The 63,177-nt window shown below is 45.9% G+C and overlaps 1 protein-coding gene across 1 annotated transcript; it reads left to right on the top strand.

Moving 5' to 3' along the window:
• The first annotated feature begins 8,693 nt into the window (after window positions 1-8,693).
• Window positions 8,694-38,251, top strand: BATF3 (basic leucine zipper ATF-like transcription factor 3). Its single transcript, XM_077763103.1, has 3 exons — window positions 8,694-8,791; window positions 29,019-29,123; window positions 37,759-38,251. The coding sequence occupies exons 1-3, from the start codon at window positions 8,738-8,740 to the stop codon at window positions 37,942-37,944; spliced, it is 345 nt and encodes a 114-aa protein (XP_077619229.1). The 5' UTR covers window positions 8,694-8,737; the 3' UTR covers window positions 37,945-38,251.
• Window positions 38,252-63,177: the final 24,926 nt, after the last annotated feature.

Here is a 63,177-nt window from a genome sequence, read left to right as displayed (position 1 = left end):
AGAGGGTTGGGGTTTTTTTTTTTTTTGACCTATTGTTTTGCAAATAGATTCTGTTATCAAGCTTCTACATACTAAAATGATGAAAGAGTATCTTTCAAGAGAACTACTGAAGAAGTTGGTGTGATTTTATGTAAGGATTTGGGGAAGCTAATGTAGAGCTCAAGAGTCCTCCCATAATTCATCGCTTGTACCCTGTGGGCTTTTCACTAATATTAGTTGAATGAATGAATGATTGCATATTGCAAACTTTTGACTTGTCAGTTCTCCCTAGATCACAATCTCAGATGTTAATGACTAGCCATTCACGTTCATATTATTAATTGAGGTTAGAAAATGGGCTAACTACCACAAGAAGTGGGGGGTGGATACATGGGAGGGGGTGGGATCTGAGGGACCAGGGCGAATCACCGGGAAACTTGCTTGACGGAGGGCTCAAGAGGCCCCTGGATACTGACACTGAAGTCAAATCCCCATATCCCTGAGGATATCAGAGCAGAAGACGGCATTCACACCCCTCAGGTGGACTCCATGGTGCCAGTGGATATATTTTCCCTCCAGCCCTCCTTTCCTTTGGTTGTATTCCTCTGGCTTCTGTATGGCCTGGTGTAGCCAGATAAGAAAACCTGACCCCTCAGAGTCCCCTGCTCTGGCTGAACCCCACGCCTTTGGGTTCCTACCCAGTCACAGATTTTAAGGCCTCCCTTGCCGCCCATGTATGTGACTCTGGTGGGCCACTTCTGCCATGATGGCCCTGGGGCTCTCTATCCATTTCTGTTGCTGGCATTGCCTTGATGGGAATCCTCCTCTCCATGCCCCTCCTCACCAGTCGGTAAGTATACAAAACTTGAGCATGTCACTTTTTTTGTTCCCTCAAACTCTTCTGAGGGAAAAAAAATGGTGGACAAAAGGTTAGTTTCCCCATGGAGCAACAGTGGTCACCCTCCCTCTCAGGGCCCTTGCTGCCTGCACCACCCCAACTGCCTCTTTGTCCTCCCTGCCCTTGGCTGCGCTATTGGTTTGGTGACTTTTTCCTGGGTCAGAGCTTGCCTGCCCCTTTGTTCCCGCATTTCAACCTCCTTTTCTTTGAGTCATTTTACAGCTAAGCATCTCCTAGAATAGTAGGTAGAAAAAGGAGAAGGATGGGGCCTAGGTGGCTCAGTTGGTTAAGCATCCGACTTCGGCTCAGGTCATGATCTCACGGTTCGTGGGTTCGAGCCCCGCATCGGGCTCTGTGCTGACAGCTCAGAGCCTGGAGCCTGCTTCAGATTCTGTGTCTCCCTCTCTCTCTGACCCTCCCCTGCTCACACCGTCTCTCTCTCTCTCAGAAATAAACATTAAAATAATAATAATAATAATAAAGGAGAAAGATGCATTGATCTGTGTATTTTGCTTCATTTCCCTCCTCGACTAAAAAGAAAAAAAAAATCATGGGCAAAAGGTTAAAATAAATGTGGTTATGAACTTTCACTGACATCTGCCCACCTCTGATCCTGTGTGGGCATAGAAATTAGGGGATGACAGTGGCAGAGTAATAACATTTGGACAACGTATAGGACACTCTGCTCCAGGTCCCGAAAACTCCACCTCAGAGCCATGTGGTCTTTCCCACTTACGTGCCAAACAATATTTTAAAATCATTTTTCATACATGCCTTCTTTTATTCCATAAATACTCAGTGAATCCAAATAGCATGCTAAGGTGTGTATGGATATGCACGCGGAAGCCAAGGCATAGAGCCTGCCCACAAGTCTGCCGCTGGTCATGAGAGAATCCAATAAGGTGGTACAGAGCGAGTGAAGGAAAGACCCAGAAGCAGCAGGGAGGCACGGGGGGGAGACACACCTTACTGTTTGCTGGGGTTCCAGGTTCCCAAAAGGAAAATGAGAGTGAAACCCATAGGTTTCTGAGACTTCTGAGGAATTAGTTGCTTGCAAGAAATTGTCTGGTTTCAGAAGCTATGATGAGTAGTAAGGAATTCCTGTACTTCACTGGCAAATTTTGATACTGCAATTTCTGTTACAAGCCTAACCCAAGAGCTTTTCTTTCAAAGGAAATCATCAGATTTGGCAAATGATTGCTTCTCTAGAAATACTTCTTACTAAAAGGAATCCTCATTTCTTTTGTCCTCTGAACTCAAAGGGAAGAAAAGTTCAAGAACATAAATAAACGTTTCATTCTTTCTGCCTGCGTGAGGGACTCTGTGACCCCTATCTCCCGACCCTAGCACCCTGAGGCTGCCCTCCCTGAAACACTGGAANAGAAGAGGGATAAGCTGAGATGTGGCAACAAAGGGACCATTATCAGATTTCCCCTATATTGTCTATGAAGTATTACACTCTCTGGGGATCTCATCAAGCGGTATATATAATATGCAGAGAACCCTGTGGCTCCCTTCACTGTTTAATACATCAGATCAGTGTCTTCGAATTCTCAGAAGCCATTTTTTTCTTCCTCTAACAAACTCCTTTTCTCTTTCATATCTCCCTATAAATCTGATTTGAAAAAAAATTTGTTTAAACAAACCCATGGTGTCAGATTTGTTCTAGCAACGTGAGGCCACAATATATTCTACTCTTGGTAGTTCAAGATAAAGCTTCCCCGAAGAAAAGGAAGAGATTAAGTGAAGCCACAACTGTAACAGTGCAGCACAACTGGGTGAAAGGCTATTAATAAATGGTGTGAATTGTAGAACTGTTGAACGGAACATACTTTTTAAACAAGCATATGAAGAGGACACTCTGTGTCCAGAATTGTACAAAAATGCTTTCCTATAAATATTTAAATGTAATCTTATCAACTTATTTGCTGAAGGTAATAGTAATAAAATACTACTAGTTACCATGTGTTGAGTGCTTCCCAAGTGTCAGGAACATGGTAAGAGGCCCACATGCATCATCTCATTAAATCTCAAACAATCCATGAGATAGAGGTGGTCGTTTCCATTCTCATGACCCAAAGATAGAGGTGAGAGAGAGTGCACACCCGGCCACTTTCCCAAGGGTCTGCTGACTGTCAAAGAGGGGCGAGGCTGTAGGACTCCAAACCCTGCCTGTGTCTCTCCCCATGGTCCACAGCAAAGGCCCCTCACCCTGGGTCTCCGTCATCCTTGCCATTACGGCACAGCTACCTTGCTGGCTCTTCTTCCTCTCCTCACAACAAATATTTCTTGACTTTCCAGGAGTTAATGAATAGCTAATATTTCCAGATAATAGCAGCATCTAAGAAATTGCCCAAAGTGCTTTAAAGCAGTGGGTTATCTTAAGGAGATCCAGTACAGTAGTCTCCCCGCTGCCCCCTTATCTGTGGTTTTCCTTTCTTCCATTTCAGTTACCAGTCAGCTGTGTTCTGGAAGCCGATGATCCTTCTCTGACCTCTTGTCAGAAGGTCAATAGTTGCCTAACCTTACATCGCAATGCCTGCGTTATTCACCTCACTTCATGTCATGACATGGGTATTTTATCATTCTGCATCATCACAAGAAGGTGAGTATAGTGCAGTAAGATATTTAGAGAGAAAGACCACATTTGCATAACTTTTATAACAGTATATTGTTATAATGTTTCTATTTTATTATTACTTATTTATTATTACTACTTATAATATTACTGCAGCTAATTTTTAAGTTAAACTTTATCACAGGCATGTCTATATAGAAAAAACACATAGGGTGTATGGGATTTGGTACTCGCCATGGTTTCAGGCATCCACTGGGCGCCTTGGAACATATCCCCTGAGGGTAAGGGGGAACCTCTCTATGTCCTCTTGGCTGTCAGTTGCTTGGGAAATAGAAATCATTACGGCCAACCATCCCTCCATTGTAGGAAGTTAACCATCGTGGCTGTTTAGAATTACAGTTATAAGAAATTCTGAACCGGCAAACTGTGACTTAATAAGGTTTTAAAGCAACTTTTAGACAGCTGGGTTATCGAGTGCTTTTGGAAAATTCTGCGCCACACATTTAATTCGTTGCCCTGTCTCTGCAGTGACATATTTGTAATATTCATTTGAATTCTAAAAGAAATAATTTTAGTTGAGAGCTGCTTGAAATTGTCTTCCAAATTTCTATACTGTCTGTGACAAGGAGATTTTGGAAACACTGACCTGGCTTATTTTTGTTTCCCCAGTTTCCTGTTCTTTCCTCCTGTCCTTCCACGTGTAAGGCAGAGCCCTGAGGCTCACTGCCCCTCAGTAATGAGGTGGGAGACATGGGCCCTGCTTGGAAGAAAGGGCTGTGGCACAACTGGACATCAAGGCAAGTCCTGAAAGTCCGATTCTCTTTATATATAGACAGAAGGATTTTCTAAATTCCATTACCTGTCATGTAACACATTAAGAGCCAGGGCTCGTAGACTAGCTCTACGCACAGTCTGGGAGAGGAAGGAGACCTTTCCCCTCTGGCCCCAATGGACTGTAAGAAGATGAAAAGGATGAAGCTGGTCGGCTCAGAGCCCCACCTCCCAACTCTGGGGCGTGGTCTCAGACTCCGCCTTGAAGCACATTGTCCCTGTGCCCCTCACCTAACCACAGTCAGACAGAAGGGTAAAATCAATGCCTTGCGGTGTTCCGCAACTCAGCCCCTGACCCTGCCCTAGCTCTGTTGTTTCACAGAAGGCATTTGAAGATCCCCATATGCTGGGTGGAGGGTTGTGGGAGCAGCCAGTGGAGGTGGCTGGCACCCTATGAGAGGGACACTGGGGAGAGTAACTGAATCATCCTACATTGGTCTGGACACTAAAGGGGAGTCACAGCCATCCTTGCGGGTAACACAGTGCCACTGGGGGCTGAGGTGAGCCATGTCCGGGAGGGCCAGAGCCTGGACCAGATCCCCTAAATCACAATGTCAGATGCTCCCAGATACAGGTGCGCGGGAGCATCGCCATGGAACCTGGAGGGACCAAAGAAGGTACAAGGGCCTGCACAGATGGCCCTAGAAACTCTTCTCCCCTCTACGCCCCACAAGCGGTCTTCGCGACAAACAAGGAAATCTAAGATACTAAGTCATCCAAAAGAGCCAGAGTTACCACTTTAAAAGTGTCTAAATGATAGGATTGAGTTGGATTTTCTAAGCTGGACTAATGCTAGTGTTTGTTTATTTTTTTCTCCTATCATCCGACAGAGTAGGAGTTTACAGGGAAGATCTGATCTCCTCAGGTGGCTAACCACCTACCCTGACACCATTTATTTAAGAGTACCTCTTTCTAATAGTGCCTACTGATTTCAGATGCCACATTTGACATTTGATAAAATCTAATATATATTTGGAGTCTATTTGTATTCTGTTCTATTCATATGCCCATACCAAACTGCTTTATTTTTATAGTTTTAAGTCTCTTAAGGCTATTCCTTTTCTGCTTGTTATCATTCTTTTTTTCAGAAAGTTCCTGGCTACTTTTGCTTATCCCCACAGAAACTTNAAAAAAAAAAAAAAAAAAAAAAAAATCCTGTCAGTAAGTTTTGGGATTGCACTAATTTTATAGGGTATTTTTGTTTGTTTATAATTTATTTATTTTTTATTTAAATCCTAGTTAACATATAGTGTAATGATTTCAGGAATAGAACTTACTGATTCATCACTTCCATGTAACACCCAGTGCTCATCCCAACAAATATTCTCCTTAATGCCCCTCTCCCCTTTTAGCCCATCCCTCCATCCAACACCCCTCCAGCAACCCTCAATTTATTCTTTGTATTTAAGAGTCTCTTATGGTTTGTCTACCTCTCTGTTTTTATCTTATTTTTGCTTCCCTTCCCCTGTGTTTGCCTGTTTTGTTTTAAATTCCACATATGAGTGAAATCATCTGATACTTGTCTTGCTCTGACTGACTTATTTTGCGTAGCATAATACACTCTAGTTTCATCCAAGTTGTTGAAAATGGCAAGATTTCATTCTTTTTGATTGCCAAGTAATATTCCAGTGTGTGTGTGTGTGTGTGTGTGTGTGTGTGTGTACCACATCTTCTTTATCTATTCACCCATCAATGGACATTTGGGCTTTTTCCATACTTTGGCTATTGTCAATAATGCTGTATAGCTTATTTTTTTAAGGACAATGGATATGTCAACTCTTATCCAAGAATTTGGTATAAGCTACTTTTGGGGTTTTTTTTTTAAGGCCTATTGCTACCATAATTCTACTTGATTATTAAATCAAGTAAGCATTTGTAAGCATTTGATCTATCAACAAACATATCTTGAGGCCACTTTGGAACATCATATATTCCCCTCCTATTTTTAGGAAAGATAGGTGTTCTTGGTTTTTGTTTTTTGTTTTGTTTGGGTTATCCATTGCTGTATAACAGATCATCCCCAAAAAGTGCTTAAACCAATAACTAAATGGTTAATTGCTCATAGTTCTGCAATCTGAGCTGGGCTCACCTGAGCGGTTCTTCTGCTCACAGTCGCTCATGAGGCTGCATCCAGCTGGCAGATTGGCTGAAGGCTGAGTTCAGCAGGGACTCAGGATGGCTGAGACTCTCTCTCTTTCCTTGTATTCTCAGGGCCTCTTCCCTGCCAAGTGGCCTGTCCCCATGATTTCTCCAGCAGAGAAGCTGGACTTCTTACATGGTAGCTCAGGGCTCCCCCAATTCACAAAAACAGAAATTGGCAGGTCTTCTTGGGCTTAAGCCTGGACCTGGCACATTACTTCTACACTCAATTTAGAACGATTCATAGATACACTCAGATTCAAGAAGAGGTGGGCGTGGGCACTACGTAAAGGCCTGGAAACTGAGAGGCATGGTTCAGTATGGGCCACCACAATAGTCTTAAATTTTTCCAGTATGCACTACTACATCTTCAGTAGCTAACACAATGCTAGGCTCACAGTAGATTCTCAGCAAACACCTGTTGAATGGCTATTACTGAAGCATCTGGCTAATAACGTTGCATATGTAAGCAGCACCACTGGAAATGTAGAAGTTCAGTTTCTGAAGACAAGGTCTGAGAAACTATCTGCAAAGTCACACCTCTAGCAGTGCTTGCCTGCCGCTCTTACATGTTGAGGTCATTTATATTTTCAGTTAGACACCATTCTACTTCTTGGAAGGCATCCTACTTCTTGGAAGGCATCCTACTTCTTGGAAGTCATCACCTATGATTATGCCTCAGGAAGGCATCTTTCCTGAGAATCTATTCAAAATACACATTAAACTAATAAATAAGTTGCAGCATTTGTGTTCTGTGGAAACAAAGGGGAAGTTCTTTGAGGAGAGTGGTTAATGTGGAGGGAGGCCAGGAGGTTTCATTGTTCTAATGAGTCAGGGAAGACTTCCTGGAAGAGGTGGTTTCAGAAACCCTTTGAAATGATGGGAGAAGATAGAGGTTGATTGGGGATATTCTGGGCAAGTGTTGTGACCTAAAAAGGAATACCCAAGACACAAGAGTTATATAATATATTGCTTGGCAATCTGTATTACTCTTGTGTTGGTGAAGAGCTGCAAAGAATGGGGAGGCCATTTGGGGAAGGTGTTTGACAAGATTGTCCAGGCACTTTCTGCAAAAGCTTTCCAGTGCTTGGAATGCTTTTGCAAAGGCGAACATTTATTGAGTCTTAGAATCCAGAAGGAGATAACTTTGGCGTTATCACTTCACTGCTCGGGCTCCTATTCACTTCTGGAAGGGTTCATATCGAGGCACAGGATGAGCATGACTGTATCTCAGGTTCACAGGTGCCAGAGTGCAGCAATGCACAGCCTCAACAGCACCAGTTTTAAAAGCGGCTTCCCTGCGGTGCCTGGGTGGCTCAGTCATTTGAGTGTCCAACTCTTGATTTTTGGCTCAGGTCGTGATCCCAGGATCGTGGGAATCAAGCCCTGCATTGGGCTGCATGTCTAGAGTGGACCCTGCTTGGGATGCTTTCTCTCTCTCTGACCCTCCCCTGCTCACTCACTCACTCATGTGTGTGTGTGTGTGTGTGTGTGTGTGTGTGTGTGTGCTCGCACATGCCCTTTCAAATAAGGGAAATAAAAATAAAAATGGATTCCTTGAAAAGAAATACTGATACTAGAAGGAGGCATCCTGGGTGAGCTCCAGCTACCTAGAGCTCTATTCCATATTGAGTAAAGCTGCCCGTAAGAAGCCTGAGCTCCCTGAAGAACATAATACACAGGGCATGTCCCCTGCCAGGGAGCACCCTGCAAGGGTGACCTCTGCCCATTCTTTGTGACCACCTATTTCACAGTGAGTGTGGGGAGAAGTGGCTGGGAAATGGGCAGGAAAGGCACTGTTTTTCCTGCTTGATCCAACACTGCTGAGTAACCAGCGAATTCCTGGAACTGCCTTTACCATCTGTGGCTCTTATTCGGAACCATACTCTTGAGTCAGACAGCCAGGAAGGTTACTAAATATTTGCCACATGTAGAATCCTCAGCCAATCTCCATAAAGATGCATGAGGTCACAAGTGAAAGTAAGTCCCAAAAGTCATCTATCTAGTTCCCCTGTTATCGGGAAAAGAGAACGCCAGATAACCAAGATAATTAGCTTTTAGGAAAAATAAGCTTTGGTCTCAGCCCTTATAAGGTTCTGGGAATACATTAATGTGATAAAATAATTGGAAAATGAGACTCAAACACCATGGAGAAAGAGGATTGATTCACCCTGGGGAAAAGCAGGTTGAAGGGACAGTGCTTTAGTTCTATGGAAGATTCTGAGGCGGAAGAGAGAGGTCAACACTTCTCTTCCTCTGCAGGGGAGAGAGCAAGAGGAAATGGGTCTAAAGAACAGCATGTGGAACTGAAAATGAACACGAAGCACTGCCAAACATCAGCATTATTACATCCTATGACACCAAGGGTAGGTATAGACTCTTCATTAAAAAAAAAAAAATCTGTCAGTTATAGTCTTGTCTAAACACAGACCAAAACTGATCTAGAACAACCTCTACAAAGTCATTCTATGTTATGGTTGGTAAAAACAATTATTTATTAATTAAATACCTAATAGTTTATTAATTATCCATAGTAATTATCATTATTCTTTCTAATTCTCCATAATAAATGGGTTTCATTTTTATGGTAAGATAACAATTTAAACATTTTTTTTCTTCTAATCTTCTAGGACTTAAAAAATTATAGTTAGATTTTTAATAAAGACTGGAAATGCCTGGTATATGAAAATATGAGACATAAAATTTCACTACTTTTATGTAGATAAGTTGTATGAACCTTTCCTGGAATTTCTTACTTTAAAAATAACATAGGATATTCTCTAAACTTACTTCTTTTAAGTCCTGTTATATTACACAGTCTACTGAAACTATCACCTGGCTTAAAGAAACAAAAGTCCAAAACTCAGTGGGGTGTTGCACACTTCCATAAAACAAATCAGATTTTTAAAAATACATTTTTCAGTTCTTTTGCTAGTTCACATCCCACATTCAACTGACATGTATTTGGAAATCATAGCATGAGTTTATCAGTATTCTAAATTATTTATTCTTTTAATCTGTTCTCAACAAATTGGGGTTTGCCTAACATACTATTTTTGGTGAGTTTGGTCATTTGAGATAGAATTTTAATAATGTTCACCATGTGAGCTAGAATATCAATAAAAGAGAGGCACTTTACCTGCAAGCCAAGAAATAGATGTAAAATAACAACAACAACCCAGTCCTGGTCTGAATCATAGCCATGAAGCCACGCAATAGCTTACCAGACATGTGCATTATGATACCAAGCTACACACCAAAATAGGGTAGATGTTATTGAACACTGGAAAAGGGCAATCACTTCTAGCTCGAATGATCAAGATAGTCTCCATAGTGGGAGCATTTGAGCCACATTTAGAGCATAAGTAGGATTTTGATTGACCAGAAAAGGCATTCTAGGCAGAGGGAATGACAAGGGCAGAAGTGTGGAGGCAGGGGCCAACTTATTAGGGAACAGAGGCATTGACATAGCTGGATTAGTTAAATCAGAAGTACTTCACATGGGCTTTAAATGCTATTCTAAGGTTTAGGACTGCATTTTTCAAAAAATGGGGGGTCATTGGAGGTTTTAGGCCCAAGTGTGTGTCTCATTGCTTGTGGCACTATGCCAGATGGAGATACACAAGAATTACCCAAAGACATATTCCTGACTTTTCTATTCAAATGCATCACCAGGGTTACTACATATGTAAGAACGAAAACAAGAAACATAAAAACAAAAACAAACAAAAATACAGAAATAGGAGGGGAAAAAAACTAGTTTGAAAGTTGGTAAAGAAAGTCTCAACTACATGTTTTAAAAAGTACAATTAGGGAGGAAGGAAAATATTTAATTTGACCCTCAATTTTAATAGAACTCAGGGAAATGCAAATCAAGACCACAAACTAACATTTTCCACCTATCAGACAGACAAAAATTAAGATATCTGACAATGACTGGTAGAATAATTAGACAAAAATCAACACGGATATAGAAGAACTCAACAACGCCATCAGCCAACACAATCAAATAGACATTTGTGGAACACCACCCAACAACAGCAGAATACACATTTATTTCAAGTGTTCATGAAACATATAGCAAGATGGACTACATCCTGGACCATGAAACCAGACTCAATAAATTAAAAAGAATTGCAATCATACAGAATGTATTTTCTGACTGCATGGAATCAACTAGAAATCAATAACAGAAAGATAACAAGAAATCTTCAAATACTTGGACTAAACACTCTTCTAAACAACCTGTTTAGGAACCCTGTTTAGGAAACAGGAAATTTCAAGGGAAATTTTAAAAATACCTGAACTGAATGAAAATGAAAATAGAACGTATCAGAATTTTCATGACACAGCTAAAGCAGCACTAAGAGAGAAATTCATAGCTTAAATGTATCTAGCTTTCACCTTAAGAACCTAGAAAAAGAAAAGGCCAAAAGCAAGCAGAAAGGACATAATAAAAATCAATGAAATTAAAAACCGAAAACAACAAAGTAAATCATTGAAACAAAGAGATGATTCATTGAAAAGATAAACAAAATTGACAAACCTCTAGCAAGACTGACAAAGAAAAGAGAGAAGACACAGATGACCAATATCAGGAATGAAACAGAATATACAAGAGAATCTCCAGGTATCAAGAGAATAATAAAGGAATGCCATGAGCAATTATACACACATAGACGTGGCAACTGAGATGAAATGGACCAATTTCTAGAAAAATATGACCTACAGCAACAACTCACTCAATATGAAACAGACAATTTTAATGGCCTTATAAGGCTATTTACTAAAGGAATTGACTAAAGTCCCCCACTCCCCTAATCTCCAGTTCCCAATGGTCTCACTGGAGAATTCTAAACTTTTAAAGCAGAATTAACACCAATTTTATACAATCTCTCCCAGAAAATTGAAGAGGGAGCATTTACTATTTCATTTTGTGAAACTGGTATTATCCCGATACCAAAACTAGACAAGGTCAGTACTTCATGAATATAGAAAAAAGAACTTAACAAAATATTAGCAAACTGAATTTAGCAATACATCCAAAGAATTATACATCATGACCAAATGGTGCTCATTCCAGAGATACAAGTCAGTTTCAGTATTTGAAAATCAATCAATATAATCCACAGACTAAAAATGAAAAATCACACTTATCAATTGATGAGGAAAAACTATTTGAAAAAATTCAACAATGATTCATGATAGAAACTCCCAGAAAAACAGGAATAAAGGGGAACTTTATTTCCTTCGGTCTGATAAAGAGCATCTACAAAAACACTACAGCTAACATTATACTTAATAGTGAAAATCTGAATGCTTTTGCCTCTAAGATCTGGAACAAGGCTAGAGAGTTTGCTCATATTCAACATAGTGCTGAATATTCTAGTCAGTGCAGTGGGCAAGAAAATAAAGTAAAAAGTATCCTTTTTGATACAGATCAAAAAGGAAGAAATGAAACTGTCTATATTGGCAGATGACATGGTTGTTTACCTAGAAAATCCCAAGGAGTCTACAAAAAATTCCTAAAACTAATAGGTGAGTTCAGTGAGTTCACAAGACACAAGATAAACCTACAAAAATAAAATCAACACACGGACGGGGCGCCTGGGTGGCTTAGTCAGTTAAGCGTCCGACTTTCGCTTAGGTCATGATCTCACGGATCGTGGGTTCGAGCCCCGCGTCGGGCTCTGTGCTGACTGCCAGCTCAGAGCCTGGAGCCTGTTTCAGAGTCTGTCACTCCCTCTCTCTCTGACCCTCCCCTGCTCCCGCTGTCTCTCTCTGTTTCCTAGAAATAAATAAAATTAAAAAAAAAAAATCAACACATGGACACTAAAATTTAAAATCTTAAAAGAATAACTCAAGAAAGAACTATTTAGGTGTTAATCTAACAAAACACACATAAGATTTATTTGCTAAAAGCTACAAAATGTTGATGAGAGAAATAAAAAAGTAAATAAGTGGAGAGGCGTGGATTGGAAGACTCAACCTAACAAAGATGCCTATTTTCCCCAAATTTATGTATAGGCTAAATGCAATTCCTATGAAAATCCCAGAAAGGGTTTTTTTTTTTGTAGACACACACAAGATTATTCTAAAATTTATATGGAAAGACAAAGAAACTAGAATAGCTGAAACAATCTTGAAAAAGAGGAAGAAACTTGCAGGAATCAGTCTATCAAATTTCAAGACATTATATAGCTGTGGTAATCAAGACTATCTGGTACAGGCAGAGACACAGACACATATATAAATAAAACAGAATAAAAAACCGAGAAATAGACCCACACAAACATGCTCAGTTTATTTTTGACAGTGATGCCAAAGTAATTCAATGAAGAAAAGATGGACTTTTGGAGAAATGATGCTGGAGAAATTGGATATCCAGGGACCAGGAAAAAAAAATGACCCTAATTAAAACTCACATCTTATGGAAAAATTAAGTGCAGGGACACTTAAATATAAAATTCAGGGACATCAGGATGGCTCAGTCAGTTGAGCTCAGGGCATGATCTCATGTTCTGGAGTTCCAGCTCCACATGAGGCTCCAGCTGACAGTGAACAGCCTGCTTGAGAGTCTCCCTCTCTGCCCCTCCCCCACTCACATGCACACGCACTCTTTCTCTCTCAAAATAAATAAATACACTTAAAAAATTTAAAATATGTAAAACGCAATGCAAAAACTATGAAAGATTTAGGAAAAAAGTGAGAGACAATCTTTAGGCTCTAGGGCAAGTCAAAGAGTTCTTAGACTGTATCAAAAGCATGATCAGTAAAAAGAAAGCTTGGTAAATGGGACTTCATCAAAATTGAAAATTGTACTCTCCAAAAGGCCTTGTTGTTAAAAGGATGAAAAGACAAATTACAGAGTGGAGAAAATATTTGCAAGCCATACATCCAAATAGAGACTCGTATCTAGAATATATCAAGAGCTCTCACAACTTAATAGCAAAACAACAACCCAGTTATAAATAGATAACTAGAGACATATATATAAAATAGACACAAAGAGACATATTACTGAAGAGCACACACAGATGGCAAACACATGAAAAAATATTCAGCATCCTTAGCTGTTAGGGAAATGCATATTTAAGCCACAATGAGATATACTACTCACCTATCAGAAGGGCTAAAATAAAATAGTGACAAAACAAAATGCTGGAGAGCATGCTGAGAAACAGTATCATTCATACATTGCTGATGGGAATTTCAAATGGTTCAGTCACTCTGGAAAGCACTTTGACAGTTCTTGAAAAACTAAATACCCAACTACTCTAAGACCTTGCAATTGTACACCGGGGCATTTCCCCAGAAAAACGATAACTTATGTTCACACACAATCCTGAACACAAATGTTTATAGCAGCTTTATTCATAATAGCTAAGAACTGGCGCCTCTCAATGGGTGAATGATTAAATGAACTGTGGTATATCCATACCATAGGATACTACTCACCAATAACAACAAAAATGAACTGTTGATAAAGGCAACGACCTGGATGAACTCCAGAGAACTATCTGAACGAGGAAAAGTCAATCTCAAAAGATCATATATTGTATGACTACATTTATACAACGTTTTTGAAATGACAAAATTATAGAAATACAGCACAGATTAGTGGCTGCCAGGGATTAACCATGGGGTGGACCAAGTATGAGACAGCGGTGGTGGTAACTACAGATAGTATTGCCAACACTCATGATCTTTGTGGTGAGGGGAACGTTCTATATCTTGACTGCATCAATGTTAGTATCTGCTGCAAAACTGTACCAAATCTTAAAAGATTTTACCACTGGAGGAGACTGGGCACACAGGATCTCACTATGAGTGAATCTCAAACATCTCCAAATAAAAAATTTAATTGAAAAAGCCAAAAATGACAAACACAAAATTTAGGATAGTGAAAGGGGAAGGAGATAGAATAGGGAGGAGCATAAAAGTTAATGAAAGATATTGGCAGTGTACTGGTTCTTGGATTTGATCGTGGATTTAGAGATGCTTGTTATATTATTAATGAGTAAAAAAGTGATAAATAATTAAAAGAACCAATGATGACAGAGTAGAAGGAATCAAGAATAAAGATTAATTCAATTTTGCGTACCTGAGCTATGGGAGGTAAATGACAAACTAGCCCAGCTCCTTTTGAGAGGCAGACTTTGGGCTGCTTTTTTTTTTTTTTTAATGATTTGCCTTTTATTTATTTATTTTTTTAATATTTTATTTATTTCTGAGAGAGAGAGACAGACACAGCGTGAGCAGGGGAGGGTCAGAGAGAGAGGGAGGCACAGAATCTGAAACAGGCTTCAGGGTCTGAGCTGGCTGTCAGCACAGAGCCCGATGTGGGGCTCGAACCCACGAACTGTGAGATCATGACCTGAGCTGAAGTCGGACGCTTAACTGACTGAGCCACCCAGGCGCCCCTGGGCTGCTTTTTCACACAAACCTAAGGCTCTTTTAGCCCTAAAGATGCCAAGAGCATGGACGATTGTTAAGAGAGAAGAGAGATTTCTTGAAACAACCCCAGTCACCCATATTGAGTGTCTGAGGGAATATGAAAGCTATTGCTCTCTTTCTAATGAAATCTATGGCACTATCAGTGGACATCACTCACAGTTTATTCAGGTAGCAGATGTGTGACCAGTGCTCTGAGCCCAGCTCTGTGCTAGACACAACAAGCAGTTGGAGCTGTCCCCAGGGAAATTACAAATTAGTTGTAGATAGTAGTAAGTTGTATGGGAAATGAATGAAATTATTTTAAAAAGTGAGTCACAAATGTCTCATTCATTGTTTTAAAGAGAATAATAAGTAATCTCTTCAAATACTAGGTTATTATAATTCTGATGGTATGCTATAACTTAGGGCTGCATTCGATACTAGCATTGCATAACTAGTGAAAACACTTTTACTAGATGTCGTTCTGTAGGAAACAGACTTCGAGGGGGACAAAAGAAAAAGCAATCAAGTATTGTGTAACGTAGGTTACCATGGCACTTTTGTAAGTCATTAATGTGCTTTGGTGCTAGGTGCTGGACCTTCTCTGGGGGCCGCACTTCTCATCCAAAGGCTACTTGCCCCAATGTGGGTATTTATTATTTATTAATTATACATTGATCATGAATATTAATCAAGTTAGTGAGTACATGTTCTACTTGAGTTTGAATGCCAACCCTGACACTTATTTGGGTAACCCGGGCAAATTCCTTAAGCTCTCCTTGCTTGGATGATTTCATTTCTAGTGCTAGTTATCCCTACATCCAGGCACTGGGCTGGGTAGTGGGGCTAGAGTGATGAATAAGACATTGCCTTTGTCTTTGTAGGTTTTCTAATCTAGTAGGGAAATAAAGAAGTGTAAATAAGGAATGAGGCGTTAATATATATAAGAACTGGAAAGATACACACCCAACTAACAGCTAGAATTGTGGATGGTGATCACTCTTAATTTATCCTTAATGGTTGAGTCTCCCTTTTTTTAAAAAAATCTTTTTAATGTTTATTTTTGAGAGAGAGAGAGTGAGTAGGGGAGGGACCAAGACAGAGAGGGAGACACAGAATCTGAAGCAGGCTCCAGGCTCTGACCTGATGCAGGGCTTGAACCCAAGAACTATGGGATCATGACCTGAGCAGAAGTTGAACGCTCAACCAATCAACCTCCCCTTTTATAATGGGAGTGTATTCATACATTTGTTATGCAAATGAAAAAATTTTAACTTCATAAAGAAGTAAAAAGATATGTAGTTAATTCTGATTGTCAAGGAAAGTCTTTGTGGAGGGAGAGATGCTTAAGCTATTTTGTGAAAGAGCAGCTGTTCATCAAGTCAACTGAGCGAGGTGTAGGAAGGGTATATATGTGGAAAAAAGATGAAAGCAGAAAGACAAAAGCCACATGGTCTGGAGGATCGCAAGCAGTCATCCTACATGAGCATAAGGGGTGGTGTGGCTCTTGAAGCAAGAGAAGGTCAGAGAGATGGAGGGAGCCATGGATGCCAAGAAGAGTAGTGCTTCATCTGGTGACAAAGGACATCTTGGTGACAAGGAAAGGTCTTAAATACAAGAGTCATGTGGTAAACTTGCACTTCTAGATGGTCTGGAGACAGAAGAGGGAAGGTCTATTATAGGGCTGTTCCATGGTCCAGGTGAAAGAGGATGTGGGGGAGGGGAAAATGAAAGGAGGGAGGAATTCCAGAGAAGGTTGGAAATCGGAGCAGAGATGGGGGCACCTGGGTGGTTCAGTTGGTTAAGCGTCCAACTCTATATTTTGGCTCAGGTCATGACCTCATGCTTCATGAGTTTGAGCCTGAATTGGCTGCTGGTGTGCTGACAGTGTGAAACCTGCTTGGGATTCTCTCTCTCTGTCTCTCTCTGCCCCTCCCCTGCTCACATGACAGCACACTCTCTCTCTTTCTCTCCCTCTCTCTCTCTCAAAGTAAATAAATAAACACTTAGAAGAAAAAAAAAGAAGCAGGGATGGATTTACTCTGAAGCCATTGAAGTGTGAGCCCATCACACTTCCAAGGACTGGGAAGGGGTCATAGCACTATGTTCACTTGGTTATATGTTTTTATAAAATTAGCAAAAGAAAGATATTTTAACTGCAATGAATTAAGGCGTTGGTTTCTTTCCACTCTGGCTTTCTCTCTCACATATTTCCCCTCCTGTCAGGTGGCACTGAGATGATGGTGTGCATTTTTTGAGAGACAGCAAAGGGGAGTTGGGTTGGTATACATTTAGTTTGGAAGTAGAGTTGTTACTGATAGGAGACTGGTATAGGAATGGTTTCCAGGATACTCTCAACACCCATTGTGCCCACTCACGTGATGTGGCCATGTGAAAGTGCAGGGCAGAGGCGATTCTGGTATGAATGTATCCTACGCACTTGGCACCAGAAGTAAGCAGGTAGTAGAGGTTTGACATACACTCAGCCAAAGCTAGTTGGTGGCTGGGTCTTCCAGTTATTAGCTATGTAATAGTGGAAGATTCGGTTCTCATGGATGCCGAGTCAAAGAGGAAGTCCTCACTGTCCTGGGTTTTGCCTGATGATGCAGCTGACACAATTATATATACACAAACTTTTTGATGAGGATCATAGGAAATAGAATTGACCAGCGCTCCTGTATTTTGAGGATGTGAGCAGCAAGTATACCACACTATAGAATCACATGATTTGTGTATCTCAGCTATCAATAACATAGTGCCCATCAAAGAAAAGATTGAATGATCTTTCTAGTCTCTTCTATAAAAGTAACTTCCAAAAGCATTGTTATGTAGTGTTATAAGAAGAGGTGGTCAAAGAGTACATGGCCAAAAAATATATGTAGTAAAAGCATTAGGAGTGTGTTCACTATAAATGAGAGAGACTCAGAATGAGAGAAGTAGGGCCAAGGATGGAGGATAGAGCTCAGGGCAGCACTGGCTAGGAGGCAGGCAGAGCCGCAGAGACGAGGGAGAGACAGAGGGACAGAACATGGATGATGAACCAGTCATTTAAATTTCCCAGCCTCTTTTCCAGAATCTTCTAGGGTCACTCACTATCATCCCACATAAGTACCTCCTTCTTTTCCTATCTCCCTTTTCCTCCTTTTTCCCTTTTGGCCTTTTTCTTTTTCCCTCTCTCCTTTCTCAGGGCCAATTCTACACATAGGCGTAAGAGGCTAATAACCTAACACCATGTGATTAAATCACCCTCTCCAAATCTCTTCCCGCTCCTAAAGCCAGGGAGCCTAAAATTCCACTATTTGAGGCCTGTCCTTTGTGTGAATGCATTATCAACACTTCTTCCTTTTAAAATGTAAACATCTTCAGTAACATTGAACTTCATAACATGTTCGGTAACATGAACACCCAGGTTTGACTGGCTCTCTTCGTCTTTTTCCTCTCTGAGAGCTGTGGGGGAGAAAAGCCTGCAAGGGGCAGGGGGTGGGGTGGAGTTTGGCTGGAGGAAATGTCGGGAAATGTCGTGGCATGTTTTGGACTCTACTGAGTCCAGAACTTTGCCTTGGGTTGCATGCCTCTTGGGCAGTCCCAGGCACCTGGGAGACCGCGGAGTGGATGTTTCTAGAAGGGGCTATGGAAGGAAAGTTGCTAAATATAACCCTTGAGCTGTTGTTTTGGGCATGTCTTCATCTTATATATATATCAGTTCCTGTTTTTCTTTTTCTTCTTTACCAAAAGTCCAACAAGTTCAACTGTAGTCCACCTAAAAGAGTTCCCTAATTAGCTAGTAGGATTTTCATACATAGCTGGCAGTACTATTGACTATAAGGCCATTTTGCAATACCTGTCAAATACCTTGAAAATAGATATATTCCTTTTAATTAGCAATCCTATTCCTACAAATTAAACCTAAGGCCATAATCAGTGAGGTCCAAGAATATGTGAGTACAAGGATTGATATGGACTGTATTGTGTCCCTCTCTAAATTCATAGGTCTAAGTCCTAGCCCCAAATGTGACTGTAGCTGGAGATTGGGTCTTTAAGAGGGAGTTAAGGTTAAATGAAGTCATAGTGGTGGGGCCCTCATCTAATAAGCCCATGGCCTTATAAGAAGACGAAGAAAGAGGGGCGGCCTGGGTGGCTCACTGAGTTAAGCGTCAGACTTCAGCTCAGGTCATGATCTCATGGTGGGTTCAAGCCCCACATCGGGCTTTGCACTGACAACTCAGAGACTGGAGGCTGCTTCAGATTCTGTGTCTCCCTCTCTCTCTGACCCTCCCCTGCTCACGCTGCCTCTCTTTCTCTCTCTCAAATAAACATTAAAAAAATTCAAAAATAAATAAGTTTTGAAAAAGATTAGAAAAGTAAAAAAAGAAGAGGAAGAGAGAGACATTTCTCTTTTCTCTCCCTGCCATGGGAGGACACAGTGAGAAAGCAGCCGTCTACAAGCCAGGAAGAGGGCCTTCACCAGAAACCCAACTGACCAGCACCTGTTCTTGGATTTTCTAGGCTCTAGAACTGTGGAGAAATACATTTCTGTTGTTTAAATCACCCAGTCTGTGGTATTTTGTTATGGCAGCCCAGGCTGACTAAGCAATGATTTTTATAATACTGTTGTTTGCACAAACAAAAAATTGAAGACAACAGGGACGCCTGGGTGGCTCAATCAGTTAAGTGTCTGACTTCAGCTCAGGTCATGATCTCACAGTTCATGGGTTCAGAGCCGTGTCGGGCTCTGTGCTGACAGCTAGCTCAGAGCCTTGAGCCTGCTTCACATTCTGTGTCTCCCTCTCTCTCTGACACTCCCCTGCTTCGCCTCTCTCTCTCTCTCTCAGAATCTCTCAGAAATTAAAAAAAAAAACATAGAACATTAAAAAAAAAAGAAAAATTGAAGACAACAGAGTAATAGATATCTAGAGCAGCTATGCTATATCTCTACAAAGGAGTTTTATGCATGTTTAAAATGATATTAGATGCATATTTATTGTCACAGGAGGAGGTATAATAAGATAGGATTTATTATAAGGATTGGCTCAGATTTTTATAGAGGCTGAGAAGTCCAATAATCTGTTATCTTCAAGCTGGCAGAACCAGGAAAGCTGGTGGTATAAGGCCTGAGAACCGGGGTTGAGGGGTGGTGTGGGAAGTTGCTAGTGTAAGTGGTCCCAGAGTCAGAAGGACCAAAACCACAGAGCTCAGGAGCTCTGATGTCCCATGGCAGGAGAAGGTGGATGGACATCCCAGCTCAAGGAGAGGAGGGGAATTCACCTTTCTGTTCCATTTGGGCCCTCAGTGGTTTGGACAAACCCCATATTGTTGAAGGAGGATCTTCTTTTCTCAGTCCACTGACTCAAATGCCAAACTCTTCCAGAAACACCCAGAAATAATGTTTTACCAGCTATCTGGGTATACTTTTGCCCAGTAAAGTTGACACATAAAATTAACCATCATACTATGCCAAAATACTAACGAAGTCACCTCTGTATGGGTGCTTGGATCACGGGAAGCGTGTTTCTTCTGTATGGTTTTCAATCAATTCTAGATGTTACTATCATGTATGGCCTAGAATCATAAAAATATCAAAGGTTATAAAGTCAGCTAGCTGCCTCTTGGCCAGCTGCATTACTGGGCTTTGCACAGTAATTGGCTGGCATTAGGAAATAATTTTCTCATCCTAAAAAAATGTACAACAAATTACAAACTAAAAAAAAAATCTGACAAATACCAAAAGCAGTGGGAAAATACTATCTTTTTATTAAGTACCTCCCTGACATACCTCCCTAATGCTTTTTTCTTACAATTTTAAGCTGTATAATCTTTTTTCTCCTCTTCATGAAACAATGATTCTGTAATGTCATTTTTCTATAACTAGAATAGAAACATAATCCAGAGTTTCCGGGGGGGGGGGCGATGAAAATTTGACTTAAAAAACATTCAGATCACTTCTTTCACAACACATTATTACTAATGTCGTTTTGTAAAAAATTTTTCATATTTGGAAAAACCTCTACAGTTTTTAATGTGTGAGTTGTAATATTTCAGGGCAGTTCCTTTTCTCTTCTACTGATTCATCCTAAATATTCTTGGAACTGATGACACTTGTTAACCAATCATCACCCCTGAAGTGGCACCGTATCCTCATCAATGCCAGTATTTCAGATGAGAACAGCAACAATTGTAAACGTTTTTCCATTGTGTGTTTGGTCCACTCTACTCCATTATTGCATAATCAGACCATGCAAGAGTCTGTTTATTACTTCCATCTGCTACTGTTCTTCTGATGTCTTCGCTTCTAGTATAATCTGAAATTTGTTTTTACAGTTTGCTTTTTTGATGTCAGAACGTTTTCTATTGATCTTAACTGCTTACCTTTTCCCCTTTATCTTACATTTCATTAATTTTATATATTCTTTCTCTCAGTTCTTTAATACGTAAATAAATTTAGAAATGATAAAGGATGGTGCCTTTCATATATGAACAAATTAGGAGTCTGGACTTTCTAACTTTTATTGAAAATATTCCGGAACATATTTCCAAACAGCAATTAAACTTATAATCAAGCTTTATCAAATACACTACCTAGCAAAGAAACAAAACCTATTTTTAATCATACAGGCTATATTGTTGGTTTCATTCCTAACAGGAAAGGATGCTGTTTTGACTAGACATACAAGAATTCAGTCCCCTGCTTACAATTTTGCATGTGTGATGAGCTGAAGAATTTTCCTAGATTCGCTTCTGAGGCCATACGTTTCAAATATTTCTCCACTGTCCACATTGGTTTGGTGCTGGGCAGTGCGAAAATGTTCATTTCTCGGTACAAAGAAACTTCTCAGGTGAGTTAGCATGCTAGGCAGTAGGGACACTCCTGGAAGCTATCCAGCTAGCAATAGTGTGACTCTACACAGAAATGACTGCGGGCCACATACATATATCTCAATATAGAATTACAGCTCTGGTGAACCTTTCTAGGCGAAGTCCCCCAGATGCCCACAGCTAGTTCAGCATCACCAGACACAAAGGGAGTGAAGGGAAGTTGGAGTGAAAAGAGACAGTGGTCTTAACCACTTGTAGTTAAAATATCTCACTTTTGCAAATTTTATTGCAGCCTATTACCATATGAACACATTTCTAGGGCCCCTTCTGGGTCTGGAAAGAGGCCTGTCCAAATGAGGAACCTTAGAGCCTGCGCACATTGACTTCCTGGCAAATGTGCCTTGGCCTCCATTGCTCTCACCATCTTCCGAGCCCTCATCCCTTCTCTCCTGGATTATTACCATCACCTCCTGTTTCTTCCCTACCCCTTTTGGACTATTCTTTTTTTTTTTTAAATTTTTTTTTTTTAATGTTTTATTTGTCTCCAGGAGAGAGAGACAGCGTGAGCAGGGGAGGGTCAGAGAGAGAGGGAGCCACAGACTGAAACAGGCTCCAGGCTCTGAGCTGGCAGTCAGCACAGAGCCCGACGCAGGGCTCGAACCCACGAACCGCGAGACCATGACCTAAGCTAAAGTCGGACGCTTAACCAACTAAGCCACCCAGGCGCCCCTGGACTATTCTTAAGCCATGCTCAAGGAGAGCCTTAAGTCAGATAATATCACACCTCTGTTAATAGTCCAATGTTTTCTTATCTCACGTCAAGTAAAAGCCAACAGTGCAGAGAGCCCTGCAACAGCAGGCCCTTTGTCTTTCTGACCTCCCCTCCTGGTAAGACAGTCCTTCCCACTGCACTCCAGCTTCCTACAGTTTCTGGAATGGCCAGGCATGCTCCCAAGGGGCTCTTGCATTTGCTGTTCATGCAGCCAGAACCATCCCACCCGCATATTCACATGGCCCCCTCTCTCACCTCCTTCAGGAAAACCTTGCTTGGCCTTTCTTCACAACTCTCTACTTCTCATCCCTCCCTTATATGTCTCTGTAGGACATACCACACTTGGTTTATTGTTTGTCTCCCGCCTCTAGAACGTGAGCTCCCTGAGTTTGCCTTGTCCACTGCCATATCCCAGTGCCTGGAACACAGCCTGGCACAATGACTGATTTCTGGTAAACACAGGGGGCTCTGCCTTAAACTTTCCTTTCTCTAGCCCCACCGGAAGCCCACAGGACCACCTTCTGAGAAAGAGCAGGGAAAACACAGTAACTGGAAAGCCAGTTTCCCTAAAAGAGAAGAACCGAGATGAAGCAGCGACAGGGTTTTCTAGCATTCGAGCAACTTGTTTCTGTAAAGAACTGTCATCCTGTGAAGTGAATCACCAGAGGATTTGATCAGTGAGCTATAAATCTCCTGCACCTCGTCCCTCTGTCCCTAAAGATGTAATCCAGGGTCGTTATGGTAGTAACAGGAGAATGCGAAACCATATCATCGCTTTTCCCAGTTCAAAGGAAAAACTACAAGGGAAAAGGAAAGGCAGAAGAAGAAAAGGAGACACTTGAAATGTCTATTCTTGTTTACCTTTCCTTCATGTTCCTTGTTCTTTCTCCTGCCCTCGAATAAAATGAACCAGAAAATAGGCTGTTACTAGAGCATCCCATTTAGCCAAAGAGGTGTTGGCATTCTGATGTGACCAATGAGCTTAGTGCCAGTAGTTAGTGCTTTAAATATAAAATATTTTAAGATGTTAACATAATAAAATGTTCTCCAAAAAATTAAATAAAGGAAAAAGAAAAGGAAAAGTACTTATAATCCCACCACCACAGCAGAAAAGTTAGCAGTTTGGTATATCATCCTCCAATTGTTTTCTCATAGGTATACGCTTTGTCATTGTGGTATAAAAACCCACAGAATGAAATTTACCATCTGAACCATTTTTAAGTGTACAGCTGTATACTCACATTCTTATATAATGATATACTTGCACTTTTTGTAATCTTTTTTTCTTACTTTACCTTATATCCAATAAATCTTCCACGTGGCAAATTTGTCCTCATGCTTGTAATTTTAAAGATGCACACTGTTCTGTCCCAAGATTAAAACATCTTTTAGTCAGCCATTCTCCAATAACTGGACATTTATGTTGCTTACAATTGTTTGCTTTAAAAACATTACGAGCTTTCAGGAAACCTTTCATTCTCTAAGGAAAATGAAGTCACAGGTGATTATTGTTGCAAAGTTTCTTTAAAAACGACAATAAATCTGTTTTGCCAATGAAATATGAGGGCACCAATTTCAGCACACTCTCACCAATATTTGATACTTTTCATTTTGCTAACTTAATATTCTAAAATGTTTCTTTTTCTAATATATATGTTTTCCTATATCTGTTTTCCTTTAGTATTTCCTCTTTTTGGAAATGCCAGTTCATGCCTCTTGTGTAGTTCGGTTTTGAGAGGCTGTCTCAGTATTTTTCTTATTCCTTTTCGAGGGTTGTGTATACAGTAGAGATTTTAACCCTTTATCATAACTATAGTGAATATTTTCCCCTCTACTGTAATTTCTGGTCATGCTCTCATCTACAGCAATTTAGCATTCTTGTATAATTCAGATCTTTCCAGTGTGATTTCTCCTGTCACATAGTGTCTTAGAAATTCTCTCCATGTCGTCTAATCCCAGGGCTTTAATAAAGAATTTAGTTCTGTCAAACTGATCTGTTCCTCAAATGCTCACTGATTAACCGAGACCCCTCCTCTAACTGTAGTTGAGTAAGGTCGGCTAGTAGGCCTATGCCTATATGGAAAGTTCTCTTGTGCTGGGACCCGGATCCAGGCTGCTTGCGGAGCGAGGTGGAGGGCACAACTGTAGCGCACTTACGCTGTGGTGTGGCTCCGCGGTAACAGAAAAGTGGCAATACCCAGAACGAAAGATGGGACTGCACCTAAATGTCCGCCGTGCTTTCGCCTTACCCTTTCCCTTCCTAAACAACACTGGGGACTGAAAGCACTTCTGAAAATTAACGATCACATGGCCGGTAGGTTTTCCTATCTTGTTAGAGTCCTTATGCTTCCAGGAATGAGGGCTCTCAGTCGACCTGTGCAATGAATTTCCTGCGCCTTTGTTGTGCGGAGCGCTGTCCTGGGTACATTGTGTGTATCCGTGTCGTTTGCAAAAGTAATAGCTCCGGGGCAACTATGAGTTACGTAGCACGGTGGAAACGATTAAACGGGAGATGAGAAGATAAATCTAGGCGGACAACCGAATGTGGAGACGGCTCCGTTGTCCAGCCTTGACGGTGATATTAGGGATATGGCACAGTCCCATTGCGCCCACCCTCCCTCCCCGCTGCCTTGCCCCTCAGCCCTGTGTTCAGCTGGTCGAAGCCCCTGATCCCACAGGCAAGATCGTCCACTTATATTCCCGCCCCCAGCCAGGCAGTCAGGTTCACTCAAGGTGCTTCTCAATGCTGTTGCCAGGGTCTTAAATCCTGGCGGAGAGCCACGTGCGCCGGACTGAGAGTCAGAGGTGCCCGTCCCCCATCCCTGCTGCCGCCTGCTGAAGACAGGCGACCGCAGTGGGAAGGCACGTCTGACCTCTTGGTCCTGGTTCCCACCCGCCCACCTAGGTTCGCAATTATCTTTCTTTCTCAGTGCAGACCACAAACCCGAAACCGCTTGTGTGTGTGTGTGTGTGTGTGTGTGTGTGTGTGTTTTCCTTGCTGGGACCAAGTACAACACTACTTCCCTGGCAGGCAGGTGGAGGGGAACGCGCCACACCTCCACCCTGTTCCCAGTTTGGCATTAATCCACGCATCTTAACTTGTAGGCAGAGCATCTGCTACTTTACTCTTGAAAAACAAAGCATCTGAGGTTCAGATCCCTGAACCTGCCAATAGCGAGGTCCACCGCGTCAGATTCGCTCTCGGGACAGCCTCCTCCTCCTCCCCACCCCCACGCCGAGGGAATTCACCCTCGGGGCCGCCCGGCCTCGCTTACTCTCCCACAGCCCGGCGGCGCGGCTGAAAAGGGGAGCAAATGCCCCCGCAGACAGGCCTTGGGGTGCGCCGGGACCCGGCAAAGCCGGCTGTCCCTCCCCTAGGCTGCGCCTCGCAGGCGGGTGAGCCGCGGGTCGAGGAAGGAGTGAGAGTGGCGCCCGGGTGACCCGTCGCCGCGAAGAAAGTCCCGGGAGACCGTGACTCCTGCGCGACGGGGAGGCGGGGCCGGTGCCCAGGAAGGTGCCGAGATGGGACCGGGAAATAACCCCGCGCAAAGCCACCCACTTGTGTTGCTCAGCCTGAGGTCCCCGGGAGCGGCCGGAGGACCCCAGAGGCTGCGCTGCGTCTCCCTGAGCCCTGGCCGCCGCAGCGTCGCCCCCCGCGGGTGGGCTTCGCGTTCCCTCCCGGGTTTCCAAGCCACCACGTGACTTCCACGAAGCGCCGGGGCCCAGCGGAAAGCCGCCGCCGCAGGGGTGGGATTTGGGGGTGGGTCCAGGGCCCCCGGCGTGCGCCTCTGTCTGGCGGTCCCCAGCTCACGCACAGTGCCCGCCGCGTCCGGAATGGTGACCCGTCTCCTGTGCCCCGGGAAGCGGAGAGACCGGAGGGTGCAGACGCCCGGCTGGGCCAGGCACGGTCCACACTTCCCCGCACGTGGGATCCGCGCTGTCCCGGTGTCGCCATCCTTGCGCTGGCGGCCGCTGCCACCCCACCGCCGGCGCGCGTGGCCCTTCCCGGGCGCCAGGGTGCGCAGAGGGGAAATTCGGCCCGAAGGGGCGGCTCGTGTCCAGGCACTCCCAACATCTACGGCCGAATGGGGAACTCGAGACCCTTCCGCCTGAGGGTGCGGGGTGGGGTCCCGCCGTGGGCGGACTCCAGCCCCCGTGCTGGTGGAATCCCCTCGGCCCCCATCCAGCCCTCTGCTCTGTCCTCGGCCACATTTACAACTTTGTGCTCAGGAAACTGAGATAAAGTTGCCCGCGGGATTGGCCATCAGAGAACTTCTCCCTCAGCTGCTTTGGACGGAGTCGTCATTGTTATGCTCCCCTTCCCAATTCGATGCCTGGTGCTTAGTGTCATCAGGTGACGCTGAAGAGTCACACATTTCTGAGTTTGGACCTCCGTTTTACCACACACAGGCTGAATAGCTTTGGGCATTTTGCTTAACATCTTCGAGCCTCAGTTTCCCCACCTGTAAAATGAATATAATAATAACCTCTCGTGATTTTTATGAGGACTAATTAGGATATGGTTAATAATTTATGACTGTCTCAACACTTTGTTCCCCTCTTTCTGTTTTGATTAAATGTTACTGCTGAGTTGTCAGGTGTGACCTGATGGGTAGGTTTAGAGTGTCTGCTCCCAGAGGGCAGGACGCAGGCTGCTTACTTGTGCCCTGTGACTTTTTGATTGCGGACAACAAGGCATGATTTGGTGACAAGCACTATGGGAGATTCAAAAAATAGCAGCGACCCCTACAGAGGTTACTGCGGGCATACCATGTGCTGGGAGCTTTAGGATAAAAATCTCATTTTGTGGTATGCTCGTCGCAGGCATTAGGCTGTTAGAGTGGGTGCTGCAGGATTACCCATCAGTTGTTCAGGGCATGTATCTCTAGTGCCCAAGACAGTGCCTGGCACATGGCAGATACTCATTTAATACTTATTGAAAGGATGAATGACTCACACTTACAATAAATGAGAAAATTAAACATTCAGAGAATGTAAGCCATTTCCCCCAGGCTATACTGACAGCAAGAGACAAAACGAGGAGCCCTGTATTTCTCAAGCTAAAGGTCTGCCCTGTTCACCACATTTTGCCCATGTGGTGTTCTGGTTATGTTTACCAAGACTGCTTTTCCTCTAAAAAGCTATGTTTTGACACCTTGTGCCTGTTCCCTTAAGCACTATCTCCAGACCATGTCCATTTGTTTTATTATTTATGTATGTTATTTATTTGTCTCCTTCTGTAGACTTAGATTCTTCCAAACACTGCAAATTCTTTACCCACTGGAACGTGGGGGAAAAGATATGTCTCTCATACTTGGAATACAACACCAGATAAAATGATAACTGCAGTTACCCATGACTTTATATTATCAATATTTGCTTTCTGTTAATAATTGAGTACCTTTCCTAGGTTTGTATCCTACTAACCTCTTAGCTTTTAAACTGTTTAAACTGTACCCTACCCCCTCGGTACCTTTTCACAGGGTTCTGGAAGGCAAATACCCTCTACTTCTCCATGTTTTTTCTATAACCGAGATGTTTTTACCTTGGTAGGTGCATTTTTTTTAGCCTGCCTGTTTCAGGATAACTCTTTTTTTAATTTTTTTTAAATGTTTTTATTTATTTGTGTGTGAAAGAGAGAGAATACAGAGTGAGCAGGGGAGGGTCAGAGAGAGAGGGAGACACAGAATCCGAAGCAGGCTCCAGGCTCTGAGCTGGCTGTCAGCACAGAGCCTGATGCGGGGCTCGAACCCACAAATGGTGAGATCATGACTTGAGCCGAAGTCGGACGCCCAAGCAACTGAGCCACCCAGGCACCCCTGTTTCAGGATAAGTCTTGAAGAATTTGACTAGGTTTGGTTAAATCTCATACAGAGCTACGAGCTCTCCAGACACATCATCAGTTTGCTTTCTGATTCACTCTGACCCGTGAAACAAAATGCCCCTCAAGCATTGTTCGTCTGTGGCATTTAAGATCATTTGGTGTGTAAAGTAGTTACAAGTGGTTGCAAGTAGTTACAAGTGTGATATGATTTCCACGCAGCATCAAAAGTACCTGCTTGTGCGTGGTGGTGTCAGACCTGACACATGGCAAGTTCCAGATAGCAGATGCCTTCTGCCTTTCCCATTCTCAGATGGACGACGTTGACACCACACCTCTCCCAGGCACACACCCTGTGGGGTAGAGGTTTATGAACGTTGGTTTGGAGTCCAACAGACCTGAGTTCCACTTCCCACTTAACCCACTTACTAGCTGTTATACCTGGAGCAAGTTCCTTAACCTCTCTGAGTTTCTTATTCCTCATCTGTTAAATGACAGTCACACCACACATTTGTCAGGGTAGTCATGGGGATGGGCAGCGGAGCTCAGCCACGGGACACGGTGGGCGCTCCTGAGTCTGGGGCGCCTGCTGTCCCCTTCCCCCCCTGCCTCCCCTTGAGCAGCCGGTCCTCTGCTGTGACTGCAGATAAAACGGTGAAGCTCCAGGAGCCATGCCGAGAAAAGAGGCAAGGCAGAGGAGGGTGAGGCAAGGAGCCTGGACAGCACACCTGACCAGACGTTTCCCCCCCAGAGCCCGGAGGACGATGACCGGAAGGTCCGAAGGAGAGAAAAAAACCGAGTTGCTGCTCAGAGAAGTCGGAAGAAGCAGACCCAGAAGGCTGACAAACTCCACGAGGTGAGCCTGTGGTTGGGGGAGAGCCACACATTAAGGCCACGGAGAGGAGCCCCCTTCTGCCCTTGCACTGTGGTGGTGGCCCCAAGGTCATTTCCTGGTGATCACCAATTTGGCCACACACGTCTAATGTCACTGTGTCCTTCAGCCCAGTGTTCTGATTCTTCACTCGCTGACATCTTTCTTTCTCCCTCGTCCACTGGTTGTTCCTCACTCTTGATTTCTTTGATTATAAATCAAAACAAAATAAAACAAAGCTTCCTCCTGATCCCAATTTCTTTTCAAACTACCACCCCACTTATTTTCTTTCCTTCCTCACTTCCCTGCTCCTTAAAGAGAGACCTGCTATCTCCATGTCTTGAGTTGCATTTATTCTCCAGTCCCCCGTGATGCTGTTTCTGCTGCACCCGCCGTACCCAAGGTGTATGTGCACATGCACACACACACACACACACACACACACACACACACACACACACCCTTCCTACAGAAGCTGCTCCCACTGAGGCCACTAGTGCCCTGGCACCACCTGATCTAGAGGCCTCTTTCTAGTCTCATCAACCATGACCTTGCTGGAACATTTGACAGCATTGACTGAGTCCTATTTTTAAATAGATTTTTAAATGTTTATTTTTGAGAGAGAGAGAGAATGCATGCATGCAGGAATGGGGGAGGGGCAGACAGAGAGGGAGACACAGAATCCAAAGCCTGCTGCCAGGCTTCGAGCTGACAGCAGAGAGCCCAATGCGGGGCTTGAACTCATGAACTGTGAGATCATGACCTGAGCCGAAGTCGGACATTTAACCAACTAAGCCACCCCGGTGCCTCAACCCTTTCCTCCCTGAGACCTTCTCTCAAGGTCTTTAGCTTCTAAAAGACCACATTTCCCACTTGACCCTCTTAACCGCCTTTTCAGTTTCTTTGCTACCTTTTCTCCCTCTGTTTTCTTAACTGTTGGTGTAGACGGAGCTTTCACACTCTTCCCTTTCTCCTTCCCATCCTGGAAGATTTGATCCCTTAATCTGTTCTCTCAGCGTCAGTTGCCCACGTTGATTATTCCAGGCAAGACCTCAGTCCCGGGCCCTTGACCCCATATCTCAAATGTCTGCTTAGATGTCTCCCAATGGGTCTGCTGCAGGCTGCGTGGATGCGACGTGGCTGTGACAGGGTGTGTTTACCCTGAGACTCTCTCCTTGCAGTCTTCAAGTTGCAGTTAACAGAACTAACCACCTTTCTCATCACCCACGTCAGGACGCTGGGGCTTATCCTAAACTCTTCCATTGCCCTCCACCCTCCATCCCACATAACCTCACAGCTGGGGCTAGGGACTGCCCCATATCAGGAACTGACCTCGAAGGCATCCGAGGTCCTGTGCAAAGAATTGGTGACAGTTCTGAACTCTCGTCTCTACACAGAGTTGGTGTGAATAATTGAAGATTTCAGTTTAGCGTTTCCCGGCCTGCTCTCTTGTCACAGCTCGTCTCCACAAGGCGAGTCTGGGGGTACTAACAGCATAGCCAACCGAGGCGAGATGAGGGGGGCAGCAGCAATCTCTGAAAACCCTTTCACAGTGAACTGAGAACAGATTGAGGATGCACATACTCCAGGGAGAGGTGACTTACTGGTATAAACTCACAGTGGGCATAAATGATGCATGGGAGACTCCTGGGAGCAGGAAGGCTGGGTCCTAAAAAGAGGGTCTTCAGATGAGGGTCAGGGAAGGTCCTTCCCAGCCTGTATTCGTCCTGGAACTTTTGCACAGAACAGCTAGAATGTCCTCTGACTGCTTTCCTCCTTCCCCTTTGCTGCCGAGCCAGTCTTGGGTCTAGCGTCAGGTTACCAGGTAACCCCAGAGGGCACTTCCGGCTCAGTTAGTGCATGGCCCTGTGTTCAGACCCCATGTGCCAGCCAAACAGTCTGGGCTCTTCTCCTCAATAAGCTTCTTGTCCAAGCCAGGTGCGGTCACTTAAGAAAACACTAGGGGACACTCCATTGTAAGTCCCAAGTGACTATGTGTGTGGTGGTGACTGAGTGACTTGGACAGGAGCTTCCCCAAATATTTGTGAAGTACTACTGTGACCGAGGCCTTGCTGTTAGGTCACAAAGCAAGGAGGGCAATCTCATTCCTGTTTTGGGAAGCGTAGTTTTCAGGGAAAATAGTTTCCTGTGGCCTCTGTAACAAATTATGAGAAGTTTGGTGGTCTTAGCACAACACAGATTTATCATCTTACAATTTTGGAGGTCAGGTGTCTGGAATGGGTCACACGGAATGAAAATCTAGATGTCAAGAGGTGCTGCATTCCTTCCACAGCCTCCAGAGGAGAATCCATTTCCTTGCCTTGCTGGCTTCTAGAGGCTTTTGTGTTCCCTGGCTTGTGGTCCCCTTCCATCTTCAAAGCCAGCACTGGCTAGTTAAGCTTTTTTCGTGGTGTATTACTCTGACACTGTTTCCATTGTCACATCTCCTCTGACTCATGACTTCTTTCACTTATAAGGACCCTCATGATTACATTGGGTCCACCTGCATATTCCAAGATAATGTCCTCATGTTCAGATTCTTTTTTTAAATGTTTATTTATTTATTTTGAGAGAATGAGCACGAGTGGGGGAGGGGCAGAGAGCGAGGGAGACAGTGAATCCCAAGCAGGCTCCATGCTGTCCACGTAGAGCCTGACACAGGGCTTGAGCTCATGAACCATGAGATCATGACCTGAGCGGAAATCAAGAGTCAGATGCTTAACCACCGAGCCACCCAGATGCCCCTCCCCACATTCAGATTCTTAATCACATCTGCAAAGTCCTTTTTGTCACGGAAAGTAACATATTCACAGGCTCCAGAGGATGGATGTAGACCTCTTTGGGAGGCCTTTATGCTGTCTACGTCAGAAGGTAACATAAATACTCCAGTATCAAGAAAAACAGGTTTCTCTCGGTATCTGTCAGTGCTGGATTTGATACCCAAATAAGCTGGGTGCCTGGGAAAGTTAGGGGTGGTACCACATTTACTCCTGCCTGATCCCTCTTAGAACCATGCTGGAGGGCCTTTCAGTAGGGTTCCTAGTGAATTGGTCCATGACCAATTGTGCCAGGTGCTCTTCTGGGAACGGGGACTAACTGACCTGAAGCCCAGACCTTCCTTCCATGGGGGAACACTCCCTTCTCGGTCTCTGTGGAGCCAAAAGAGTATATCTGGTGTACCCACCACTAGCGGATTACCTCATCAAGGACAGTCTTTCTGAGAAACAGCGTCGAGGAGGCCAGGACGGTGGCTCCATCTGTATGTAGCCCACACCTCTACTGTCACTAGCCACGCACAAGGGTTCTTGGTCACAGGAGAGTGTGGGGGCACAGGTGGCTGGCTTAGGAAAATGGAAATACATCCCAGCCCTGCTGTAGAAGAGGAATGTCCTCTTTGGCCCACAGGGCAGCACATGAGTTCTCTTTCCACTGTTAATTCCTCGTGTCCTTCCAGGGAGGGCAGCGCAGCTGTGAGGATCTAATGCTCTGTAGGGCCAACATAGCAAAACGCGACAAAAAACAACAGTAAAGATAGTAAAAAAAACTTTGAAAAAATCTACATATTGGGGTGGGGGTGGGGTATCTGATTAAACACCACGGTAAAGCAGAGCTCTCTTGTGCTCCAGTGAGTGAGTTGAGGGCAGAGCAAGTGGCATGCTGCCCTGGGTCATGGCAGGAAAGCCCTTCAGGCCCTGTCAGGCTCTAGGCCACGTCCAGGACGGGGAAAGTGAGAGCCAGACACAGTTCTCAGAAACGTCTTCAAACCAGGGACAGGGCCCACTCTCCAGGAGGCGCTAAGGGGTGCAGAAAGCGGCACCCGGTAGCCATGGCTGCCCGCACTCCCTGGGGCGATTAGCCCGTGAAAAGGGCTTTGCTCAGTCCTTCATCTGCCCCATCCTGTGGAGGGCATGGCTGCGTATCTCACAGTCACTCAGGATCTTTATTTGCCTTTCTTGAATACCACAAAGGGGAATATTTAGAGCTTGTTTAAAATTCCCACCTTTCTCTCCTGCCCATCTTGTTCACTCACTCTTACCTCCGACACCCTGAGAAACCTCCTCCAGTCCCAACTCCCAGAAGCCTCTGGGCCACCTCCTGCCTCTCCCAATTCTCCATCTGCAAAGCTGGAGGACAGCCCACCAAGGCCAGGCCTTCCTGGAGGGCAGGGCCGGGGGAGCCAGAGCAGGCCATGCCAGGGACAGGCTCGAGTCACTCTTGAGTCTGAATTTTCCCCTCAGCGAGGTGGTTGCTGGAAGCCCGACTGTGGTGACGAGAAGCTGTTCCTAATGGGTGTCTGTGTGCCTCAGCGCTCACTGTGGCTTTTCAAATCATCTCGTCAAGGCACTTACGCCTCTCATGGGGATTTCAGCCCCTATTCATCTCTGAACATTGGGCACACGCCTGAGTCCACATTCACAAATAGGGACCCAAGTGAACAGTCCGGCTTTCTGCGACGAGCCAGAAGATGTCTCAGAAGTGGGTCAGACTGGTTCGAGCCAGGCATCCGAAGGTGTAAGACTGAGAAAGAACGTTGAGTCAGAAAAGGAAGGCAGACGATGCCATCCTCAGGAACCCCAAATGTCACCAACTGACGGATTTCTTAGGCAATTTGGTTGTGGTCTATGTTGCCACGGTTTTTTCAGATATTGCATGTTCTAAGAGAATGCTTCATGTCAGTCCCCCCCCCCGGTTTAGAAACTGATGATGACACTAATTTGTACAGCCCTCCCTGATGGGGAGGGTAGTTTTCTGCTGGGAAAGAGATCAGCTTAGGGCTTGGGAATAGGCTTATTGTAAAATCCTGAGCCCTTACAGCCCTTTACTGCCAGTAACCACCCCAGGGAAATTTGGGGCCAGGCACTGCCAAGTGAAAGCAGAATTGCTATCTTGCTCGAGGAGTGCAGTTGACCTTGAAGTCAGGTTCCAAGTTTGCATGACCTTGGGAAAGTCACTGCGCCTCTCAGAGTTTCACTGTCTTCACTTGTGAAATGGGGTCTGTGCATGGCTGTGCCCTCCTGATGGCCTTCTCATCCCCCATCGTTTACTTCCTGCTTTTGTTATCATCTCTGGTAGCTTGTTTGTCAGGGTTTTTTAGTCCTAGCCCCTGGGTCCCCCAGACATCCCCGCATTCCCCAGTCAGCCTCTCTTAGATGCCCAGACCAGGGTTTCTCAGCCTCGGAACTACCGACACTTGGGGCCAGATAAGTCTTTGTTTGGGGGGTGCTGTCCTGGGCGCTGTAGGCTGTTGAGCAGCACCCCTGGCCTCTACCCACTGGATGCACTAGCGCCCTCTGCCCCACTTGTGACAACCCAGCTGTCTCCAGACACACCACATGTCCCCTGGGGACCACCAGAATTGCTCCCGGTGAGAATCGCTGCCCCAGACAACTTAATTTCTGAGGCGGAACTGGGATTTGCAGAGACTTCACTGCCTGGAATGTTTAGGTCTCTGCTTTGCGACCGTGTCCTGCCAAACACCAGGGAAGGCAGCACCATGGCCTCTGGCCCTCCTGCAGCGGAAGACTTGAACGTCAGCAAGATTTGAGCTAAACTGATCCTCTCTTTGGAAATAGCAAAGGGGCTGATGTTCTTGCTTATTTTTCATGTATGTCAAGTCCAAGTACTTCCTTCTCGGTGTAAAGTGGGTGTTACTCTTTCCCCTTTGTTCCCTGTGTTCTTGCACCTCCTCTCCACCTGCTCAAGCTCCGCCTTTTATTCTTCTTGAACTGGCCTCACCTGGAGATGGTGACTTCTTCTCTTTTTATTCTCTCAGCTCCATGAAAGTCCCTCAGGGGGTTTGGAAGTAAAAGTCAAATCCCAGAAGAGAAAGTCCCTGCAGAGAAGGCGGAAGAGGGGGCTGCTGGGCTGGGGTTTGGGGGAGGCAGCTGTACATCAGGAAGACTTTAGGCAGCATGGCCCTTCATGGCTTCTAGAGATAAAACTCAGAAGCTCACAGAGTCCTGTCAAAATATAGAAGGGCAGTCTGGAATGTTCTGCCATGGCAAATGACTTTTTTATTTTTTGGAATCTAGTTAGCTCATTAGGGGCGCCTAGGTGGCTCAGTGAAGCGTCTGACTTCGGCTCAGATGATGATCTCATGATCCGTGGGTTTGAGCCCTGCGTCGGGCTCTATGCTGACAGCTCAGAGCCTGGAGCCTGCTTCAGATTCTGTGTGTCCCTCTCTCTCTGCCCCTCCACCTCTCACACTCTCTCTCTCGCTCAAAAATAAATAAACATTAAAAAATTTCTTTTTCATGTTAGCTCATGGGAACCATTCACATCTATTCTCCATTTTACTTGAAGGTGAAGAGCATTTCTAGTTGCAGGGTGGAGTGTGTGCTTGTACATGTGTGTGTGTGCGCGCGCGTGCACGTGTGTACACGTGCCTCACAGAGCTGCAGCCTGTCACCCTGCTGCTGCAGGCAGGCTCCCTGCAATGACTGTCCGTGTCTTCCCTCCCCTTGCCCGTAGAGGGCTTGTTGCTGCTTTGTAGATGGATTTGGGGCTCCAGGACTAGAGTCTGTCAGAGGCCAGAAGGGAGCTGGCAGGCAGGGAGGAGGGCTGACGCAGAACGGGGCCCGTGCACTAGTGAAACCAGACTGACCCAGGACAGCCTGCAGAAGGAACGGGTGCAGCTTACTGCCTTAGAGAGTATTCCAGACTATCCTGAGGGCTTGCCTGGGGAAGGTTCAGATGGCCTGTGGGTGTGCAGGCCGTCTGGCACCTAGGGGCGGGGGGAGGAAGCAGGTGAGAGAAGGAGGCTGAGGACTGGGGCTGAGGCGTCCCTGGGCACTGTGGTCCATCAAGCAGGGCTACCATAGAGGGTATCAGAGGCTCTTAGGTACAGTACATTTCTGATCTTTGGGGAGAAACCTTATTTAGCATAAGTAAGATTGAGTATGATACAAGATTGACCAGAACACATAATGAGGGATGTGGTTCCACTAGGTCCTGTGCTCAGGGAAGCCTTCCTGGAGGTGGTAGGCTTGAGCTGAGCCCACACAGAAAAGGAGGTGGGTAGTCCAGTGGAGAACAGCATTAGCAAAGGGCCAGAGTTGAGAATTTGTATGGGCTTTAGGGAACTGTAAGAAGAACAGACTTTTTTAGTGATATTTCTTAAAAATTACTAGTAAGAGAAAAGATGTGATGGGTAAAAAGGTTGGGTCCCCACTCCAGGAAATGCATGGTACACAGCATTGCAACAAGATTTCAATAATATTGTCAACCTTGAGAGAGTCTCTGTCGGCATGTCATAGGGCTCTGCTGTTGGTGGAGTATTTATTATAGAACTTACTGATGACTTGGATGAAGACAAGGAAGACCTGCTCATCAAGCTAGTGACCAGCTTATATCTGTGTAGCATCGTGATCCATGAGCTGACACGTTAAGATTCAGAAAGACTTTGCTAAGCTGGAAGATGCCCAAGAGAACAGGGTGAAAGTCAGGAGAAGTGGACGTAGAGCCCACCTCGAATCTCCAGAACACCAGTTGTCATCTGGATGTAGACAGAGAAGCAGCTGATACAGACAGAGCTTGCACCTCTCTCAAGCCCAGTGAGGTGGCTGCCGGCTTGGGTCTAGCCCCATAGCGGGCCACGTCTAACCGCCTGCCCTCTGCATGGTCAGGCCATCCCAGAATCATGCACTGTGTTTTGGGAATGGCATTCTTCTCAGAGATCCTGGCAAATTGGAGTGTATGTTGGGATGACCTCCAGGAGGGCAGAAGGACCACGAGCTCTAAAACCCAAGGAGCTCAGGGGACCCGAGACAGTTGAGCTGAGAGAATACCTAAGGGGAAGTGGTATGGGGCTGTCTCCTAATATTTCAAGAACTGTGATGTTGAAAAAGTATTGAATTTACTATGTGTGGTTCCATAACGTGGAACCAAGCCCAATAGGTGGGTTTGAAGGAGAGAGAGAGATTTGGAATCAGCACAAAGATGAGCTTTCTAATAGAGCAGCAGGGAAATGGCAGGGATGCCCTCTGAAGAAGAGAGGGCCCAGCGCAAGTTGGATGTCTGGTTTCTGCATTGTGTGGGTTGGGCCGAGGGGTCACTAGGGCCCCCTCCAGGCCTAAGCCTCTGAAAACTCTGGTATAGTGGAAACTTCACAGATGAGTGTCGGGGCAAAGCCAAGGCAAGGGGTATTTTCATTCATTCACCCATGCAGCCAGCAAACATCTGTCATGTTCCGGGCACTGTTCCAGATGCTGGGACCATAGCAGTGACCCCAACAGAGATCTTCAGAAAGCAGCTCAACAGTTGGGGGAAGAGAGGCTGGCTGCAGCCGGGGGGCCTGAGGGAACTTTTAGGAGTGATGGAAACGTTCTCTCGACCAACGTTTACATTTGCCAGAACCCATTGAATTATATAGCCTTAAGACAGGTGTATGTTATTTGATGTAAATCGTATCCCAATAAAGCTGATTCAAAAAGCAAAGCCCTGCCCTCACACACCTTGCATCCTGGCGGGAGGACAGAAACATGAAACTAACGGCCAAGAGTAGGAGCGGTGGAAGGGGCGCAGTTAGCGAGGAGGCGTTCCCAGGGAGGAGTGGAGAGAGCATCACACGAAGGGACTGTGCTCGCAGAAACCATTTCCCCCGTTCTGTGTGTCTGTGCAGGAGTATGAGTGCCTGGAGCAGGAGAACACTGCGCTGCGGAGAGAGATCGGGAAGCTGACCGCGGAGCTGCAGCAGCTGAGTGAGGCACTGAAGGAGCACGAGAAGATGTGCCCACTGCTGCTGTGCCCCATGAACTTTGTGCCGGTGCCGCGGCCGGACCCCGTGGCCGGCTGCCTGCCCCGATGAAGCCCGAGGATCCTCCTCCTCTGCCGAGGGAGGAGCCTTGGTCGTTTTCACACCTGGGAGGAGGGTTCCCTCCGCATCTGGGTACAGGGGGCCCTGTGGCCGGGTCCCCTCCTCGGAGCTCCTGGCCGCGTCCTCAGCAGACGGGTCAGCATGACGCTCCCGCCAGCACCTCTCAGAGCCGTGAGCAGATCCTAGCAGGGAGGCCACCCTCAGGAGTCACCTTCAATCCACTTTGGCAGCTAATAGATTCCATGTTGTGCAGAATCATTGCCTCTAGAATTTGGATAATAAAGATGGTTATGATGTCTTTTTTTGGCCAAGTTCTTGGAATTTAGAAATACAGTAGGTTTCCTTATCCCGGAGAGGTCATCTTCAGTCTCCTCACTCTGCTTTGTGGCTCCTGGGTCTTGCTGTCCCCTCCTGGTCATCTTCCCCATGGCCATATCTGTGCTCAATGCAGGAGACACCTTTGGAGGCCTGGAACTTGCTGGCCACCCCACCTGGGTCATGTAGAGGTAGTCGCGCTGGGCGTGCCTCCCGCCTGCTTTGGGTAGCTCTCCATCTTGGTCAGCACCCCCACCCGCGCCGCACTGCCCTGGGAGATGTTCTCTTCCAAGCTGGTTTTCCTGACTGCTCCGGACACTCCCGGGGCCCCACCCCGTCCCAGAAGTAGGCATAGGATCAGAGGACAGTTTTACTCTGTGTTAGTCTGAATCAACAATGGGATGGGGAAATCTGTTCCCTAGTTTAAAAACACAAATATTTTGGCAGATGAGGAGAGCAATTTCCTTTCAAAAGTCCCGTCTAATTATTATCTCAGGAAAAGCAGAACCAAGACAAGTTGAAGGTGGGCCTGGCGAGGAAAGCAACTTGGGAGAGGCTCCCACTCCTCTTCTAATTCTCTCTTTCCCTGGACCCGGGATGCTGCGGGGGGCAGAGCCATCCCATCGTAAAGGGCACAGGAAATGGGAACAGAAATGAAAGTGCTCTGTTGTAAATGCAGATGGTTGAAAAAGAAGAAAGTAAGGAAAGAGAATGCAAGCCCCTCCCAAGGGTGACGGGCTTGCTGACTTCATGCAAGTATTCATATTGGCTACTCTTTGCAAGCTTCCTCTTTCCTACGGAAGGGTCCCCTGTCCTCCAGGCCTTTTGGAGGTCTGCAGGTCCCTTGTCACTCACACAGGTATAAGACCGCAAGGCCTCCCTGGTCAGGGGCATGGGAAGTCTGCTGTTAGAGACTGGGGCTGCTGCTGGCTGCCAGAACCAGGCCAAATCTTCCTGAATGCAGCTGTTTCAGGGGAATGGTAGAACTTTTTAGTACCAGAGATTCTGTAAATCAACCAGCCAGATACATTCACTCTGCAGACAAGGGGCTCAGATGCAGTGAGGGAAAGGCCTTGCTCAAGGTCAGCCATGGGAGGTGAGTAGCAGAACCAGGTTGGAATCCCAGATGGCCTGACTCTTGACCCACTGTAGAGTGATGGAGTGAGGCTGAAGCCATGCCGCAGGAGGTGGCAGGAGGTGACTCGGGGCCAGGGGCTACACGCGGCATGGCCTTCTGTCAGCATCTCACAAGGCTGGCCAGGACTGCGTAGTCCAGGTGAGTGGCCTGTCCATGAGGGGCAGGCTCAGAGCCAGGGGGCCCAGGCGCCTATGTGGCTGTGAGTACAGACACAAAGTGTGTGCCTCGTACCTGCAGGCATTTTGCTGCTGCAGTCTTTCAACTCCAGCACTCTCTGTCCCTGCAGGGAGCACTTTACGCTCTGGCTGGGTCTTAGCCGGATCCTGCAGAACTTCCGCGTTCTCCTGGCTTGCACATCCCTTTAGCAGTTCCGCTGATCTGCTCTGACCCCTACTGGCACTGCTGTTCAGCTGGCTGCTCCCCCCACGGAACTGCTAACCCCAGGGTATCTGTGCCTGCTGGCCTCCCTGGCCTGAGTGACCCTGGTTCCACATGATAATTCAGAGACCCATCTCCTTCCATTAAGTTGCTCTGTGACCCCAAGGCATAGCCTGGCTCCTTGACTCTGGCTGGGAGACTCAGGATGGGGGGCCCAGGGAGGATGGTGGGGAGCGGGTTCTATCTCGGAGGTGGATAGCATACCACCTCCGCCCACGGTCCAGAGCCAGACCTCAGTCACACAGCCTCACTGAGCTATAAGGGACCTGGGGGATTGAAATTCAGCCAGGTGCTCAGGGGGGGGACAAACCGGATTTGGGGAACATCTGTCAGTCTCTGCCATAAGATCTAGCGTTTGCTCCCGCCCTCTCACTGGAACTGCCCACTCGGAGGTCCCCAGTAGGTTCTGGCTACCAAATCAAATGGACAGATCTCAGGGCTTACCTCCCTGTAGTCCACCAAAGTGAAGACGCTAGCTTCTGCATTTCTGTCTGTCTCTCTGCCTGCTGCTTCACTGTAGAAAGGGGCTCCTCTTCTTGGGGTCTCCATCTCCATCTATCCCTAAACTGATAGCCCTCTCATACCTGTACCCAGAGCCCAGCTTTCTCTCACGAGGGCAGAGCTGCCCATCACATGTCTGCGAGAGAACATCGCACAAGCATATCCCTCTCAACGTGTTCACAGCAGGACTCACAATCTCACTGTCTTCCTTTCAAAGAGGTTTTTCAATCTGTTTTTACCTGTTCAATAAAGCGCTCTGTCACCCAGTTGGCATCATAATTGAAACCTCTGTGCCCCCAGGGTATTCACCAAGTCCTTCAGTTGTGCCTCCGAAATCCCCCCAGGTCCAATCACTTTTGCTCCGATGTGCTAATCGATTTATCTGNGGGAGGGGGGGAGGGGCCTTCCTCCCTGAGCTGTGTAATCATAGAGGGGGAGCTGCCCAAAAGCCAGAGCAGTAAATTTGGAGTCAGTGAACCCAAACTAGGGAAGCCCAGGGTCGTGAGTCATGGTGCCAGGGTCTAAGTCCCCTCCAAGATAACTGGCAATGTGCCAAGAGTTCTGAAACCCAAATGTTCACTGAGCTTGGCTGCTAAGAATGTCTCTATCCTTCGCCTGGTAATGCCAGGGGTTCTCGGCTCCTACTCTGAAGAAGCAAATTCTCTATAAACTTGAACAACTATAGTATTATTCCAGGAGGGACAAGGGAAGTAGAGAAGTTGCTGGAAACTGGATTTACTGGACTGCATTCACACTTCTGCTGTGTGTGCTGTCTGGCTGGCGCCCCACATCTGAATTCGGTCTCCAAGTGGCTGTTTGTTGGGCTGGGGGGAAGGGAGGCAGGCTGAGAAAGGCCCCTTCAGCATAGAAAGTGTCGAAGGGAGGAAACCCTTCCTTCACACCCACGCAGCCACACCACTTCCTGTCCGCAATCCCTCCCTGTATTGCACCAGCCCAGCCTTGAAGCTTGGGGTTTCCATCACTGAATCAGGCCCCAATTTTGGCCCCAAACCTTGGTTGAGAATGATGACTCTAACAGACAGGAAAGCGAGAGACCCAAAAGCCCCTCTCTTCTTTCCCATCAATGCTAGGGTTTCCACAGTCTGGGTGTACTCACATGGGCCGTGGCTCTGTCCCAGCAGGAGCTAGAAGCAAAGAGGCCGCCCTGAACCTCACTGACAAGGCTTCCCTCCCACGATACCCAGGAAGTCCAGGCAGGGCCATCAGTGCCACAGCAAGAGGGCTTGCTGATGAAAGCCAGGGAGCAGAAAGAAGGGAGAAATGGAGAGAGGCAGGGAGAAAAAGAGGGAAAGAAGGAAGGTGGGTGGGAAGAGGGGGGTGGGGATCCTTGAGCTCTGGACCTAAAGCATCCCTGCCCCTGGGGAAGATACGCTGAATCCCCAAGGGAGATGGCCTGCTGGACACCCCCTAATCATGACCTGTAACTCCGAGAGTGGAACTAGCCAAGGCCAGAGTGTCTGCAAACCATGCTTGGAGTCAAGGGAACTCTCCTGATTGCCCATCTGGAAACTGACCACCTTGATGAGATTGCCCCCACTTACCTATTTGGGAACAAAGGAGATTAACGTATTCACTTCCGCTGCCTCGGGCTTCATCACCGTTAGCATGACCCACACTGAAAGTCTGTATTTAGCAGGTGCCGATGCACTTGGTGTGGCATGCTTGAAGAACTCATGTCCTAAATCTGGAGTTGTGTGCAGGGCAGACTCTGGCCCTGGAGGCAGCTCACCTGCTCTTTTGGGTGTTCTAGCATGACCTTTTCTGGTCCCATATTCTTAAGAAGACAGAAATGTCATCGCAGATCAGACCAAAGGCCACTAACCCAGAATTCCGACCACGATGCTGAGGAACGTGTGAGGGAGAGTCCAGTGTTTACGTTCTAAGACACCATGCTAAAAGGCCAGAGGTGTACTTGGAACTTCCCTGATTTCCCTTAATAACCCACTTCGTATCCATCCATTATCAAGACTCTTCTTGAACTGGTTTAAGTTCTCAGTCACCTTGCATGGGGCATAAGCTTCTGTTCTGCTTTGAAACCATGCTCTGCTCTGTCTGAATCTAGGGTCACTGGTTCATGGATAGAACAGGTGCCTTTACCCAAGGCCTGGAATGCGGTACTGTTTCCCGAGCATCCAGGTATTCATGGAGCTTCCTTGCAGTCTTTCCTCTAGACCAGTAGCAAGGCAAAAAAAGTACCTCCCCAAATGTCACAAACCCACAGAAGAGCTCAATCTGCCAAGCAGTGCTTTCTGAAATTGAGAAAGTAAGAGAGTTGGAGAAATAACAGGGGGGGCCAGCGTCCTCAGGTAAAACGATGGAAAGAACCAGTGGATGTATCTTGGAGTACTTCTCGAATGATTGCAGTAAATTTGCTAATCATTAACGATTATTGAACTTTATTAATAATTCGTTACTTACTCTAATAATTAATTTGTTCTAAACCAAAACATTTATTTATAAAAGTAATAATAAAATGACTTAAAAATAAAACTATCAGTGATTACTTGTTACTGATTTATGAATTAGCTGTTGTTTAAACAATCAGTAGTTAAGTGCCCATTGTGTGTGGGGCAGGGCGTGGGGGGCCAGGACCAGCAAGGGACAGACACCCCCCAACACGTGTACATATCTTAGAGGGCCACCTTATCATATAACTTATGAAATCTCACCTCTAGACCTGTCTCAGTTCGAGGAGGGGAGATCTAATGATGTTCTCCATCTGGTCCAAACAGGGAACACTCTTATTTAGATTGTAAATGACCACAGGACAGGGATCATGTCCCTGGTTGCTTAACTCGGCCTAGGACATGGGAAACACTAAAAATATCTGCCTGAGTGACTGATGTAATGAATGGCTACTCCTTCGTTGGTCTTCATTCCATTTAAGCCCTCACTCCCATTCCACACCCCCCATCACTTACTATTACTTCATTTGTAATGTAAATTTCTCGGTGTTGTTTCCCCATTTAAGGGCATGGACCTAACCTACTTCCTTTGTTCCTATAATTCTTTATCTGGGTCAGTTTGCCCGGTCTCAATTAGGGATTCCTGTAAGTCAGGAGTGAAGTTGCTTCACAAACATCTTGTAAGAATAATGTCGAAAGCACGATAGGTTGATGACGATGAAGGTGGACGTGTGGGACAGAAAACACCCAGGAAACAAGTCTCCAGGTTTTCTTCAATTTTATTTAAATGTTATAAGTAGTTACTATATTTTTATTTGTTCTACAACATTATTATTCAAGTGTTTAATATTTACTTAGGGGTACTTACCATGTGTACACAGAGGAGCTGGTACACAAATCGCCAGTGGCTCTGGCCTGGAGGAGAAAAAGAATGAAATTTACTCCATTGGTCTTGTCGGGAGAAAGTTCAAGGGAAAACTACGTATTGTCTACAGGACACTCCTTAGGTTATCTAATCATAGTACTGTCACAGTGTCTTTGAGCGATTTTACAACTCTGTAAGTTATAGCTAATTGGTAGCAATGCAAAATAATTCTCACCTCTAGACATGCAAGTTATGTTGTCCATAGAAGTCAGTTTACTTTTCTCCCTCCCTCCCTCCCTCCTCCTTGAGAAGCCAGTCTGTCTCCAGTGGCACATTCACGTCAATATTCCAAATCTGTAAATATGCCTGCTCTTTGGACTTTCTTTTGAGCTGTTTATAATTGCTCGGCTTCCTCATTGATTAATGACTTTTCATATTTATGATCTTATTTAATCTTTCTTAAGTAGAAATGTGTACACCTGTTTTTTTCATTTCTGAACAAGAGCCATGATTTTGCCTTCTTCTGAACTTTATTTGTAAGCACGGCCAATGACCCTAGTGTGGTTGGATGATGTTCATCCTACGTGGACAGAGACTCCAAGAAAAGCCAGACAGTGTGTATTGCTATTGAGTGTCATCTCCAAGGAGCCAAGTGCCTGGGATTGTTTCTCCTGTTTTGCTGTCTGGGGCTCTATTATCCTGAGTCAGGTCCTCAGATTTCCTGTTTCTCCTCCTTATGTTTTCTTCTCACTAGAGCATCCTTTCCACCACACGCTAAGTGTCACTTTCTCCAACAGTCTTCTGTGATCTGACAAAGCGCTCCCCTTGGCTGTGTCTGGAGGTCACAGCACACACCCCATTCTATTGTTATTGCTTGTTTAAATAAATGAATACCCAAATGAATGGATCCTGATGTGAAAGATTCCACAGTATCTTGTATCTGCCTGTTCTGTTGTCTAACTTCGGCGACAAAACTTCTTGGTCCTAAACAGACTCTTTGTGGAAACATTCTCCTGTCTTCGCTTCCACTGGACACATCACCTTTTTTTCTTTATTGTGTATTTTCACATGCTTGGAAACCCTCGCTAACACCTGTTCCACCATTTCTTTTTCATATTTCCTTCTTTTTCTTTCTTTTCTTCCCCCTCCTCTGTCCTCTTTCATAAACCACAGAGCCCACAAAGCTACCACATAACTCAACGTGTATTCTCAAACGCCTAGAAGGCAGCAAGGCTCCAATACATCGCACCTGGGGCTGCTCTCCAGCAGCCTGGCATATTTTGTGGTACATCAAAGGAGTGGGCGTCTCCCTGAGGCCACTCTTGGAGTGAACTGGCTCCAGGGTGCACAGATCTTCCCACCTCCAAGAGAAAATGATGAGTCATCTGCCCCCCTCTGCAGGAAGCTAGGAAAGTAAAAGCATTAGAAGCACACTGGGCCCCAGGTCAGCCTGAGCAAATCTGTGCACTTACCCAGACCACTTCTTCATAGTAATAAGGAGAAAGATGATGATGCATATCACAAATACGCAGACCTCTTTTCAAAGCCTCCAATTTCACACACACACACCCCCTCCCGGGGCCATATAAATGTGGTTGGTGGTCACTGAACATTCTTGGCCTTCCAGCATAGTGGCTGAGAAAATATGGAATCCTGTGTCTTTAAGAACTGAAACTGTGTAGAAACAGGATTTGATACCCTGTAGGAGACAGGAGACTTCCCTTTTGCTGCTCAAGTTTCAACTTCAATTATCAGGAACTGAGCAGGGGGGGATAGGACCTGGAGCTCAGCAGCACAGGTCTGTGAGGCTGCTTCTTTCTGGAGATGAATACACTCTTCTTTCTTTTTGAATGTCACAGTGAAAAATACGTTTAAGAAAGTCCCTGGTTGACTCTGCACGTCCCAAGGGTTCACTGGAAGAGAGAACACCGTCTAGTTCCAGATGCTGGCTGGTCCCAGGATTCCCCGGCGCTGCCCTGGGTCAGGCTGGGTGCGCTGTGGGCATGAGGTGCAGCCAGACCCCGGGAGCAGGCCCCCCAGCATCCAGCCCAGTGTGCTGGGCCAGAGAGCGTGCTGGCTAACAGCAGAGTCAAGGGGCCCTGCGTTGGAAGGCTTTGAAAGTCGCATGGTCCAATCTGCTCTTTTCACAGCTAAGGCAGTCAGAGCCCAGGGTGCCAGCAGTGTGGCGCTGAGGACAGTCTGTGTGTGGCGTGGTAGGGCCTGTCAGGAATCCAAGTATCTTGACTTCTATTGTGTGGTTTTCCTGCCCTTCCATGGTTACCCAAGCCACTGCCTCACACAGGCTGCGTTGGGGGATGTGGTTGTACTGGCGTATCTCGTTGTCCCCGAAACCCATACACCTGATCCACTGCCCACCCTTCCCTGCCTCCTCTGTCTGTGGGCCGATTCCTACATCCTTCACCCCGTGCTCCCCTGATGGCCAGTTTCCAACAGGCGTTCACCCAGGAGAGGCACCAGGAAGAGGCCGGAGAGTGAAAGCAGGGAGAGATGGGCAAGCTATTTCTTCCTTGTCCTTCCTGATTTGGAGCCTTCATTCGGGCAGTGGCTGCTTCCTCAGTGACTATTCCTTCTCCTGAACCGGCAACCCCTCCTCCACAGCTCGTTTCCCCTGGGCTTTAGTAGGACCATCCTCTCCCTCTGCCCCTCCAGGCCTAGATGTGGTAACAGCCTCCCACTGATGAAATCCTTTGGCTCTCTCAAACTCCCTTATTGGTTCCCCCAAGTCCAGCCCACATCCCTGCAAATTGTCCCTTCATTCAAGTCTCTTCAGAAGAATCTTCAGAGTGGGATCCCGGAAACTGACAGACACGATGGTGAAATTCTAAACCAAGGGGCTAATGAGGTCCATGCTAAATAAATAACACTGCCACCACAGGCAGCAAAGCCAGGGAGAAAATCGCTTCGTCTTGCCCAGGGCCTAAGACTCAGTGTCCGTCCAACTAATTAATGCCCCGAGAGCACGTTTCTCACCAGGAGGGCCCACCCCCTGCAGCTGAAAGGGTGGCTGGAGCTGGCCCATCTCTGGCACTGCCTCCTGGGCACGGTCAGTGTGTCTGACTTCCTGGGCTCTCTCTGCGGGATGTGCAGAAATTACTCTCTCAACTTCTCTCACCTCCAGTCCCATGTATACACCTCATCTGCTCTTTATTTCTCAAGGCCTGGAAAATGAAGCCGTCATCCACGCAGCCTCCTCAACTACAAACTGCAGTCACTGGATTCTTGTTCCACCAAATCCAGTGGTCCTCGAATCCATCCCTGTCTTCCCTCTGTCTTCACTCTGCCCCTATAAATGCGGCTTTGTCTGGACCAGTATCAACTGGGGAGTCTTTGCAAATGCAGATGCTTTAACTCTCCTTCCCTCTGTTTCCTAAAGAGTTATAAAAATTTTTGACCAGAATAGGATGTATCTTACTACTACCCAGACCCCCATATTCACTGAGTTTCATTGATTTTGAGCTTCATTTTCTCTTACTTGGAATCCCTTCTTCCTTGGTCTTCTGCCTCTGAAAGGCTTTTCACACACCAATGGAATTATCCACCAAAAGGCCGAATCTGAGCAGTGCTCTCCCTTGTTTAAGAAGCTTCAGTGGCTGGAATGATAAAAACCAACTGCCTGGCCAAACAAAGCCTTTTGCCATCTGGTTCTAATCTATCCTTCTAGCTTCATATCTGGAGATACAGAGAGAAAACAGCAGATGACAGAGGAACCAAGAGAGGATGAACACACACAGGAGGCTCTGGCTGCTGCGACCAGGAGAGGAGCCTTGGATCCAGGAACTACCCTTCAAGCTCAGAGTTCATGAGGTCTTTCTAAGGATTCCATGAGAGTTTATCTTCTGGATAGTTTCACAGGCAATGCCTTCATTTAACTAAATGGGATGAATTTTAGTTCCTTATGATCAGGAAAACCTAAGCAAATCAATGCCATTCATGAATGTCCCCACCTGTTAAGTATGTAGTCACCTCTCAACCCACAGTTCAAATGATATCTCCCTTGAGGAACTTCTTCTGAATTACCTAATTGGAGCAATTCTTCCCTCCTCTCTGCTGTCTCTGTTAAAGTATTGGTTTTGTTTTATTATTATTTTTTTAATGTTTACTTATTCTTGAGAGAGAGAGACAGAGCATGAGCAGGGGACGGGCAGAGAGAGAGGGAGACACAGAATCCAAAGCAGGCTCCTGGCTCTGAACTGTCAGCTGTCATGACCTGAGCTGAAGTCGGATGCTTAACCGACTGAGCCACCCAGGCACCCCTCTTCTATTTGAGATTCATTGTATTACTTTTAAAATCCCATGTAAATTTACAATCACCTGGTCAATGTCTAAAAACCACAGCTGTGTGCAAACGGGATTGCACTGAATCTATGGATCTATTTGGAGAGATTAATATCTTGATAATATTGAGTCTTCCAATCCATGAATATGGTACATCTATTCATTTATTTAAGCATTCTTTAATTGCTCTCAGCTTATATATAATGTTTTTTTTTATATATTCAGTGTTTTATAATATTCAATGTAGAGGTCTTACACATCTTACATTAAATTTACTCCTAAGTTGCATGCTTTCTGACGTTTTTATAAATGGGATTTATAAGATTTTAATTTCCCAATTGTTTGTTGCTAGTGTCCTGGTTTGTGTATATTGACCCTGTATCCTTTAACCTTGTTAAGTTTACTTATTAAGTCTAGTTGGATTGGGTTATTTTTAATATTCCTTGGAGTTTTCTATGTAGACCATCATGTTGCCTATAAATAAAGTTTTGCTTTTTGCTTTCCAAATTTTGTGCCTTAATTCTTTTTCTTGTTTTATGCATTGGCTAAGGAATCCAGCACAATATTTAATAGGTGTCTTAAAAGCAGTTATACTTTCATTGTTCCCTACAATAGGGGGGTAGGGGAAAGCATTCAGTCTTTCACCACTAAGTACCTTATTAGCTGTAGGGTTTTTTTTGTTGTTTGTTTTTTGTTTTGTTTTGTTTTTCAGAATTACCCTTTATCAAGTTGAGAAGTTCACTTCCATTTTTAGTTTGCTGAGAGTTTGTAGTCATGAGGGAATATTGAATTTTTTCAAATGTTTTTGCTGCATCTGTGGAGATGATTGTTTGATTTTTAAAATCTTTTATTCTGTTAATATGGTCAATTGCATTGATTTATTTCTTTTTTCCTTTTTTTAAATTTAAATTCAAGTTACTTAACATACATATTGATTTATTTTTGAATGCTGAATTAAACTTTCATTCCTGGGATATACCCCATTTGGTCATGGTACATTTTTCTTTTTGTATATTGCTAGATTCAATTTGTCAACATTTTGTTAAGAATTTTTGCATCCACATTCATGAGAAATAGTGGCCTGTGGTGTTTTTACTGAGCTTTTTTGTCAGATTTTGGCAGAAAGCTTTATTTTTTTAATTAAAATTAAATTTTTAATCAAACATATGCATAATTTTTTTTTAAAAAATCAACTTGTGCTAAAAGGCTTATGGAATAATTAGAATTAGTTTCAACTACAAATTTAGCAGAAAAGCCCAAATTTCTTGTTCTTAAACAAGAAACGTATTTTTTTTTCTCATATAAAAGCTGTTTAAGGGGAAAGGAGTCAAGCTGGTATGGCAGCGCCATGTGTCATCAAAAACCCAGGCTCATTTTCTTTTTCTGCTTATCCTTGGGGTCACTTCATATCCCAAGATGGCTACTGGAGCGCCACTCATCAGGTGCAGCTTCCAGGCCAACAGCAAGACAAAGGGGAAGAAAAGAAAAAGGGTATCTGTCTCTCACTTTTACAGAGACTTTCCAAAGACCCTTTTAAATTATGTTTCTTTGACCATAATTTTATCATATGGGCACATCTATCTAGTTGCAAGGAGGGTTGGGAGGTATAATCTTTTAGCTGGGTGGGGTTGTTGAGGATTTGGTCACTAAGGAGGAAGGGGGGGATGGATACAAGCCATATGCTGAGCAAAAGAAAATCCAGGACACAAAAAGAGTACATACTATATGATTCCATTTATATGAAACTGTAGAAAAGCCAAATCTAATTTATAGTGACAGAAAACACATCACTGAGCGCGGTATTGATCCCAGGATTGAATAGAATGCGTACAAGGAAACTTTTTGGGATGATGGAAATGTTCTGTAACTCAATTGTAGTGATGTGCGCTTATAGATTATATTTATTATACTGTAAATAAATTATACCTCAACTTCATTGTTGACTTTTGTAAGTATGGAAGATCCCAGCACTGTAATAAAATTGCTCTTAAATTTTGTTCATCTCTTTATCTTTATATGACTGAAATCAGAATGCACATAATGACTTTGAATCATGCCTTTTTCACTTAACATTATGTCATAAAATTTTCCATGTTGCTATATTAATCTTCATAATCACCATTTTAAATGATTCTATAATTCTTTGGGAGTTGAAAGTCTTATATTTATATACATATATATGGCATATATATCTATAAATTACGTATTCATATATATACTCAGAAAAAAATATATACACACACAAAAATATTCAGAAATACCAAATAGTGCACAGTAAAAACCAAGTTTTCCCTCTCCAGCTCTGACCTTCAAGGCCCCTTACTTAGAAGCAGTGGATAATCCAGTTTCTAATATGGACATCCAGAAATATTCTATGCACATAAAGAAATATATATGAACATTTCCCCCTCTCCTTTTAGACACAAATAAGACAATACAACATACCTGCTGTTTCATATAATACATCGTGGATACCATGTCATGTTCACACATTGAGGCGGACCTCATTCTTTTGAACCACTGCATAATATTCCAAGGATGGATGTTCTACAATTTACTAAAGTAATATTGATAAACACCGAGGTTGTTCCCAGGGTTGCTTTTTTCCTATTACACATACCACAAGATGTAACGTTGAGGTTTTGACTCTGCTGCCGAGTTAGAGTAGAGAATATATTCCAAAGGAATTGCTAGACTGTATGTAAAATTTACCACCGAAGTAGCTTGAAGCTGGTGAGCTGGTGACGTGCTCAATGAGACCTCTTGGCCACCCCAAGGATATAAAAGGATGGAGAGAGAGGAGACTGTGAAGGGCTTTGTGAAGGCCACCTCCATGCCCTAAAGGTAGGAAAGAGAAACTTAACAGAGTAGCTCAAAGAGCCTGATATATGTCTCTGCAGCCTGGGGGACTCAGAAAGCGGGTGTCGCCTTCTGCCTGGAAAGTGCTGAGGGGAAGGAATGCTGCCTCATTAGGGGAGAGAGGGGGTGCGGCTGCCGCCTGAGCTCATCTCATGGGCTCAGGGTTTTCCCAAGAAAATGACACATGTTTTCCCGTGCAGCAGTTGGCGTGGGTTGTCTTAAGTCAGTGCCAGCCCGATCTGCCCTTGTCTTTCTCTGCTCTGTCAGCTGCAGGCTCAGAAGCCCCGTCTTTAGCTCCTTGCTCACGGATCGCAGCCTGTTCCCCTAATATTCTTAGCACGAGTCAGGAGCAGACGCCCCAGGAGCCAGGAAATGAACCTGGACACAGCCCTCAGCCTGGCTCCTAGCCTTCGACCCTTCTTTAGCCCTTAGCCTACCCACCCTGCGGGCTGGGCTGAAACAGAGAGCTCGGGGACCACTGTGCTGATCCTGAAGGGGCTTTTCCCTTCCCTTCCTACCACCTGTACCGAAGACAGGCTTTTCCCGTCCACAGGGTGCACGCACCCCCACCCTCAGCCGCACGCTGTCCTCTGGGAGAATCTGCCTTCTGGGCTTCTTCCCCTCCTTGCCCTCCCTGCCTCCAGGCCAGCGCCCAGGGTCATGGTGCACACATCCCAGCACGTGATCTGTCCTTCCGGGCCTCGAGTTGTTCTCTCCCTGCTGCCCCCATCCTCCGCAGGGCCCAGAGCCGGCTGTGTCCAGAGCAGAGTACAGGTTAGAGATACCAGCCGCTGGCAGCATCATTGGAGCAAAGCAAAGCTCTGCAAGGAGCTTCACTGTCCGTGAAGATAATACCCGACTCGATGCTGCTTTTGGAACTTGAACAAGCACTGGAAGGAGCCAGACATCTTGCTAACCTGCAGCTCCTGACCCAGGAGATCTGAGGGCTGCGGAGTCTGTGTGTCTAACAAGCTCCCAGGCGACGCCATTGCTGCCGGTCTGTGGACAAGACCGAGTGGTAGGTGCTTAATACATTCCGAAGTCGCTGTGTTTTGTAAAAACATCATTCTTTATGATCGTGTCAGTAATTCAGAATAATTGAGGTAGGGAGCATAGTCTGAGTTTTTAGAAAGTAAATTATTTAAATATTGTAAAGTACAAGGGCTTTTGCTTCTTTCAAAGAGATGAATGTTCACTGGATGGGGTGACAGAGGGTTAAAAAAAGAAGAGGGTCCTGTGGATCTGCTCCAATAAAGAGGGAAACAGAGTCACAATTCTGTTTTCCTGCTGAATTCAGGGCCTTGAAACAGCTTGCAAATGCCCGATTCTCTCTCATTGGCTAGGATGCTCCAACTGTCATCTTACCCATTATTTTCTTGGCACCCAGGGCCATTTTTAGTTTCTTTCCCCCTGGTCTTTATGGAGTGTGCTTTCATATATCCATTGAATACATGAACAAATAACTGAATTTGTTTGCTTAGAAATCAGTGTCTTCATAGCTGGTAGAAAAGTAAAGTTTGGCGGCACCTGGGTGGCTCATTTGGTTGGGCATCCAACTTTGGCTCAGCTCATGATCTCACAGCTGCTGGGTTGGAGCCCCGCGTCAGGCTCTGCAATGACAGCTCCGTGCCTGGGGCCTGCTTAGGATTCTCTGTCTCTTCTGTGCCCCTCCCCCGCTAGCACACTCTCTATCAAAATAAATAAATAAACATTAAAAAAAGAAAAGAGAAGTAAACATTGGTGCCATCCCTACATTGTTTCAAAGCCTGTGCACGATGCAGATTAATGACGCTTTCCCAAGACCTAAGCCCAGGGCCTGGCACCCATTTCCTTCCTGTGCCCCGGCATGCCCAGGGATTACTCAGAGGTAGGTGAGTATGTTTTCCCAAATGAGGCTGAGCAATCACCTTCACAGCAGTGACAGCTGGTAACAGCCCATTTATTATCACCTCTCCCTGCCTATGCCACCCAGTTGGGTGGGGGGCGTGCTGGTGTGGGAGGGTTGACAGGCAAGTCAAGAGGCTGCTCTTAGAGGCTGTTCAGTAAGTCGCTGCAGGGTTTCTCCCTGACTCATCAGGGCAGGGAAGAACTTGGAGCATCGGGGTTGTCCTACTAGCATCTGAGTTCTCTTTAGGTATGAGCAGACGCAGATGGCTCTGGCGGCCACCTCACCAGCTGCCACCTCATTTGCATGATGATTTACATGGCCGGGTCTTGGACACTCACCTGTAGGTATCTGTCTGGGGTGTTTGAGTAGATACATGCCTCATGCCTATCTGCGCAAGTGAGGAGTTTTGGGAAGGGATTAAAGGATCAGGAAACCAGATTTCTGACTGTTTCCTTAATTCTTCATTTCTACCAGAGATGCCCACTGCTGATGCAGGCATAGCCATGAACTTGGGGCTTCTGACTAGAGTCTTCCTTACAAAGAACTTCATGTGGGGCCCTTGGCATTGGAGAGGGCATACATGAAGAGAGCTGGTGAACATAACCCTGGCTTTTGAGGAACCAACAATCTGAGCAGGATCAGAAACAAAAAAAGATCCCGAGAACATTCGTGGAGGAACTTCTATATAAATGGGCTCAGGGGGCATAAGGGCACCAGGGTGGTGACCACGCAGGGGTCAGAGGTACTATGGCCTAGCAGAAGGCAGGGGTGAGCTAGCTGTGCCCTCTGGAGAGTTACTCAACCTATCCAAGATTTCCATTTCCCCTGTATAGTGAGACTAATAATACTGCCCACTCAGCTGCTTTGAGGATTAAACAATATCATGGATGTGAAAGATCTAGGCCAGCAACTAGCTCTAAATGGCATTGGTCACAGTCATTATTAGTGTTAGTAAGAGAGGTCTATGGACCAGTCGTGGTGCCATCTTACGTATTCAGCCTGCCTGCTGCCATTTCCACTGCGAGGTAGGGCTGCCCTGGTTTCCTGCGGTGCCCCCAGCCTTGGGTGTTCTTTGGGATCTATAGTATCAATGCTGGACAGAGCACAAGGTGCCACCTGCAGCCACTAAACAGGACGGGCCACATTGAGGCTGACAGGCCCACTTGAGGGCCGAACTCAGGACCTCAGCCTCAGGACCACCCCCGGCCAGCGGGCTGTAACGTGTCAGCGGACCAGGAGGCTGCACAGCAAGTGGGTAAAAGCACAGAGCCAAACTGGATTCAAATCCTGCACTATCACCAGTTGTAGGACTTTGGCAAGTTATTTAACCTCTTTGTGCCTCTATCTCTTGATCCGCCCAATGTGGGTAATAACAGTACCTACCACATAGGGTTGTTGAGAGAATCAAGGAGCCAATGCATAGGAAGTGCTTGGAACAGTGCCTGGCACAGAGTAAATGTGTAGCTATTCCTATTTAGCAGAGGCCCTTGGATGTGCAAACCTGGGTTTTGTCACCATCTGATCGTTTTTGAGGGTGACTGGTGTATGTAGGGTAGTATTAGGAGGCGGTTGTGGCCAGAGGACTGAGGACAGCCAGGTGGGTGGGCAGAGCCCTCTGACAGGTCTGTGGGTCTCCAGGGAAGGAAATGATAAGGACGGTGGCCAGGAGAGAGGCGGGCAGCAGCCTGTCCAAGGTCAAGCACTTCCTCTCCATCATATTCCGGGAGCATCCACAGGGAGTTCAGGGCCGTGCCCAGGATGACATCTTCTTGTTCTGCAGACAGAAAATGGCTGTCTCCATGACCGTTTGGGGAACCACATTGGCCAGTGGCAGCCTGCACTTCCTAACCCATGGGGACAGCCCGTCAGTTTCAGCACTGGGGCCTGAACCTTACCATGGTGACGTCTGAATTTTCCTGGAACAATTTTACTTCCTTCCATTTCCTTCTTTACTTAAAAAAAACCTCACTATGTCATATCTATTTTCGTAAGTCACCTTGGGGTATTCTTGGAATAGGCAAAGAATAAACAAACTAGTTCCTGGAGTTCTTATTTATCTTTCTTGAAGTTTTTACAGTTTCTATCTCTATCTATCTATCTACCTACCTATCTATCTATCTATCTGTCTAATATTCAGGTTAAAGCAGTGAGAAAGACCCCAAGCCCCCAGTTCTGGGCATCTTTACCAAGCTCTCGCTCTGGGGAGCCCTGTTCATAAACCACCAGTCCACTCCATAGAAACTCTGCAATGCCCTGTATGACACTCTGAAGCAAAAATTAGGAAGTGAGATGGTTTCTTATTTAGGACAATTTGCTAACTACTGGTGGACACTAACTGCTAAAGAATGAATATGGGTTAATATCTAATAGGAAAGAACTATGAACAAAAACAAAAGTCCTACTTACCCTTCTATTCTATAAGATAATCATTTATGAGTTTAAGTAACAATTAGGCCTTAAGTACTACTGATGGAGTTTAATAATTAAATATGAGTCCTGGATGTGAAATGTATACGAAAACATTCGAAAGTAGCTTCAGAACTGAATTTTAACTGATAATCATCACAACCTGTCTATCTGCTGCCTCAGCTTCCCCATACGAGTGAATTCCTCGTTCCTCCAAATGCTCCCATTTTCCCATTTTTTCCCTTTCATGTTTAACCCTCTTTCCTCAGAACCCAGCCCCTTCTGATCCATCCCGTGCAAACCCTGTAGCATTTTGTCAGACTTAGGCTTCTGTGTGTTTGGATACGGATGTCGCTCCCCCGGTGAGGGGATAAGGTAGTGTCTGAGTCGCTTTGTACCCAGTGATCAGCCCACACTAGGGCAGTTCACCAGTAACTGCTACTGTTCTTTCCTAACTCTGCCTGGTACCTAACTCAGTGTCTGCTTCTCAAATAATTACAACCTATATGATGATGCTGGTATAAAGACAAATATATTAACATGATGTATAGAAACATTTTTCTGGGGCACCTGAGCGGCTCAGTCGGTTAAGCGTCCGACTTCAGCTCGGGCCATGATCTCGCGGGTTTGTGAGTTCAACCCCCTGTGTCAAGCTCTGTGCTGACAGCTCAGAGCCTGGAGCCTGCTTCCGATTCTGTGTCTCTCTGTCCTTCCCTCACTCATGCTCTGTCTCTCTCTGTCTCAAAAAGAAGTAAACACTAAAAAAAAAATTCTTTTTTAAACGTTTTCTTTAGAGGTGCCTGGCTGGCTTCGTCAGTAGAGTATGTGAGTCTCAATCTCAGGGTCGTGAGTTCAAGCCCCACGTTGGGCATGGAGCCTACTTAAAAAAAAAAGAAAAAATATAAAACGTTTTCTTTACACCCCCCAATTCGTTTTTTTCTTCGGATTTTAAAAGAAATTAAAACAGTTTTGTAAGTCCCCCCTGAAGTGTTGTGGGTCCTTGGCACCAGGCAGGTGTATAAGGCCACCATTTCCTGGTTCGGTGGACTTGGGCAATTCATTTGACTCTTCTGGATTTAGTTTTCTTGTTTGTAGATTGGGGATGATAATAATATGACCCGGTTTGCAATATGAAATGTTAACTATTACTTATTTAGTATTGCACAGTCAAAAATAGAGAAACAGAAGACAAAAAATAATAAATTTCTTCTTATGCTCTGATCCGACCTCAAATCTCGTTTTTCATTTTATTCTTGGCAAAGACAGACTTCTTATTTCAAAGGAAAAGCACTACAAAAACAAACAAAACAAAACCAAAAGCTCTTTCTGAAACATCCAAGGACTCTCGCCAAACAGCAACTGGATGAGTTCACAGTAATGAATCAGAAACATGGTTGAGGTTTTCCTCTCAAAGTCCAAGCAGAGAGCAGGAAGGCGAGGACTTCAGACCACAGCTGGCCCCACTCTGCCAGCTGAGAGAGAGATGGGGACGTCTGAGAACCGCCCAGACACTCCCTCCCCTGCCGGGCTCAGCTCACATTTGTCCTGTGTTCTCTCCCAGAGAGCAGGTGCCAGCCAGCAAGAGGCCCTGACCGGAAACCAGATTACTATTACCGGGGTGCCCCAAACCCAGTATTGGGTTATTGCTTAACCCTTGACCTCTGATCCATTCATTCCTAGCTGCAGGTAGGATTTCTAAGAAAGATTTGTGGGGGAAGAGGTGGTAGATCTCTGTGGGTGATGTTTTCTAGGAAACTCAGTGAGCTTCCCGAGAGATGTCACGCCCTGGAACCTTCCCAGTGGCTGGCAGGGGAACTCTGGAATGCCTCAAGTGAGGACATGAACCAGGAAAGGATGGGGGACGGCCTAAAACCACACCTTTCTCTCATTTTGTCAAACTGCATCCGTTTCAATTACAGCTTCAACAGCACCGCCCCCTCCTCCTGCCAACCAGGAAGCTTTCCTAAATGAACCAGAAGCCCTTTCACCCCAGGTTACCCCACACACACACCACCCCACACCTCCAACACCGTCATTTGCATTTGCATATGCAGTTAGCTTTTTAGTGACAAGGAGCGATCTCTGAATAGCTTCCCCGGGGCCCTCTGATGGAATCTAATGAGCCGATGGCTTGTTTAAAGATCTTGATTGAGTCTCAGAGCCTGTTTGTCAAATAATCAGTCAACCCACGTGGAGGGCTTGTGCATGGCCAGCACAGCCTTGTTTTTTGCAGGCACTGGTTTGTGCAAGACAGAGGGATGGCGAGGGAGCACCCAGCTCTTAGAAATGGAGAAGTCAGGAAGGACAGAAATAGAAGCCCCAAAGAACTCCAGACATAAACATCTACACACTGACTCGTTCACTTGTGTGACCACGCACAGCAGAGGCAACAGTGCCACGCTCCCTTAATCGGCTGAGACTCTAGAGCCAAGGTCCTCCCCCTGCCCTAGCAGACCTTCATATGGAACACATGGGCTCTCCAGTACTCAGTGGAAGCAAAACAAGCTTTGGCGCCATTCCCTACCCAACCTAGACATTCCTCCTGGCCCGAGAAGCAGAAGGGGCTCCCTGGCCTAGCGGTGAGTAAAAAGCTATAGCTCTTATCACTCAAAACTGGGCACCACTTGCCCCCCAGCAGAGAAGGGGGGAGCACTCAGCACTTGCAATGGCAGGTCTCTGCAAGCACAGACCCCCTGGAGAAGACATCATGGAGGAAGAATTGCAGTCAGAGGCTGTGGTTTGTGGTGACCCACCATGACCCACTTTAATTACTGTGTATCAGGCCCGGGGCCAGTGCTGGCGCTTCTGAACACAGAGATATCAAAGACCGCCCTCTGGCCTTAAGATGGCCTCGGGGCGCCTGGGTGGCTCAGTCAGTTAAGCATCCGACTTCAGCTCAGGTTATGATCTTGCGGTTGGTGAGTTCGAGCCCCGCATCGGACTCTGTGCTGACAGCTCAGAGCCAGGAGCCTGCTTCAATTCTGTGTCTTCCTCACTCTGCCCCTCCCCCGGTCATGCTCTCGCGCTCTCTCTCAAAAATAAATAAACATTTAAAAATTTAAGAAAATAAAATATATCCTAAATGAAGTCAGTCCAAAACACAAAGCTGCCTGTACTGAATATGAGATGACTGGTGCACGCCACCAATAAGAAGATCAGTGGAACAGAAATACTAATGGTAACATTTATTGAGCGCTTACTACATGTCAAGTGCTATTCTAAATGGCTCACATATATTTAATTTTTCCAGCAGTGCATGAGGTGGGTACTACAATTACTCCCATTTCATCGATGAGGAAAGTGAGGCTCCGTAGATGAGAGAGCTCCGCCTGGCGGCACACAATGCTTAATGGCAGATACAGGATTCGAACTCAGAATTCTGCCTCATCAAGTGCGCATGTGCACAAACCTACGTCTGCATGCTTAAGTGACGGGAAAAGACTTTGCGAAAGCAGGCGCCGGACTCTGACCCCTATTTGTAACTTATTTTTGACATAATGAAAAAAAAAACTTCGATGGCTGAAGTTTAAAGTCGGAGCGTGCCTTAGGGTGAAGAGATCATTTTAATTGAACTTAATTTTTTTTCTTACTATCGAAGTATAGTTGGTATACAACGTTGTATTCGTTTCAGGCGTACAACCTCGTGACTGGACAATTTCATACATTACGCAGTGCTCACCACGGTAAGTGGAGTCACCATCTGTCACCATGTAGCGATATTGCAATAGCATTGCGTTGCAAAGAGGTCATTTTTGAGGCTTAGTTTTGCAATATTTAAAACCCTCACCTTGGGAGCGGGCTGAATGACGTGTAACGTGGGAGGGCAGTGGGCTGGTCCCGGCCGCCGGCGGCGGGGTGGCGCTCGGGGACGGAGGGAGGGAGCGAGAAGCCGCTCGGCCTGCCTGGGGTGCTGCTTGGGAGTCCCGGCGGAGTTCCAGCCCCGAGGGGTCTAGCCTCCCGAACGCGGCCGGGAGCGGAAGGGAGCGGGGAGCCTCCTCCACGACCGTTTTTCCGCGACCTGGGGGTCCCTCCCTTGGGGCCGGCCTGATCGGGTGGTCCCCGGTCCTCTGAGACGGTGTCAGGCCAGCCCCGGAGTCTCCAGAACCACAGCGCCATCTTGTGGCCGCGGACGGGGCGCGCCTGGGCTCCTCTGGCTCGGGTACCTGGCGCTCTGCATCTGCGCTGCTGGGCTCCCATTGGCTTCCTGTTGGGGCAGGGAGCCCGCGGGGCAAGTGGGCCTGGGTGCCAAGATTTGCCTGTCTCTGCGAACTACCTTATCATGATGGAAGGAAGGATCCTTAGATCCGGGCAGACCAGACCCCTGCCCCCTTGACCGTGAGCTTTTGTCCCCAAGCCTCTCTAGACCTCCATTTTCTCACCTGGAGAAGGGCGTACTAACGCTGGGTGGAAATTAAATTACAAATCCTCCAGAGCAGTGCCGTCAAGCATCAGGAGCTCAATACACTATTGATGGTGTCATCATCCTCCGGCACAGCAACAGGTCTCCATGCTGCTGAAATGCATGATTGGCAGGCAGCAGGTGCTCTGGGCCGTGGCGGACTAGCAGTGATGCCTTCTGAATGCCAGCTCAATAGTAGGACCGTCCTAGCACTAGACATGTGCCTGTTTTCATAGCAGATAACAGTCCGGCTGGTTTTGCACACCATGTAGAAGTATCTGGCTGTCCTCGCCATCAGCCCAGGAGAACGTTCCATCTTCACGTTACTCCTGCCTTCCACACCTGCCCATAGGAAGCCTTCTTGGAACAAAACTGTCCCCCTCCTGGGTGGCATTGAGTAGTGAGGAAAAGGGGCAATAGTGTGGACCTGGCTCAAGGCACTAACTTCGCCAAACCTTGTTTGTCATCTGTAAATCAGAGATAGTAATTCCTACCTCCTAGGGCTTTTTTTTTGGAATTAAATGAGATACTCATGTAAAACATGTAGGACAGTGGATTTAGCACGCATTAGTATCAGCAGAGAACTTACTGAAGTACTAGTCACTGGACCCCACCCGGAGTTTCTGAATCAGGTTTTCTGGGATGAGGCTCAAGAATTTGCATTTCTAATTTGCATCTCTTGAGATGTTGGTGCGATCTGTCCAGGGGGCAAACTCTGAGAAAGACTAATCTAGCATACAGTAAGACCCTCAATTAATATTCACCATCATTCCCCAATCACCCAAGTATGAATTAAAGGGAAGAATGAGGAAATATGGGAGAGTATTAACCCAACTCCAACTAAGTAAGAACTGCAAACTCTGCATCTAGCTGGTAATAGGAAGAGCTCCATTTAACAAAGGTGAATTGAATGTCTTCTCTTCTGTCCATTTCTTTCACGTGCTTTGCTGGGCGGTGCTTCATTCACACTCACCATCTCATTTGATGCTCCTGATAGTCTTCCGAAGTGTATGATGATCAAAGGGAAGGGAGTCTCACAGAGGCGAGGTGACTTGCTCAAGGGCACAGAGCTCTGGGAGGCAAAGCACGGGTTCGGCTAGAGTTGGGCTCTGCCCGGGGCCCTTTCAAGCTGCCTCTAAGACACATGAGCATGCTTGTAGAGGCTGGGTCAGCCGGCCATTGTGCTCGCCCTGCTTTGGGGTCAAGGGCCAAATGGTCTCCCCTTGCGAGGCTCTTTGACTCTGTCTCTCTTCTCACCAATGGGACGCTGGGTACTTCCAGATCATGGGTTGTGTCCTGACCTCTGGCTGTTTGCTCTGGGCCCCCAGGCCCGAGCAAGAGGAAGAGGCCTTTGGGGTTTGGGGTAGAATCAGCAGGCCCACCTTGACATTCAGACCCAGAGGAGACCCCTTTCCCCATCCTGGCATCTGAGAGGCCACAGAGACCCAGCCTTCGCAACATGTCAGCGAGCCACCTTGAGGTCTAAAAGGAGCTGCTGCCCTCCCCCACTCAGCCTGGATGGGGGAGGGAGAACACTGATTGCCTGGACTCCAGGACACCAGGGTTCCCAGATGCATTTTGTGCTCGTACGTTGGTAGAAAGAACATAGCCTTTAGAACAAAAGAGCTGATTTCAACCAACCCCAGGTCTCTGCTACCAAAATAGCTATGCAGGCTTTAAAAAGTCTCTTAATTTCTTTGCCTGGGTTTATTTCCTTATCTGCAAAAATGGACTGAGGCAGACCTGCATCCCAGAGCTGCTGTGTGGCCTGAATGCCAGCTGTGTGTTCAAGATACGTTTTTCCCCTTTGACATCTGTCCCTATGGTGAGCCTGTCCCTGGGGGTACACAGGTGGTGAGCCCAAGTCCCTGCCTTCTGGGAGCTTCCACCCCACAGTCTCGCCCAAGTAAGACTATACCAGAAGGTCTGAGACTGGATCTGGCTGGGGGCATTGGGTACCGGAGGCGAGGCCGCTGGTCCAAGGGACGGGCCCCCAGTGTGATCTCTGCAGCTGGGTGACTAAAGCTGGGCTTGAGTCAGAGCGAGGGGCTCACTAATGGTTTTCGAGCTTTGCCTTGGAGGTGTGGAGAGCCATGTGACTCACTGCTGTGCCACCCGGGGAGACTGGAGGCTCCTCCAACCAGCGGTCTCTGTCCTTGGCTCCGTTCATTTCATGTTTGTTCATTCATCCATCTATCCCACAAATACTTGTCAGAAACCCCAGGGGGGCTGGGCCCTGGGAACACAGGTCTGGGTGATGAAGACAGACAGAGCAGGAAGGACTGAGGGGGTGTCAACTCCCATCACCCCACTTCTCGCCAGACCACGAATGAGGCTGAAGGCAGGCAAGTAGGAGTTTTCCTTCAGGTGCCCAAGATTCACCCCTTTCCTCACGGGGTCACAGGGAAGGCCTGATGAAGAAGTTTCTGAGGCGAAATGGTCTGCTCTTGACACCTGCAGAGGTGTGGATGGGAAAGGAGAAGGCACTGAAGGCCGTGCCTGGGGGACGTGGCCATGAGATTGGCTTTGAGAGAAAGGGGGTCAATTTGGTTCCAGTTCAAGTGTTTTCTTAAGTTTCTTTTCTTTTAGGAGATAAAAAGGAGTCCAGAAGTCCAGGGTGGGGATGTTGGGGGGTAAAAGCAAAGACTGAGAGAGGCCAATGCTCCTGTGGTCCCAGCTCCCTCAAGCCTTCCTTCCCTGTTTCTCTGTCTCTGTCTCCCCTTCTTCTCTGGCCATCATCTCTGCTCTCTTGTCTCCTCGATGGCTCCCCCTCCCAGACTATCTCTGAAGCCCCAGGGAATCACTGAAAACTACAGTGACCCCGAAACCTGCTTCCCACCTGTGTCTGCTGTCCAGATTTTGCTTCAAAGTTTTGTCCCTGACTCACAACTAGAAAAGAACTCCTGGTTAGAAAAAAAAAAACAAAACGGGCACCTGGATGGCTCAGTCCGTTGAGAGTCCGACTCGGCTCAGGTCATGATCTCATGGTTCGTGGGTTCGAGCCCTGTGTCAGGCTCTGTGCTGACAGCTAGCTCAGAGCCTGGAGGCTGATTCAGATTCTGTACCTCCCTCTCTCTCTAACCCTCCCCTGCTCACACTGTCTCTCTCTCTCTTTCTCCCTCTCTCTCAAAAATAAATAAAAACATTTTTAAAAATTAAAAAAAATACAAGATGGGGATTTGGGTTGGAAAGTGGCAGGAGCCTCCTTCATGCTCAGGTGACAGCGACTCTGCACTGTGGCTAGTGAGCTGTTAGTGGGAGATCACCATCGACCCCAGACCCCACCCCACTCCTGCTAAATGGGGAAATTGGCTCTCTGAGGTCTGATTAAAGGCTAACTGACGGGGGGTGATAGTTAAGTGACTTGTCTATGGGTATTCAATAAATATTAGTTCTCCTGTCCATTTCCTCCTCCAAATTTCCTGGGAGGTCCCAGATACTCCTAAGATCCCTCTTGTCATCCCTGTGGCCATGGGCCAGCTTCTGACCGCTTGCCCGAGGGCCAGAGCTTAGAGGTGGTTAGGAGCTGTGCTGTAAGAAACCTGGGCTCTTACTAGCTGTGGGAACTTGGCAAGTACTTAACTTCTCAGAGCCTTAGTTTTTTCATCTGTAAAAACTCATCCACCTTGAGGACTATTATGGGACATTTTATCTCCCAGGAATATTTCTGTCTCTGATGGTGGAATTTTAGCA

This window comes from Crocuta crocuta, unplaced genomic scaffold (genome assembly GCF_008692635.1).
Source record: "Crocuta crocuta isolate KB4526 unplaced genomic scaffold, BGI_CrCroc_1.0 scaffold3, whole genome shotgun sequence".
NCBI classification, from domain to species: domain Eukaryota; kingdom Metazoa; phylum Chordata; class Mammalia; order Carnivora; family Hyaenidae; genus Crocuta; species Crocuta crocuta.
The sequence above is the reverse complement of the archived record's forward strand: the minus strand, read 5'-3'. Positions and strand labels throughout refer to the sequence as shown.

Bases quoted from the DNA above. Each gene is read 5' to 3' on its own strand.
- BATF3 (XM_077763103.1), top strand. From the start codon at position 8,738: ATGAACACGAAGCACTGCCAAACATCAGCATTATTACATCCTATGACA. The intron at 8,792-29,018 runs GTAGGTATAGAC...TTTCCCCCCCAG, and splicing joins TACATCCTATGACACCAAGG to AGCCCGGAGGACGATGACCG. The intron at 29,124-37,758 runs GTGAGCCTGTGG...GTGTCTGTGCAG, and splicing joins AGGCTGACAAACTCCACGAG to GAGTATGAGTGCCTGGAGCA.